Raw genomic sequence first — 60,948 nt, forward strand, 5'->3', positions numbered from 1 at the left:
AGAGACCATAATTCTTCAGGATATAGGCAATCCAGACACCCAACTTATCAACGCCCACCATACAGGAACGGATACAACGGTAGAAAAGGAAATTACAACGGACCCAATTTTCCATCAAATAACAACTACAGACATCAATTGCGTTATAAAAGCAACAGACATCTACAGCAACAACATAACCCTAACCACAATCCTCGAACCACTGAAAATCAAAAAATAACCTGCTATAAGTGTAACCGAAGAGGACATATTGCAAGAGAATGTTGGGCAGATATGGCACGTACCAGCAACCCAGGTCCCCGATAAACACCATAAAACCAATACGTAACTACCCACTAACATACAAACTTCGATCAGTTGTAAAAGTAGAAATTCCTAAACTAATACGCATTTCCATTAAGATTTTTAAGGAGGAAATTATAACTCTAGTAGACAATAGCGCCACCGCTAGTTTGGTATCTGGTAAAGTATTATAGCAATATTAATATTAAAGCAAAAAATACGAATCCTCCAACTTTTACGAACGGTCTCGGGGAAAGAACATAAATCGATAGGGAAATTTGAATTTTCAGTTGCTATTAACGATAATCATATTATTATCCATCACTTTTACGTTATAAAAAACTTAAAGGGACATTGTATCTTAGTATTAGATTTCTTATCTAGCAATAGTGTGAAGATTAACACTAGAAATCGACAAATATGTTATGATCACTTTGGAGTAGAACATAATATTGGTAGTAATACCATGCCCATTTATAGCGTAACATTTAGCAAAGAAGGCATCCAAATAGATAGAGAAGACAAAGAACTTACACATCAAGATTATTTTAACTTAGAATCCTTCACTCAATTAGACTTTAACAACAAAATTGGGCAGATAACTAAGATTGCTGAAAAAGCAAAACAAGTATTCATTGTATCAAACGACAGACAAGCTAAAATTAAAATTTTACAATAGAAACACGAACATCTTTTTGCAGACCAAGAATCCGACTTAGGTCTAGCAACACAAGTGAAACATCACATCAACATAGGCCATCTCGCCCACATGAATCAAAGACTACGAAAAACAACCGAAGCCTAACACTTGTCTTTAAGACTAGGATAGAGGTAATGCTAAGTAACAAATTAAACTAGAGAAAGCCACAGTCCTTTTACTGCAGCTATAGTAAAAATATCTAAAAAAGATGGAAAGATGAGTATGTGAATGGATTACAGAGCTTTGAATAAAATTACTGTTAAAGATAAGTAGGCCTACCTAGGATAGATGACACAATCACCGCGTGGTGCGGGTCTGTTTATTTTTCGACATCGGACTTACTAAGACTACTGGCAGATCGAAATCGAGGAAAGTGACAAACACAAAACAGCTTTCATTAGTGAATTTCACCAAAACGAATTAATTCGGATGCCGTTTGGACTAACAAATGCACCAAGCACTTTTCAAAGACCAAGGAATAACATCTTGAAAACGGTACTGTACAAATTCGCATAGGTCTACCTAGATGGCATCATAGTGTTCAGTAGTTCAATTGCTGATCATGTGACACACTTGGAAGCAGTTTTTAGACTTCTAATACAAGCGGATTTAAAGTTGAAAAGAAAGAAATGCGAATTTTTAAAAGAAGAACTAGATTATTTTTGGTACATTGTATCCAGGAAAGGAATAAAAATAATTACGATGAAATTTAACGCGATTATCGAATATCTTGCTTCCAACAACGTAACAGATTTGAGGTCATTTTTAGGTCTAGCTAGCTACTACATAAAATTAATACGGGCTTTTGCTGATAAAGCCCATCCACTTACTGCGCTCACTAGAAAATCAGCGAAATGGAAATTGGGGGAGGAACAAAAGGACGCCTTTGGCTGTATTAAGAACTGTCTCATTACTAGACCTGTCCTAGGTTATCCGGACTTTTCTCGAGAATTTATCATCTACACGGATGCTTCAGGATATGGAATAGGAGCAGCATTGGCACAAATACCACCTCCACTTCAATCAGCGGATTCAGTGGAGTCTGACGGGCAGGACCTTTCGAATCAGACGGCGTAGGAGTCGTCATAGCCTATACCTGAATCAACTAGATGGATATTGGGAAAAGAAGAGAAGAAGAAGAGAAAAAAAACAAGAATCTCTCAAGAATCATAAATGTGTCTTACCTTAGGAATCGACCAATCCTTAAAATAGGAAAAATGTGCTGCAGAAGAAAACAAAAAGAAAAATCAGCAATGGATTTTTCAAACAATTAACACCTACCCGGATATAGGGCTGTTTGACATCTTTTTTGCATTTGATTCTATCGCGCAACGCAGCATTCGACGGCTGATTCTGTCTGCTATGACTGTATTTTGTTATTGTGCGAAATATGAATAAATTTAAAAGTTTCGCTGAAAAAGTTAGTGTTTTGTTTCACGTTATTCATCGTTTCATTTTTTGTGTTAGTGTAAAACTATGTCGAGTTCCTTCTATGCAAACGGACTCGTAAGTGACGCGAAAACTCGTTACTTAGATAAGCTAAAATTGTTAAATAGTGAGTGTCCCTATTTAATTCCCAATTCTATGTGGAAACACGGATTAGATTGTTGTTGATTTTCCCAAAATTTCTCCTCCAGACATATTCATCTATTTGGTATATATAATAATACATAAATAATAATAATTCATTTATTATATATTGATGAACAACGAAAAACGGTTACAACCACAATCAACTCACCAATATTTGGAGGTATCCTGAAAACAAATCATGGCAGTGGAAATATCATCTGGGACATGATCGCCTGGGGGTTATTGAAAAATGGACAATATCCAAATGAAAAATGGGCCACATTTCACGGAATTAACGAACAACTAACTGTGGAGGATTGTGACGCAGATTGGACAAATTGTCAAGAAGAGCTGAATACATTTACCACAAGCAACGATCCCCTACTGCAATCACAGGTATCCGTAGGAAACTGCATCAAACTAACCGATAAAGGTCAAGCCTTCTAGTTTACGTCTGATTACACCATAAGACCGTACAACCCTAAAGCTTGCATCAAAGCAAACACAACGATGCTTGTTCTACAGGAATGCACTAACACCAGTTCGATTTCAGGACTTTCGAACACACAGGACAGCTCATGACAACAGTCAGAACTGGCCTACATTCAATGGCGTTAGACAGAAAGTGTCTCACATTGAAAGTAAGACGTCTGAGTTTAGGCCATTGCCATGGCTCAAGTAGAAAACAACATTTCAGCTTCGGATATCGAAACCCGCACCAAATAAGGACGCTTTCAGCAGCAACCACAATAGCGCTTCACACTCAACAATCATTGGACGGAAAACAACTCCCACCTATACCACCTTTTCGCAAAACAGAAAGAAAATCAAACAACGAAAACTTGACCGCACCCACCACACAAAAATCCATTTCGTCTACTTAAAGCACACCGACGACAACAACAATTACAAAATTAAGCACAACAACAGCTAAAATAATAATAGCAACAACGGCCATAAAAAACCCCGTAAAAAGCACACCTCTAACCACTATGTCTACAACAACAACTAAGCCTACGACTACAACTACTAAGCCTACTACTACAACAACTAAGCCTAGAACTACAACTATTAAGCATACAACTACAACTACTAAGCCTACAGCTAAAATTACTAGGCCTACAGTGCCCTCGACGACAACTAAAACAACGTCCACTACAATACCATCAACGACAACTAAGGCGACAACAATAACTGAATAAACGTGAAATAAATTTTGGGCTTCACTTGATGTGCATTTTTCATTGTTTTAGCGTCAATGAGTCTTTTTTTGTAAAAACGCATGAAAAACATGTAAAAAAAATATCTTAAAAAGTTTCACAAAATCTAGAAAATCTGGAAAATATGAAAAATTATGAAAAAATATGATAAAATTTAAAAAAATATGTAAAAATACAAAAAATTTGAAAAAACCAAAAAAATGTGAAAAAATACAAAATATATAAAAAAAAATATTTTTTATTTAAAAAATTCGTACACCCTAATGACGAGTCGACAACCCCCCGCCCAAAACCCTCGCTTTTTTGTATAGTAATCTTTGCAAGAGGGTACCCTTTTTCTGAGAGGGAAAATAGCCGTAGTGGAGAAACCAGGGTTCAGTGTTTTGCATCTTCATTTTTTCGTTATCTAGATAAGATAAGATAATATAAGATTACCCAAAAAAAGCTTAAGATGAGATAAGATAAAGATAAGATAAAAGATCAATCAATTAACAAATCGATGTTTAAAACTCGATGTTTACCAAGAGCTATCCATTTCTGTAAAATTTATTAATTTTAGTCTTATAGGTTTCCCGCAATAAATTATGGAAATTTTACTTATTATTGGGGGGGTAACCGGATACCCGTAACCCGTACCGACCTACCTGAAATACGGCAAATCGGGTAACTTTTCCAATAACTATTTTTTAAAGCATCATTTTTGCAAAAATGGACAGATCTTATAAAGATGTATCCATTCCTATCATTTTTAAAATTTTTAGAATTATGGTTTTCCCGATCATTACCTGATTGGGTTTTGGAACCGCCAGCCCAAGTGCCTATGGCCCAATTTACACTTATTTAAGAAAACACACCGGTACCTAATTCAGTCTATTATATAAAATGAAAAAAAACAATTGATATAAGTAAAAATGTTGTATTTGTAAAACTTAACAAACAGCAAACAATAAATGTAAATAATATAAATACACAAAGAAACAAAAAAATCAAAGCGTGAACTCCACTCCCACGGAAAACCCCGCTATGTGTATCTGGAAAATGTGGGAGCGAAAAGCAGAAATACATGGAAGGGTATAAGGGTTGAGAGAGCCAATCAGAGGGCCGGGATAGTCCCACTGGGATGTAGCGGTGACGGTCTCGACCCTTCGAGACCGTCTCGTGGAGACCAAGTTGGGGCTTTGTTCGTCGCCCGACAACGGGCTGGTTTTTCCACAGGCCGTGTGAGGCTGTAAGCTCCATGGTTTCGATCATGGTCGTCTAGATAAAAGGGGAACTTCGATTTCAACTTTAGCAGCTAGCATGGAACAGTTGAGTTAGAATCTTAGTGGGCGAAATATCTGAAATCAGTAAGTATATGTTGATTTTCTGTATTAATTTAGTTGTATATGTATACATTTAGTTGTATATGTAGTAGAAAAGCCAGAATGACATTCTCGTCATTTTAAGATGACATTGTATAGTTAATATTTTTCTACTTCTTGGATGTCTTGAGGCCAAGCAAGTGTCACTGGAAAGATTGTAAAAAGATGTTTAAGGTATTCGACTAATGTGTAATTATGTTAGTAAAGTTACTTTTTTGGTATTCTTAAATTAGCAAGGAAAACCTAAAGCTGGAGAACTATACATTTGTTTCTCGTTACTAGTTTGGTAAATTGGTAAAATGAAACGACATATGACCTGTTACTTCAGATCAATTATTTTCACAAGTGAAGATACCACAATGAAGATTCCACAAGCTTCAACTTCTCAGACAGACATGAATTATGATATTAAATTAATGATTATGATATGAAAAATGATATGAAAAATTGATTAATTAAATAATTTATATTTTAGTTTATTGATTGCCGATTCAGAGAACAATGTGTGGAATCTGATATTCAAGCCCTCGAAACCCCAGCTATCCTTCTGCTTTAACAAGGCTATAAAGCAATTATAATTTCGGGAAGTAAACATTGAAACCCAAAACAAATCAGATATTCTTTAGTTGGATTTTTTGCTTAATGTTATTGTTAAACTTAACTTTTGAAAACATGGAGTGTATACATATGTTTAGGGTCAAGTTAATAAAATGGTTGAGTCAAAGATGAATTTTACATTACTTTTGAAAAGGTCCCAGTGGGGCATCTCAGTTTACGCAGCGAGATGCCCCACAATACGACCCAGCAATCTTTTTTACTTGCGGTCTTTCACTGCCGGCAATTTGTTATGCATTCAATTACTCAACAAGGAATTAGGTAACCAATTCTAATTCATATCAAATTTTTATTATCAAATTATTTCACAACAGTCTATAATTATTCAAATTATTTAACATGTCATAAATACCAATTATGTCAGAAAATTATAACAAAATAACGCTTGTTTTATTATATTTTTCTTTGTTTGTTTGTTATTGTCGCCGGATTGGCTGCAAGGGTAAAGTAAGTACACTGACACTGCTGGATTTTTCACGAAAGTGGTTGATTTGCGGACGTCACTAAAAACCAATTAACGAATATCTTTTCATATTCCGGGTGTATTCTCCCCATTGGTTTGGGAGAAAATGGTGATGTTTTTTCTCCCAACCCAATGGGGAGAAAACGCGACAACTCTGCTGGGGGGAGAAAGAAAGGGGAAAAAAGGATAAATTGATAAATTGGATTTTCAAATTGAAATTCATTGGGTTAAATTTAAATGAAAAAATTTGAAAATGATGTGTATTGTAGAACTAGCATAGTTCTGTTTTTTGCATCTTTTCCCGTAGTTTTATTACAAATAGTTCACTAATTATAGGTCGTAAAAGTAGCCACATTTCCATAAGGCTCTCTCGCGTGTTCCGATACTTAGGGCTCGGATTAAAAACACCCCTTCCCAACATTGAAAAAATTTAAAAAAAAATCACCTAATAGCTGACCCCTATAACTCCCTACAAAAAAAAATTGGTCGCTTTTCGACGAATGCGCTGTATTTAGGAGCGCCGAGAAAATCGCCTTTTCCCATAAGGTTCTCTCGCGCGTTCCGTTACTTTAGGTAGCCACTGTATAGTTGTAGAAAAAAAGGTAGCAGACGCAACACACTAGGTCATGCTTGGGACATTTGACGGGAGAGGGGTTTAGCAACACTAGGGTTAAGCAACGCCGCTTGGGTGCGCTTCGTTATATTCAAACTTCTTAACGCCACAACACAGTAATTAAAAAATCACGGTTTTTTTATTGAAACTTTATTTACCAGACATATGATAAAAATAAAATACAGTAACAATCCTGAGATCATTTTCGAGACAGGGGAACATTTACGTTATATGCGTTTAAAAGTGTAATGATGGCTGGACTGGATTATAAAGGTAAAAGTTTACCTTCAGTTCATCAGACACAGGAATTTTAATTTTTTAACAGCAAGATGAAACAACGTGGAAAGAAAACAAAAAATATTTTTGAATATTTTTTTAAATTTGCTATTTTGTTTCCCGAATTAACCACGCGCGCAAAACATTTACAAGCGGTGAACTAAAAGAAACCTCCTTCGTATTTAAGAGTCTTGCTAATAAATACTAAATACTAAAAATAAACTATGAATGGAGATGAATCCGTTTACTATGTGAAAGTTGAACCTTTTTTTTATAACAAAAAATAAACAGTGAATGGATATTAATCCGTTGAGTATATTCGGCAAGTTAGAAATTTAAAAAACCCGTGAACGAAAACGAATCAGAATGAGCCGTACGCAGAGTGATTAGAAACAACTCCGTTCCCCACCACTTGGAGGATTCGTTTTTGACCGACAATCTAAACGGATCTATTTCCGTGGACAGATGAAGACTGTGTTGGGTAGCCCTCAGTGTTCTGTCGAATAAGGAAAAACTTGATTCTGTAAGGAACGGCTAGCCGCGAACCTTTTACCCCCGCCGATTTCACACCTCCGATGCGCGACCTTGGATCCCACGGAAAACTCTAACCCGAAATCCCTCACCCGGTACCTTTTTACCCTTTAGTGTTAAATTTACATTAAAATATTATCTACCTTTCCCCGTATGTTGAATTAAACTATCCTTGTTCTCCCGTATAAAATGTCCTTCCAAAACCCTGACGAATTCAGTCTTTTTCTAGTGCTCAACTCGACAAGTCCTTTTAAATTTTTGTAAGTGTAAGTGTTGTGTATTGAATAAACTGTTTGTTGCCCCTACCCGCCGCGTTCTACTCTACCGCCGCTAGTTGTCACTATGCGCACACTGTAGGTTAACCTAAATCCCCATCATTATCTCGTTTTATTCTAGAAGCCGACTCTTACCCGGAGAGTCAAGCTTCACAATTCGTTTTGTAAACGAATACGAATAAGCAATACAAACGAATACGAATAACGAATAACGAATAAAAAGGACGTTTTATTCGTGAATACGAATAATATTCGAATAACGAATAACGAATAAATTTTCAATTAAAATATCCAGAGTCATAGACCCCTGGTTGCTCCACTGAATGGACTATCCACTATTGTCCCTCTCAGAAAAGGGGTACCCTCTTGCGGGAACACTATATGAAAAAACGAGGATTTTAGGGCGGAGTGTAAGAGTAATTTTCCGCCTGGTGCGAGCGCCACTTGGCTATAAATGAGACTGTGCCTGGAGTGAACACCAACACACCCGCAAGAGGCGCTCTCGTCGGGTAAAAAACGTCTAGTGTTCCCCGCAAAAGGGCAAGGGCACCGCTTTCCTGAGAGGGGAAATAGCCATAGTGGAGCAACCAGGGGTCTATGGCTTTGGAATGTCGAATAAAAATGGAATTTAGGAAATTAAAAATAGAAAATATTTGTACTAAACAGCAATCAAAATGAGACTTTTTGCTGAACAAAAATAAAATTACTTATTCGAAATTGTATTCGAAATGATAAAATTTTTAGTTACAACGAAAAAGAATAACGAATACGAATAAGTAAAATATATATTCGACGAATAACGAATAAATATTCGAATTTTTGCGTTATTCTTTTCGAAATTTTATTCGAATGTTTTATACGACAGAACACTGGTAGCCCCGACATGGTCTCACTACATATGTATTAAGTAGTAGGGCCGCGGTATATCGTGTACGCGTACCGTGTACCGGTATATCGTGGAAAACGATCGTGGAATGGCTAGCCCTGCTTAGAAGGGGAGGAGCTTATTATCGTGGAATGGATCGATTTCCACGGTATATCGTAGAAAGGGATCTTGTACCACTATACGTATACACAGAAGACAAGAGGCTCAAACAAAAGTTCAAACTGCACACGTTGGGTTTATTGTGTTCTTACTCCATATCCAAGGTAATTTGATAGATGTGTATATAAGTTATTTTGTATATTAGTTTTCTAACATATCTTAATATATTAATTTAAAGTACAATGTCTTCAAGGCAGAAAAGAAAGTGCAAAGGCACTAATCCGCCTCATTTACAAGTGTCGAAGACACCTAGTCCTTCAAAGGTTACTGAATTCTTATCATAAATTATATAAAATTAAATAATTTATTGTATTTCTTTTAGTTTATGGATCCATTAACAAACGAATCTTTGTCAGTAACCCAGGAAGAGGATTCTTCAATGTCTCCCCAGCCTCTCATCGTAGATGAGTCGCAGGAAGTCACTGACAAAAGTGTTGGTGTGTGAGCAGCCACTGATGAGGAAATCATTGTTGCTGGCACGAGTGAGGTAACTTTTTCTTCTTTTTCATTTGTTTAATACATTTATTCTTGAAATTTGTGAAACCCTATTTAGGAGTGGAAAATAAGAGCGGAGGTCCTTGCAGAGGAGAACTCTAGCCTCAAGGACAAGGTAAAGCTGCTAGAAGAAGCCTTACTGGTGCAAAAGGCAGCCCCTGACGAGGTAAGTTAAACAGTTATTAAATTAATAGCTCTTTTTCCTATTGACAAAAATATCTTCATTTCCAGAAAATTACTTCTTTGGAGTCGAAGCGTGAAAGACTAGCAAATCTTCTAAGCGTAGTGGAAGGTAAAAAAATCTAAAACCAATAAATATTATTGTGTGAAATATTGTGTACATGTGTACATAAAGTATTTATATAGAATAACTATCAGTTATTAACTATACAGTTATTCTATGTATTATAGTTATACAGTACCCACCAATGATTAGGTACACACCCGTTTTTATGTGCATTCTTATGGCGCTACGGGTCTCAGGAAAACTTAAATTTCTTTTTACTGGTAAGAACAAAATTTTTTTTCCTTTTTTCCTCTATCAGAAGAAAAAGTGATCTAAAAATTAATTTAACATGAAAAAATTGTAGGAGTTACACCCAGGGCGCTAAAGTATCGTTCACATGATTAGGTACACCACTTTTCTGCCTATAAACGCCATGTTAATACCGGCATTTCCAAAAATCTAAATAAAATTCTTCAAAACATCCTTAAATTAATTTTTTTATGCCGAACGACGCGTTTTTCTTTACTTTCGAATATAGTGCATGTTTTTGAATTATTTGAACTAAAAAAATGCTTCCCTATACCCCAAAGTTGTTACACTCAAATGTTTTTCAGAGAAAATTAAGATTTGTGCTTGCGCCACCAGGGGCACTGGGATCAATTTCAAGTGGTCATATTTTTTTTCTTTAAACACAGCTAGATTATTCGTATTAAAAAATTTAAAAAAATTTAATTCTATCATAAGAAGAATGAATTTCATCTGTTTTGATTGTTGATTGCGGTCTGTATAACCTGTATATCTGTTTTGATTGCGGTAATGTATAACAACAACTAAAAGAATTTGTTGTTATACATTAAGGCCGTCTTGCAAGCTGGTACTTTCCTGACTCTTGTCAGAAAGTGGGTTCACCATGAAACGTCTCATCTTCGCGTGTGGCGTGATGTTCGTGACGCATAGGTGCGTCACACGCGTGAGTCAGAACCCGGGAGTTTTATCTAGGTCAACATGGTTGCACATGAAGCAACTAGCAAATACGTTTGTAATAGTGAATAAGAATATAATATGAATATAAAATAAGCATAAGCAAATAGATCATATTGTGGGTATCTTGCAAAGATATACAGTCATGCTTGGAAGTTTCTTTAGCAGGCTAATCGGTCTATATCCTTCTATTTCTTTTTGATGGAGGGGATACTTTGGTGCCTACCGTACCCCTTTATGCTATTCCTATTTCTCTTTTTTGCAACCCGCGAAAAAGGTGCAACATTAAATGTAGGAAAATTAACTGAAACGTAGAGGAAGAGAAGAATGGAAAGAAAACGAGGGTATGGTAGGCACCATAGTATCCCTTCCGTCCAAACAAAATGAAAGGATATAGACCCATTTGCCTGCTAAAGAAACTTGCAAGCATGACTGTATATATTTTGATGGCTTCGTTACATCACTCCCGGCGGCGTGAGATTACGTCCCGTAATCACATGTTATTCATTTCGATAGATCCGGAAATTGTTGTGGTCGGAGTTTCCAATTTGGGACAGCATAAATTCCGAATCATTTCGAAAAATCCCAAGCAATAGCAGAAACGTATGAGAACCAAACCGGAAACACAGAGTATACCGATGTAAAAATAATCCTTGACTTTTACCCACCAGCTGGTGTAGGTCCCAACATTGGATACTGTTATCAAAACATTGGTGGTACTCAATGTTTCGTGTACCGAAGATATATCTTGTGAGTGTTCGTTCATTGCTGCCGCAATATCGGCCATGATGTTCATGTGGTTAAGCATGGTATCACTGTATGCTGGGTTGCTTCTATGTTCATAATCGGAAAATTTGACATCTTCGTAAAGAAAGGAGTGGGCGAGTGACTGCTCCGGTAAAATAATATTTGCCTCGATTGGGTTCCAGGTGTTATTACGGAATGCGTACGGCTTGCCATTAAAGTTGACAAATCCATCGGTCCAATAACAGGGTGAAAATTTTACCAGTTCCCATCCATCAAGGTTTATCGTAAAATTTTGAAATTTTGGTTGCGGACCGCAAGAGGTCACTACAGTGTCAAATGTGACATTTAACTCTTTGCATTGTATGACAACTGCCGCTCTACCCAAAGCTTGGAGTTTCGTGCACTGGGGTAAATTTAATTGGTAAGCCGCTAACCATCCATTATATTGAGCGGTTGCGATAGCTCGTTCATGTTTCGCCTTTCGGGAATCACATTGTAATATTTGAATTAGTCTTGCTAATTCATTCTCGTCATCGGTGAGTTGATCGCGAATATACTGTATATTAGCTGGTATGTTGAAAATTTCAGCGTTAGGTGGCGGTGGTGTCGTTGTTGATGCTGAAAAAGAATTTTCCTTTATCTCTCCTGTCAAAATGTATAATTTTGATTGACCAACTACATCGTAAGCTGATGTACGGTTCGTACAATTGTGTTGAAGTGGAAGACAAGGAGGTCGAAGAGTTAAGTGAAAATCTAGTTGATTGTCGTCATCCTGTAGACGGAAGGACTTTGCTCCTTCCATCTGTCTTGTTAGTGTACCGACACCAGATTCAACAAGTCGATTGATTGGTGCCGTATGATGCGTGTAGGTAGTGTCCCATACCAATGTTAAATGATTATGTGACAAGTTACCTGCCGTCGCGGAAGCTGTGCCAATAGGTGTCTGGAAATTAGTGTCTTCACTTTGTTGATAAAGTTGCACTTTTTCAAGGACGCAGCTAATAATTTCTGCCGTTACTGTACTCATCCAATATTTCAAAGTTGTTGGTTCGTGATCAAATACATATTTATTATCTGAAGCTTTCATCTCATTTCCGTTGCACTTTTTATGGTTAACCATGTCGTTGCACTCCGAAGGTGTTGTATCAATGGAAACTTTGTCCGGCACAATCACTACTTGGCCAAAAAAACTCATAGTAATGTGTTTCATGTTTTTCCATTTTGCGCAAATATATCCTGGAAAATGGGCTGCTGCCCGTTCTTCACTGTAAACACCGTATTTCACTTGAACATTATTTTTGCCATTTCCTTTTGGCCGGCAATTTGCGCCAGAGAATGGAAGAATTCCCATTCTTAATGGCTCTGAGCAATCGAATACGGTTGTTTCAAAGGCTTGCGGAGGAATCCAGCAAAGGCTTAGCAGTAGCATAAATGGCAACGGTGACATTTCTATAGGCATAAACAAAACAAAACAAAACAAAACAAAACAAAATTTTGGGAAAAACAGTACGTACAAGAATGGAATAAAACAAAATAGACGAAACTTTTATGGTTTTCATACAAAACAAATGAAATGGAAAAGAAGGAAAAGAAGAGCAAAAGATAGAAATGAGAGTAAACATATTCTAGGCCTAAAAATGTCAACGATATTCCGTTGGCTTTTTGTAGTTACGCTACGGCAAAAGGATATGGAAATGAAATACATCATATTATAATTTTGTTTTAGCATAAAGGAAAACAACATTTCAACGATAAATTAGTATTATTGGAAAGAAGGAAAGCTAAACATTGTTATTGAAAAGAAAGAATTTAAAAATAAACATTCATTTGGCAAGGGGAATAAGAAAAGAAACGTTTAAAAATGTACGGCGAGAAAAAGAATTTAAGGATCATATGCGAAGTTGAGAATTTTCTAAGTCCAACGCATGGAAAAGGGTTTGCACAGAAACAGAGGGGGGAGAGTGGTGGGAAATACTAGCAAGTGTGTAGGTGGCCTTGAAACATTCCTCAGTCCAAGTTCCACATTTTAGCGGCTAACTTACGAAAAGGGGAGCAAAAAAAAGGGTAAAACTAAGTGCGCGAGTGTGTACGAAACGCCATCTTTTGCATCAAATTGCAGTTTTTTCACGGCCTGTGTTAGTTCATGAAGAACATTTTTAATCTCATCGCTTTTGTTTTTGGGTTTCTCCACCTGCCAATTTCCGAGACGAATGTTGGCTACTGCATTAGTCACAAGTTCTTTCTGATCAATTATGATTTCTTTAATTTCTTTTAATTCAGCATCTTTAGATTCGTAAGACCCGTCTATTTTCCTAATAAACTCGTTCTTATCGTGGTCGGTTTCTAATGCTTCTAATCGAAGGGCATAAACGCGAGTTGATGCTACTAGGTCATTGAAATCTTTAAACTATTTATATTTTACTTTCCACTGTAATTTAGAATCCTATCCCTCAATGAATTTTTGTATCAAAATAACCGTAAACGACTTTTTGCCATAGCCCATGGGATACGCACGTTTAAAAATTTCCTGCAAACGATGGGCATAATCTACAATTTTCTCTCCTGGCTTTCGTTTTGCTTTATTAAACTTTTTAAGATATAAATCAGCATTTTCATCACCATGAAAGTGATCAAGCAAGGATTCCTTAATGGAAGCATAGTCGTCTGGATTTTCTTTTAAAATGGCTTGGATAACCGAAAATGCACGATCAGTAAATTTTGCACGTAACATCTGAATTATTTTTTCGTTTGACCATCCAGATCCATCTATTTTACTCTCAAAAGATTCCAGCCAAGAGTCAAAACGGGTAATTGGGCTTTCAGAGAAAGAAGGAAGTAATTGCAAACGAGAGAATGTATGTTGATTGTTTTGGAAATCATCCAGATCTTTAACAGTAGCTGCTCTAGTGTGGGAAAGGGAGTACGCCATTTTGCTGTTTGGATTGGGAAATTGGGAGCTTAAATTTCTCTTTTGCGGATGCTGAACGAGTTCTGGAATGCTAACTGGAATTGTTCTAGATTCCCAAAAATTGTTTGTGGCTGATACGACTGTTGTTCCAAGAAAGGGTGTCGTCAATTTGGGTACCGATTGAGTTATTGCTGGATGTGACGTTAGTCTCTGTGTGTTGATGGCCATGGGTGTCGTTTGGGTCTCGACTGCTGTAGTGCTTGGTTCGGTCGGCTTGTGGTATTCAATGGTAACAACTGTCTCAAGTTTGTTTTGGTTTGGATTAGCGTTTGTTTGATCTTCTCCGCCAACTGCACTTTGTTTGGTCTGATGACTGCTGGGAAGTTGTCCAGTTTTGTCGGAAGTGATTTTATCTCCGGGGTCAGTGGTTCCAATAGCGTAAGTAACTGAAGGTTTTTTAGGTATTGGACAAGGCTGTGAATTTCCGCCAGAAACGTTTGTTGGTTGGTTAGTAGTAGATGTTCCAAATGGAAAGACAACTCTTTCAGTTCCAAAATTAGGTGGGAGGTAAGTTGTCTTACGTCGCTTTCCGCGATCCACACATTCGGAAATATAGCACAAAAGTTCTTGTTTTTCGTTTGAGTGAGTTTCCTTCAGTCGGCGATGTTGTAAATCTGTCCGAAGAGGAAGGTCAGAAACTGCCTCGCATAGGTCGTGAACATTGCCGTCAGTTCGGACGCCTGCTGTTCCGTTTTCTTTGTCTTCTTCGCCCGTATGGTGAGTTTCACCTCTAGAATCGCCGTCAAATATTTCAGAAGAGACGTTGGTTTCTTCCACTCCGGTATCTGCGGGGTGTCCGGATAAAGATATGTCAATTCGATGTCCTTTAGCAACCAGATTAGTTGGGTCCGGATCTTCGGGTCGTTCGACTGGAAATCTGCTTCTCTCTCCTTCAGGCTCCTGATGGCGAGTATTAAGGATGGCAACCTGCTCGTTTGAATCTGGAAAATCTTCTCCTGATTCTTCGTGATCTCGTTGTATAGGTGATAAAGACTCAGTGTCAACTGTTTTTCCATTAGTTGTGTTCTTCCTCTTGAAAAAACTTAAAATGGTGCTCGAGAGAAAGCTGGTTTTTGACGTAGATTTGGGAGTAGGATTAATGGGTGACAATTTTGATGTAAACTTAGCTAAAAGGGAAGTTGATTGTGACACGGATGTTACTTTAGCAACCCTCTTAGCGCGGGGTTTTCTAGAGTTAATTTTATCTAACCCTGGGTCAGCCACATACGCCACATTCGATCTAAGTTTCTTTAACTGAGCGTCATCTTGTTTTACTTTGGGTTTAAAAATGGGTGACGCAGATTTTTTAACAGCCTCAATTGTTTTCTCTGATGCTTTCCCTCCTTGAAATTTATCTGGGATAGCGGTGGTTTTTGGACAATAGGTTATTTATAGGGGAACGCAAAAGTTTAGGGCCGCCAGTAATAACATCATCAATCATTGTGGTTGAGTACGAAAAATCGCTGCAACCATTATGTAAAGCATTCTCTCTCTCGGGTGAATGACTTTACGAATTAAGACAATTTGTTGTGTAAGTAAACTCAGAGGCGTATTTACCCACAATGATCATTATGTATTACTAAGCTGAGGCCAAAGGTTTACAAAACGAGTAGGGATACATGGACGTGAGTCCAGTTGGGAAACTGAGCGGGAGATTCGAGACAAAGTAATTTGATCTTACCTTGGTAGTGCGGGCGTACAAGCGTGAGGGAATAATAGGAGAAAAACGGGAAACAATACTACTTGCCGACACGTATAGTATTTGGAATACGTGTTGAGAAGATAATTCGAATACACGCGATGCTCGGAGAGGAAAGAAGAACAAAATAAGTTGGGAGGAATTACTAATGGATTAAGATGAATAAGCTAACACATCAAGATAAAAGTCTACTGTTTAAGAGTGACAATTCAAGCTAAAGGCGACTGAACGTCTTGCAAGCTGGTACTTGTCTGACTCTTGTTAGAAAGTTGGTTCACCATGAAACGTCTCATCTTCGCGTGAGGCGTGATGTTCGTGACGCATAGGTGCGTCACACGCGTGAGTCAGAACCCGGAAGTTTTATCTAGGTCAACATGGTTGCACATGAAGCAACTAGCAAATACGTTTATAATAGTGAATAAGAATATAGTATGAATATAAAATAAGCATAAGCAAATAGATCATATTGTGGGTATCTTGCAAAGATATATATATTTTGATGGCTTTGCTACAGTACTCTACGCACGTGGTTTTTATACCCCGTACACGTGTTGTTGTATTATGACCACGTGGTGTTTGGCCTAGATATTTAGCCCTGTTTTCGTTACATGACTCCCCCTCCCTTTAAGATTGCGTCCCGTAATCTTTTTTTTACGTCCATCTGCAAAGGTGGCAAAAACTGCCTGAGGTCGACTGGTTCGGAGATGTCCATGACTTCGCTTCTTCGTCGTTGTGGTCTACGGATGTTTTGAAGTGTGCGATGGGTTGGTTTGCAGCATCCCGTCCAACATAATTCAAAAATTCCGAACCAATGCAAAAGCTGGAAGGTCAGAACGAGAATTATAAGGAGACTTGCAAGCGCCAGTATAATTTTGATTGTTTCCCACCAAGTTACATAATTTGAGATGTCCGCTTTTTCCTTCGGTGTTAGTATAAGCGTTTTAATAGGGTACGATCCACCGTTGTCGTTGATATTTGGTTCGGTCATCGCGGCTGCGATATCAGCTACGATATTCATGTGGCTTCCCACCCAATTATCATAGGTAGGATTTGCTTGTGGTTCATACTCGTAGGTTTTATCGTCATCGTATCGAAAAGTCGTGGGCCAGTCTCTTTCTGGTTGAATGAGTGTTGCTTCGGCTTTCGTCCAAGTGCCATTCCGGTAAACATGGTGTTTGCCGTGAAAGTTCACGTATTTCTCTCTCCAGTAGCACTCTCTATACGTAGCTAGTTCCCAGCCGTTTGTTGCTATGATAAAATTGTTGAATCTTGGTTGTGGCCCGCATCGTGTGGTTTCGGTCGTGAAGGTGATGTTCATTCGCCTACATTGTTCAAGCAAGACGGTAGGGCCCACTGCTTTTATTGTCATACATTCCGGTAGCTGTAATATATTTGCAGCTAGCCAACCGTTGTATTGTGCTGCCGATATGGCGAGTGTGCGTTTAGTTTGTATCAGTTCACATTGCGTGTTTCTTATCGTACGTATCATATAATTTTCTTGTTCGATCACTTTATCCCGTACGAATTGTACGTTTGCTGCCAATTTATTTTGACTTCTCAGTATGTAGTCTAATGGGCTGTTTGATCTATTGTCGTTTGATAAAGGTCCTGTTTGTTGGGGGCCAAGAATGGAACTTTGAGTCACTGCGTCTGACTCGCTTATGTAAGGACGGGGAATGAAAATCGTTTTCCTTACTTTTAATATTGAATATGGGGAATAGTTGTGTGTGACGATGATGAGTTTATTGTTGCACAAAGTTTTTGGCAAAGACCGAGATAACAATTAACAAGACGAGTCCGATTTAAAGAGACTTACTGATGAAGACTGCAGAAGACTGCAAAAGAGACTGACACAAGACTGACTGACAATCGGGGAAAAGGGCAACATTTATACGAAGGAGCATGGTCACTTAGGGTTAGGTGTCGCAAAGGGAATTAATATTTTGTGTGTAAATGTAACACCTATGTGGAGAATTCACACGTTTGAAGGCCAGGTAGAAGGGAGATTGGAGGCCGGAGCCATCGGTAGATGACCTATCGGTGGAAGAGGGGAAAAGGGTTGTAAGCGTGGGAAAGGAGAAAGGGATGTAAGAAACGCGGCTGACCGTTCCTTACACTTACGTTAAAATTATGAATGGTGATGAACAAGGGTTCGTCGCCTATTACTGTAAACGAGTCGTTTTTATGTTGACAGAAGGCAGTAAGGCATCGGTTTATCCGTTTGATGTGGAAGCCTAGCTGTTTTGTTTCGTCTTCTGGTCGATATGTTTTTGGTTTCGAAGTTTTTTTAGTTGACCCTCACCGTTGTCGATCCTTTTTGGCGTATTATCCAATGCGGAAGCTATCGCTTTATCCCATATAAGAGTAAGATGGTTGTGTGTATGAGAGCCGTGTGATACGTTAGCTTTGCCAAAAGGTGTGTCTATAATGTTGTCGTCTCCTTGGCGGATCAGCGTGATGTCTTCTAGTGCACAGTTGATCACGCTGGGTGAAACGGTAGAGAACCAGGTGCCGCTGGTAGGTGGCTCTGTATTGAGGGTCCATTTCCCATCTTCCTCAGATGGTTCCTTGAAACTTGATGCCTCTCCGTCTGATCGTCCAAAGTGCATACTCCACATTTTTCTGTGCCGGTTCCAAGATAGCGGGGCAGTCGTCGTCTTAAAGTCGCAGGTGCTTGGTTTTGATCGGGTTTTTGCAATTACACACGAAGGTTTGGAATGCCGAAGTAGCAGAGTTATGGTGACGTATAGAATCATTTCTAAGGGTAAAATTTGTATACGAATTAGATCATTTCTTCAGTTTTTGTATAAGTTGAAACTACTGCCCCTAGTAAATGCGAGGGAGGTCAAAGGAAAAACATGAGGTAAAAGGAAAAAGAAAACGGTACAGTTTCTGGGTGAGCCACGAAAATGGTTTACTCCTGTGGCCGTGTAAGGTCAGGTTTCTTAGGCTTCTTTCGTTCTAGGTAGAGTTTTCTCACTCGTCTGCCGTTTCTTTTGTTCTCTCGTTTTGTCATCATCCGTCTTTTGCGTAATCGGTTCAGGCTTTAAATCTGTCCGGGTGATGCCTTCGTAGGTGCTGAAGTTTGGCAGAGGGTAGGAGTCGGGGCAAGGTGATTCGTCTCCGAGTGGTCTCAACTTTTTATTTTTTCTTTCTAAATGTTCTTCAAATTTGGCTTTATGCTTGCGGAAAGTACGGATGGAGAGGCTTTGATGTTTCCGGTAATACTCTTCTTCAACGTAGGGGTTTCCCGGGGTCGCTTAGGCATTGATCTCTTCGTCCGTTGGCGTCTTCGGTTTTGGTTCGTATGCAGCTGGGGCGCCCTTGGATGTATAGAGCTCATCCCATTCCCGGTCGAGATTGTCTTTAGGGGGCGTGGTGGATAATTTTGAGAATTCTTCCGAGATTTCTTCCTCCGAGAAATCCCAAAATCCTTTCCCCCACACTTGTTCGAACTTCAGCAGCTCTTCTTTTGAAAAAAAATTATGGCTGAATAGGTTTTCGTCGTGCCCTTCTGCCATTTTTCTTGGTGGTTTGGAGATGACTGCCGATTTTCGTCATTTTCATCATGTTTAAATACTGCGTAGGTCTACTACTAGGCAAAAAAAAATGAGGGAAATACGAAAATCTTGTCTTAAATTTCTTCTATTAGTCTCTTTCTTTGTTTTATTGCTCTTTTTGTGGCTACTGGGGGTTGGTCAATTAGCTGGTTGTCCAGTAATTTACTTGGTTCATGCTGGGGGTGATTTGTTTTCTTCGTTGATTTATTGGCTCGATTGCTGGGAGATATTTCTGTTTGCTGGTGGGTCGTGGTATTTTTCTCAGTTAATTTGACTGCTTGGTTTGTGTTACAGTCTCCGCTGTGGCTGCCGTTGATGTCGTAAGGTTTTTCTTCTTGGTTTTCGAGCTGGTGGTTACTTTCTGGACTGGGAGATCTGGTAGCTAGCTGAAAGGTTGGGCAGGTTTCATCTTTCCATATCATTGCTTCGAAAAGTGGGAAATGTCGGTTGGGGGGTGAAGTCGGTTGAAATGGACTCGTTTTGGGACGAGGGAGTTGTCAGCGATGTCCACGGTTTTATTTTCGTAGACTTTTGTTATCCGATATGGTCCTTGAAATTTTGAAACGAATTTTTTGCTTTCGCCGTGGGGGGGGCACTTTGATGTCTAGCAGCACGTTCGAGATCGATTTGCCAGTATCCTGAGGCTAAATCGAGAGTGGCGAAGAAACTTTTTCCATGTAGTTTGTCGATCCTTGGTAAAGGAAAGGAGTCCTTAGCTGTGATGCTATTTAATTTTCTGTAATCGACACAAAAGCGTTGAGTCCCGTTTTTTTTTTCGACAAGGACGACTGGTGCTGCCCATGCTGAGGTAGACAGTTCCACTATGCCTTCATCCAACATTTTTTGTAATTGATTATCCGTTTCCTCTTTTTGGCGTCTTGCCATTCGATAGGGTCGTAGTCTGATAGGGCCTTTCCCCTGGGTGTATATAGTATGCTTGATTACACCTGTACTTCCCAGTTGAGTATCGGATTAGGAAAAAAGGTCTCTAAATTGATTGAGAAGCTGTTGTAATGGTTTTTTATATTTTTCTTCGACGTCGGTGATAAAAAGCCATCTTCGATGTGAGGTTCCTTAGACGGGTCGTCGGTTGTTGTATCTGCAGTGGTGATTTTTTCAATGATCTGGCAAGACATTTCTATTGTGCCAAGTGATTTCCTCTTGGTAGCGTTATTGCCTTAGTAGACGTATTTTTCACTATTAGTTGATATTCCCCGGTGCTACTTGTTTCTCCTAAAAATTGATCGATTGAAATATTTTCCAGCAGTCCTATGTCCGGCATAAAGATAAATGAAAATCCGGGAAGTAAATTGTAGTGGGATCCACTTATTTTTGCCCTAATGACCGTACAAGTTAAAGGGAGCGTCGTCACCTGTTTAGCTGAGGTCATCGAATTGCTGCTATTATAAGTAGGTGTTTTTCCAGACTTGTCTCTTGCTAAAAAAATTGTTTTAGTTCGTCCATAAAGTACGAACTCGTGTTGAAATGCGGCTTCGACTCCTAGAATGCATTTTTCGGATATGCCACTTGTAATGATGAATTCTTGCTGCAGACTGTAAGTACCATATTGAATTGGTAATATGATTTTACCTAGGGTTTGTAGCTTTTTGTTGTGCACGTCGAATAGATCCACATCGGTTTCCGTACTGGCCATTTGCATTTCTGATGGCAATGATCTGTAGATTTTTTCATGTAGGAGGCTTCTTGCGGCGCCTGTGTCAAACAGGGCTTGAAATTGAACTTTTTCTATGGAGAGTGATACTCGAGGAGCGGAACTTTTTTGTAATAATGTGATTTGTGTGATTTGCCGGGTTTTAATATTTTCGTTAGGCTTCCTACCAACTGACCCAGCGTTACAGTTGGTACTTAGGCGTTTTCCTGACCCTGGTCGGGTAGATTTGGCCTTGGCTGGTTTTTTTGGGGCAGTTTGTTGATCGGTGTCCTATGGCTCGACAGGTGTAGCAGATTGGGGGTTTTTCTTCCTCATATATTTTTTGTTGGCGTTTTCTGCATTCTTCTTGGCTGTGTCCATAGTTCCCGCAAAATTGGCACGTGATCGTGGTTGTTTCTTTTCCCGCTGGGCGCTGCTGAAATTTACGACAATCCTTCATGAGGTTACCTTTGATGCCGCAAAAATGGCACGTGGCTGTGGTTGCGGGGCGATCCTATTTCTGGGAGGGTCTGTCGTAGCTCTGCCTTTCTTGCCCATGCCTGAATAAATTGTTGGGTGGCTGTTCGTAGTATTCTTGACTTCCAGTCCTAAAATTACTGTTATTTGTTCGATTGTTGAATTGTTCCATCAATCGTGCTACATTACGAGAAAGCTGTCGTACTTCGGTGTGAAGGTCAAAACCAGGATTATCGGTTTTTTTCATGTTGAGGGCACATATTTTTTCATTTTCTTCTTGTATCACAACCTGTAATTTTTGAATTTCCGAATAGTGAAGTCCACTATGGCCGTTGACTGCATTAACAAATTCTCTTTTATGTATTTCTTCCTTTTCGTTCTCCATCCTGAGGGCATATTTGTTTGTATCTGCTACCATGGTTTCGTAGGTCGTAAATGGCTTGTACCTGATTTTATTTCGAAGGGCCGGGTCTAGTCCTTGTTGAAACTTTTGGCGGAGTATCTGTAGTCTCACGGCGTCACTCGAGTTTTCGTGTTCACTTTTGGGATATGCTTTTTCGAAAAGGGTTTTTAGACGGAAAGCATAATCTAAGATAGATTCACCTGGTTGTCTTTCGTTTCCTTCGAATTTAGTCTGAAAAAAGTCCGTTTTTTCGTTTCCATGGAAGCGTTCAAGCAGGAGTGCTTTGATTTCCGTGTAATCACGTGAATATTTGTCCAATAAATTTTGCAAAATTTCATTTGCTGCTCCAGTCATTTTTGTTATCAGCATATTTATTTTATCTTCGTCGGTCCAACTTGACATGGCGACGACGTTGTCGAATAATTTGATCCATTTGTCGAATCTTGCGATTAGTCCACCTGAAAAATTCGGTATTTGGAGCAGCATTGTGAGTGCTCGTTGGCCTTTTTGGTAATCTTGAAGGTCGCCCAGCGGTAGGTTATTGCTTTGATGAGATTGCTGATTATCGTTAATTTTTTGTGATGTTTTTACTGGTTGATGCTTGTTTTGATAACTTGCTGAAGTGCCGCTTGAAGGTGCTCTAGGGCGGTGGCGAGTGCAATTAATTCAGTTCTTGGTGTGGCTTATGATGTTGGCGCTATTGGCCGGATGTTGATGGATGGCGTTGGGCAGCTTCTTGCCGGTAGCTCGGGAAGATTGTTGTCGGTATCGTTTTCTGCGCGTTCCGACGCTTGATTCACAATCGCTGGTTGGGCCCGGGGTGTTGATATCGACGTCGATATCGAAGTGTGCTGGTAATTCTTCTCCACGAGAGCTTTCAGACGATGGTTCGTCGGTTGGGCTTTCACTCGAATATCCCCCGGTATATTGTCACGAGCGATCACGGGGTAACACTATTTATTAGGGGTTTTCGATCAACACTCACAAGTACACAAGATGCAATAGAAGAGGGTAACACCAAGACAGAAAAACTAACTACACTTAGCAAAGAGAATGAAAAATAACTCACGACTAACACAAGACTGCCCGCCTACTCAAGTCCCCCCGGCTTTTTCATCGTTCGGCTCTTCCGTCCATTCAAGGCTAAGCGATTGGAGGAAGTAACATGACCATTGCTGACGGATGGCGAGTCTCTCCGTTACATCCATAACGGAGGGTGAGAACGGGCGTCAAAGCTCTCTCTCTACGCCACTCTCGTATTTCTTGAACTAGCAAAAACCATTCGCTACATCCCCCTCCTCAGCCGGCGACTCGACCCGATCGCACTTTCCCTCGAGCAGAAACTAGACGGGCCTAATGTCTCGTTCTAATTAACATACAGAAACCAATTCAACACACTAACTTTAACAGCAGAAAAACCACACATAAAATACCGGACCTACTACATATAAGGAGGAAAAAGAAAAAAAGTTAGGAAAAGAAAATGACACAAACCAAAACTGAAATAAGTTGTTCGGTGTTTGGGGGTCGGATTACAACCGTCCCTCCACTTCAGCTTCATGCAAAGCTAATCGGCCTTCCAGTTCGACTAAGCGTTGGGTAACGCTGGCGAGCGACAACTGATATCGGCGCCAGCCGAAAAAACACAGTCACGGCGCCCAGCAGTAGGCCAACTATGGCTACGGCTAGTTCAAGGGGTATCGGGGGCCGACGGTGCGGTTGACCTCCATATCCACTCTCGCTTTCTCTTGTTCTTCAATGGCGCGTAAGTGCTCACCCATGAGGAAAACGGCCCCAAACCTAGCGTGGCGCGATAGTAAGGGCTGGTAGGCGCACTGTTTTTCTCGCCGAGAGGGGATTTTCTCTTTCAGCGTCCTCGGGTAGGATCTGATCTAGGTTCTCCAGCTGCTTCAGAGTCGGTAAAGTATGGTTACTGAGTGGATGTAGGCAGTCTTCCTGAGGCTTGCTTGAAAAATCCAGTCGTCGGTGTGGGCGGAACACGTTATGGGAACCTCGAAGACATCAAACGCTTCCTTCTCGATGACGGTGTTGGGCCTCCCGCGTTCGTGTGGACAGGTGAACGGATAGTGGTTCCTTGTGTGGTGGAATAACCCCATCTACGGTGACCTAAATAAACCGTCTGCTGGCCTCCCAGGGTGAAAGCTTAGTTCTGCAGTAGATGCGGCTCCGCACCTCGTCCTTCAAAAACAGTGCCATAGCACAGCTCGACTCCCGGTGCTTCCTACTTCCGGCTCGGCTGAGCGGGCATATGGACGTAGGTGAAGCCACTTAGCGGGAAGAATCGGAGGCCGTCAGTTCCACGAAGGCCTGGCTATCTCTAGCCGCGGCAAGAAATGGAGGAAGGGGCTCAAACTGAGCACCTAGTGTGGCATTGCCAATGGGGCGCGGTAAGCTGACGACCTCATATAGCGTAAACCTAAAGGGGAACTCGAACACGGGTAAATGTATAAAGATGCGGAGGTAGTTACCTACGGTCGCTACGACAACCTTCGCTTCTGTGTAAACCTTCCAGATATCCCCGTTCTGAATGGAGGGACTCAGCGACCAACCGGGCGGTAAAACAGCCTTGATTTCCTTCAGCACCGCTTGCACTTGCAATGGAGGAAAAGAGTAACAGGAAGCCGCCCCATGGACATAGTGGCGATGCCAACCGAAAAATTATTCAGCGCCTCATCAAGCCAGGCGATGGCGGACTCCACCTGCCGAAACGCATCTTCCACTTTCGTAATAGCTATCCAATGCGTTTCCATTTCCCGTGCAACACCATCAATTTTTTGGTCCAGTTTCCAGGTTTCCTTCTCGATTTGTGCGAAAGCGGTCTGTAATTCGGCCACAGCGTCAGCGACTGCTTTAGTCTCCCACAAGGTTTCATTGATGAGAGTTGCGTGAACCTCCAAAGCATGCACAATGGACGTAGTCTCCGTGGATAACCTGTCAAGGCGACCGTGTACACGCTCGAGATCCTCCTGCGTGGACACTCCGAAGAGCCAATTTAGGACTTTGCCACCTCCGTCGATTAGTCCTCGCTTTCGCCTCGCAGCTTGCAGGTTGACGGCCGCCTTTAGATCACTGAAACGTTGGTTACAGCGTCGCAGCTTCCCTAGCTCGACGATTGCCTCCCTTTCACATGCTGTTGTAGCGTTAGCTTGAATTTATCTCTAGGGCCGTCATAACGATTAGCCAAGTATCCATCCTCACGTCGAGCCATTCTTGCAGGGTCTTCATCATGGTCGTCAGGTGATCAAACGAAGGTCGGTAGCCACAACCCATTCGGAATCAGAGAACGATACCTCGCCCTCTGACTTAAAAATCACCCCGTAAGCCACTACTCCTTGGTTGAGGCGGGCTAAACTCTCCCATCACCGTGAGAAACAATAGAAGGGGAAGGTCAACAGGAATGTTTTCTGGCCGCCGGATCCTCGCGGAACGACGGAGGCCTCCGCCTACCTCTTCAGCGGCTGGTGTAGCTTGCTGCGGGATGGTTGATTCCAACGACGGAGGCCGCCGGTGGTCGGACCGGCGCCCGATTTCCAGTGGGGGCCTGGGGCGAGTCCTGCTGAGAGGCCTCTTCATCGCCGGAGCTCAAGACACTGAGTTGCACCTGGGGCCTAGGGCTCACACAATCGATGAAGGGCTTCATGCGCCCACATGCACAATTTCGGACTTGGGGACCTGCCAAGTCGATCTCGTAGTTGCTGGGGGTGGTTTGGCGTAGATCGTGAGGGACCAAACCAGCGATGTAGAAGCTTTCCGACTTCCCGATCTTCGGACGGTTTGTAAATTAACACCCCTCCCCGGCAGGTAAGTCGGGGGTTCTCGGCGTCCCCCATCGTACCAGCTTTTGTTTTCTGTGTACAGCAGCACTGAGCCTCGTACATCTTGACGCGCTCGGTGAACCTTCCTAGGGCCCATTCCGTGGGGTCTTGGTCGCGAGGAGGAACAAGATTCGGGTCGGAATTTAAGGCCCGTCGACAGGAAGAATGGGCTCCCTCCCATACACGAGGTAGAAAGGGGTTCTTCCGCTCTCTGACGACTGGTATTGTAGGCAAAGGTAACGTAGGTAAGGATTCATCCCAATCCCGGTGATCCGCACTTACATACATAGATAACATATCAGCCAGAGTATGATTCAGCCGTTCGACCAAACCATTCGCCTGAGGCCGGTATGCCGGGTGGGCGTATGGTTGGTTTCCATCGCCTGTAGTACCTTTCGTGTCACCTCGGCCATAAAACAGCGTCCTGATCGGTTGTCAACTGACGAGGGCTCCGACGCAACAACACACTTTTCAAAAAGTCAGCCACCTCCGCGGCGTCCGCTCCGGCAGAGCCTAGTCTCCGCCCACTTGTAACGTAGTCCACGGCAACAACGATGTTGGTGTTACCAGTTTTGGACAGGAAAGGGCCTAGAATGTCCATGCCCAGTCTCTCGAAGGGATGCTCACTCGCTGGATCTCCATGTATCCAGCCGACGCTGGTATATCGGTTTGCGCGACTGACACTCGCGGCACTTCCGCAAGGATTCACGAATGTCATTTCCCATACCCGGCCAGTAATACCGAGCTTGCACCTTGTGGAGGGTCCGTGTTAACCCCAAATGTCCCGCAGTAATGTCATGGTGGCAGGCAGCATCACTTCCTCTCGGAATGACTAGGAAACAATCGTAAAAAGGCCGTCCTCTTTCTTGCGCTCGACATAGCATTCCATCTCTGAGACGGAATTGGGGATATCGCTTCCCCTCTTCCAGTTCAGAAAATGCGCGACTCACTCGGCTTTTGGGCACCAGGATTGCACCTTGGTCTCTAGGTCGATACTCAGAGCGGCAAACATGCACTGTAATTCCTCAGGAAGCTCCAGAGTTGCGTCAGCTGGGTAACGAGACAGTGCATCGGCGTCCGAGTGTAATCGCCCGTTTCGGTACGCGATACGCAGTAAAAACTCCTGGAGTTGGAGACTCCAACGGGCTAGGCGTCCCGCAGATCTTTCTTCGTCAGCAGCCAGCAAAGGGCGTGGTGGTCGGTCACCACCAGAGTCTCCATTCCCCAGATGTAACTGCGGAACTTCTTCACAGCCCACACTAGAGCCAAGCACTCCTTTTCTGTTATGGAGTAGTTACACTCACTCTTGGACAGGAGTCGACTCGCATACGCCAGTGGTCTCTCAACATTGTCGACGCGTTGCAATAGTACGGCCCCTAGGCCGTAATCACACGCGTCGGGGTGAATTTCAAATGGCTTATTAAAGTCGGGATAGGCTAGAGTGGCCGTTCGGGCCAGGGCTTGCTTCAAGGCGAAAAAACTCGTCTCTTGTGGCGCTTCCCATAAAAAACACCGCCCTTTCTTAAACATGTCCGTCAGAGGTTTAGCAGAATGCGCGAACTGAGGGATAAATCTGCGGTAATACGAACACAGCCCCACAAAGCTACGCACGCATTTCAGTCTTTCACTGGGCCTTCTGAACGAGGTGGGGGTAGGGAAATTGACGACGGCATTTATCTTTTCGGGGTCTGGGCGAATACCTAACCCACTGATTACATGACCTAGAGCCTTGATCTCGCCCGCCCCGAACTGGCACTTAACTAACTGATCTTCAACCCCGCTCCTTGTAGGGTAGACAAGACTTGACGGACTCGGCCAAATGCTCGTCAACCCCAGCCGCGTAAATAATAATGTCGTCCAGGTAGACGAGGCAGACTGTCCACCTGAGACCTGTAAGCACTAAATCCATCATCCGTTGGAAAGTTCCTGGGGCCGTGGCCAAACCAAACGGCATCACTAAGAACTGGTAAAGACCGTCCGGCGTCACAAAGGCCGTCTTTTCTTTATCGGCCTCGTGGAGGGTACTTGCCAGTACCCGCTCTCGAGGTCGATTGTACTAAAAACACAAGCATTCCCCAGACGAGATAACGTTTCCTCTATTCTCGGTAAGGGATATACGTCCTTCACCGAGATGGCGTTCAACCGCCGATAATCCACGCAAAACCTCCAGCTCCCATTTTTTTTCACCAAAACGACCGGGAAGCCCAGGGGCTACTGGAGCGCTCGATTACTCCCTTTGCAACATCTCGTCCACCTGCTCCTGCACTATCGCCCTCTCCTTCCATGCGCTTTTGTACGGCGGTTGGTGCACTGGTGCGGCAGCTCCGGTGTTGATTCGATGCACTGCTTTCCGGCACATCCCTAGCTCACCATCTTTAAGGGCGAAACAGGCACCAAACTCTTCGAGCACGTCTATTAGCTTCTCAGCGTGGCGGCGGGGAGGTCAGTCGAGACTTGCTTTCTAAAAGCTTCGCGGGGATGACACCCGGTTGCGACGGCCCAGGGCGGGCTTCCTCTGACATGTGCATGACAGCCGCACCCTCTCTTGCGGTGCCGCTTCTCAATGGGAACTACTGATGAATCAACGATTTCTATCTGACCCAACACCGTGCCCTCCCGTAAATACGTCTTACTATTTGCCCAGTTTACGATAAGCACGCGATCAAGTAGAGGGTCAGCCGACACTAGCACCTTCCCAGTGGTGATTCCCTTAACTCGTGAGAGGTGCTCGGAGGGCCAATCATCCAGGTTGCTTTGCCCAAGTTCGCCGGTTCAATCTCAACCGGAACTATGGCCCGGGAGGGAGCATTCTAGCCTTTTTGTCACTATCTTCGGGCTTGATTTGTGTTCTTCTTCGTCAGCCAACTCCTCCACTATACTTCCTAGCAACAACTCCGGGCGCTCTGCATCGTAGTTTATTTGCAGCCTTTTAAACTGACTAAGGAAATCATTTCCCAGCAGCAGCTCGATGCCCCTCATCTCGAGTACTAGTACTCGTCCGCTGGCTCTTTTCCCTTGGTGCTGTATTTCTAACTCCATGGCACCTAGTGGGGGCCTTTGCCCATTCACCATTACCACTGACGGCCCGTCCCACTCCACCCCCTCTGTAGCTTACGCTGCAACTCGGGGACGCGACTGACACTACGGCGCCAGTGTCGATTACGGCCCGGATATCCACCCCTTGACAGGTTACAGTTTCGGTAATTAAACGTGAGGAATCTATGAGTAGAACCGTGGGTTCCTCAGCTTCATCTTCATCGGTTGAGACCATTCCGACACTAACCCCGTCACTGTCTCGGGCCTCGCGACTCTCGACTTTCTTCTCGCGAGTTGCCCCACCGGTCCGCGACGCGTCCCTTCTGTCTTCCTTCCGGTTCCCCTTCCGGTCATCCGGTGAGTCGTCTCGTCCTCCCTCCGTCCGTTGCCGCGCCGGTTCCTTCTTTTGTGATTCACCTTTTCCGCCATACAAAAACGAGCTATGTGGCCTGCCTTCCCACACCTATGGCAAATTGGTTTCCCGTCTGCTGTACGAGACGCAAACGAAACAGAGCTCTGAGGGGACCTCACCCCTCCCGCTTAGTGGTAGACCCGTGGATCTATCCGCTCGCTTCAACTCAGCGAGTTCATCCTTTAGCTCAAGCACTAAATCGCGTAACTCATCCCTCGCATCCTTCTGAGGCGGCGCCCTCCCTTCGCAGCGCCTAGGACGCTAATGGCCCAGTCAGGTCGATTAGCCAATTCTGAGGCTTCCGAGTGCAATTTCAGAGCTGCCAAAAATTCTGCGGACGTTTTAGGCTAACAATCCAAATCTTCTCCAACAAGGTGGGTTTCAGCCCCCTAAAAAGATAATCAACTTTCGCCTCTTCGGTCATTCCCGGGTCTACCTTACGACATAAATCGATTACGTCATAAAAGTACTCGATTCCCGACTCCTCAATGCCCTGCTTGCGCTGGCGTAACCGAGCTTCTGGTAACGACTATAATGCTGCGACTGAAATTCCGTTAGGAACCTTGTTCGTAGCCCGGGTACTGCCGGCACAGCCGCTACCCCTGGCGCCGCTGCCACCGCCGGGATATCCTCCCATTGGGCAGGAGCGCCCGAACAAAGGAACCATTTACGGGCTGCCCCGTCTAAATGCATCCCAAAATTTTCCGCTTTTTCATTGTTTCCCCAACGGTTGTAGTGAGCGGTACTTTCGTAGCGCTCCAGCCAATCGGCGGCATCCTCGTCCTTTTTCCCGAAGAAAATTGGGGGAGCACGGTATTTCAGCTGCGGTGCGGGTGCTCGTTGGGCCATTGCTAAAGGGGGTACAGAGGAAGGGACACTCGAAGCGCTAGAAAATTCGCTACTTGACTCTCTCTCGTCGTCACTCGAAGTCTCTCCCGGCGAATCTCCCGATAAGACACTCAGGCCTCTCCCACCCTGGGAACTTAATCTACCTGGGTCTTCGCTAGAGTCTTCCCCCTCTGAGTGTCTCGGCTCTAACCAAATCTCACGCAAATCCCCAGAGTCCCACTGAAGGGATTCAGCGTTGAATGTACCTTCTACCCCGCTCTCGACAAGCTCGAGTCTACTAGCGGACTCACTACCTGGAGCGAGTGGATACGTCGATGCCCGCACTCTTCCCACTACCTCCTCAGAGGTACTCGCAGGTTCTACCACCGTTTGCTCCCCAATCCCACTATCCCGGGGCCTCTGTTGCGCTCGCAACCTCTGATAATTACAAACAACCTGGGTCTGACCACCTACACCTCCGATCGGATTCTGGGATTCAGCTCCAAGATTTGAAGCTAAATGGCCGATCGAGGGTGAAGTCTGAGTCCCTGCGTCCACGCAAGCTCCCGCCAGGACCTCCGGCTTTTCCTCCAACTCACTCCCTTGCCTTCCTCGCTCGCTAGCTTCCCTTTCAGGTGATGCTGCGATCCCTCTTATCCTTTTACTTTGCCTAGGTTGACCAAAATTCATCTACCCCCTTAAACGGAAATCGTACGACTCTCCGGTCTCAAGGTTCCCCCGTACACCTATTTTACCCACAGAGCAAGGTCTTCACAGGTAGTGAGGAAAACAGAGGGGTAAGAAGTTCGGCCGGGACTGTGGTCCTATGCCCAAGCAATTTAAGGTAACCGTACCCGCTGGTCGCACTTCCCAAGGACCTCTCAACAGTACCCGCCTCCTAGTTCCTTACTCCACTATTACCTTCACAAAAGAAAACCCTGTTTAGTCTTACCTTACTCTAGCAGGCAGGTGTACCCTGCATCTCCACCATGTCACGAGCGATCACGGGGTAACACTATTTATTAGGGGTTTTCAATCAACACTCACAAGTACACAAGATGCAATAGAAGAGGGTAACACCAAGACAGAAAAACTAACTACACTTAGCAAAGAGAATGAAAAATAACTCACGACTAACACAAGACTGCCCGCCTACTCAAGTCCCCCGGCTTTTCATCGTTCGGCTCTTCCGTCCATTCAAGGCTAAGCGATTGGAGGAAGTAACATGACCATTGCTGACGGATGGCGAGTCTCTCCGTTACATCAAAACGGAGGGTGAGAACGGGCGTCAAAGCTCTCTCTCTCACGCCACTCTCGTATTTCTTGAACTAGCAAGAAACCATTCGCTACAATATAGTTCGTTGTCTCCAATATCACTGATAGATGTACGGCTAGTTGTAAAGTTTCTTCTCGTAGTCCAATCACTGTCTCTAACTATAAAAATGTGTACTGATGAAAGGACTAAAACCCCGTGAATCAGATGGAAACTTTTTGCTAGTTCCGCGTACAGACGAAAGAGGGTGCCATGAAGTGTATTTTCCCGCGATGGTTTGTGACGAGTACTGAGAGGGTTGCTGCCGGGGGCGTGATTCAAGATTAATGTCAAGAAAGTGTTGAAATCAGATCTTTTATAATTATCTCGGCATGAACGAATAAAGGACCTATAAGGTCTTGGATCAATTGGCGGGAACGTGGTGTCAAATGGCGTGGATGATATTTTGGCGATTGTAGCAGAAAGTTCAATTTTTTCAGCAGGTTGTATCGGAGAACAGCTTGAGGGCGGGGTAAAATTTTGGTCAATAACGGGGAGATAATGATCAGCTCCACTTGAAACTTGATAGAATCCTTTTCTAGGGGTCGAGATGAGCGTTTTTCCTGTAGCTTCTGTAGGCTGGATCGTAATTCTTGAAGAGCTAGGTGTAAGATCTCGACAGATGGTGTCCTGGTTCGCTCTTGATGCGTTAATGGCGGTTCCAATTGGTGAATGTTGGAGTGAAAAAGTTCTTCCATGATCGTGTTGATCTCTGATTGACTGGTCATTTGATGAAGGAGAAGCGTGATTACTGTTGGCAGAGTCTAAAATAATATTGGGAGAGACTTTTACGTCACTATGGTAGGAGGCGGCGGCAGCGCCAGGTGCGGCCATTATGCATAAAGGTAAGGGTTTGGTAGGAGAAGTTTTATTTCCCCTTGATGTCAGTGCTGACTCACTTTCCGTGTCGGAATAATCAGATGGTGGCGGTGATCTTCGAATCCAGTCGATAGTTTTGGCGAGAAAGGATGGGCTGTTAGACACTGTAGCTTTAATATGCTGCCAACGGGATGGTTTTCTCTTGTTTAACGACGCTAAATGTTCTTCCGCGATGTCGGTAATTGTAAGTGATTTGTAACTAACGGTTGAGCGCGTGGGTCGCTGGCACTGCGACGTAGCGGGGGTCACAAGGGGAGCGGCGTGGTCAGTGTTAACGATAGGTTGTTGTAAAAGAGGGGTTTCACTTTCACTATGAGCAGTATTTTCAGACAATTTACTATAGGTCCTGCTCCTAGCACCCGTATACGTAGACATTCTGATTAAGTTCAATAACCGCTGCCACCAGATGTAGAGTAACGCTCAATTGCGTCATCTTACTCTATGAAATATAGGGTTAAATAAACGAGGCGTTTCATCAAAATGCCGTGTATTTAGGGCTACAATCAAGACGAATAATAAGACTAATAATTATTAGAATAAAAATAACATACCGATAGGGTGAGTACGGCGGCACGGCTGGCGGTAGGAGGCTCCAAGATTGGTCGGGATCTCGAAAGAAGACTGACTGCTCGGGGTGAAAATCATGGCCTTTATATACCGAACGAGCCGGCCCGTGACCTACTTTTACATAATCAAGAGGAAATGTGGGCCGTGTTAACCCACCCCGAGTCAAGTTGACGGTTCTTGACAGGTCGTTTAAAAGGGATTTAAGCTAGAGTTAACGAGAGTAAAATAGAAATTCGGGGGAGGGTGAATTATAGCTGCATAGGAAATTTATGGGGAAGTAAGTGAATTTGAGGTTTGTTAATGGCCCTGTAGAAAAGCCACCCCTAAACTAGTTAATTAGTATAAACAATAATATTAGGCAAGGTTAAACAAGTAACTAAAACATTTAACTGTCAGACGGTGAGACAAAGGTTTATTTATGAAGGGTTCGCGCTCTTAGGGAGGTTTCATGTTGCAGCACGTGTCATTACCCCCGCGCACGTGTAACCTCTCGCACGTGTCATCCCCCGCACGTGGTACTCTGCGCACGTGGTTTTTATACCCCGTACACGTGTTGTTGTTTTATGACCGGGTATGGGAGAGGGTCGAGGGGTGAGGGGTGAGAAAGGGACCCAAGTTACAACCAAGTTACCCGACGGCATAGCCGCGGGTAGGGACAACGAATGCAGCACATGTCGGGGGTGATCCAATATTTCAAAATAATCCTTTTTCCCATATAACAACTATACTTTTTGCAAATTAAAAATCAGAAAGATAAAGACTAGTTCTTTATCTTTCTGATTTAAAAAAATTAACCTCGTTCGAGCAATCTTAGTATTTTAAAAAAATTAACGCGCGAGACACCATTAGGCCTATCTCGCGCGGGTTAAAACGCCTTTTTTGGACCGAGGTGATCCAATACCTGGCGTGGGTACTGTATAATTACAATGTACAATAAAAGCATATTAAAATATTACTATATACAAATACTATATATAAGTACACCCGAGTCCATTAATATGTGCCCCCTCGGAATGGCGGGAAAACTTTAGCACCGCTGTAAATTTCGAAGACGGATAGTATTTTGCAGCGGCATGAATAATAGCTGTTTTCCGGTATTCTTGGTCCCCGAAAATTAGGTAAAAATATAGGTTTCGAAGCAACCAGAGGTTGGGGAAGAAACAAAAAAACGAAATCTGATGAAAAACAAAAGAATTTTATTTCAATATAATAGAAAAAGTATAGCTTGTCATAAGGCTTCTGTTTTTTTCTTATTTGTTAATATCTTGTCCATCCACCTTCAGCATCAATAACCTTCTGAAGACGTTCTGGCATACTTTCAATTAAATGTTGAAGAATGTTCTCGTTATCAGCAAGTTTTTCCCATTCATTGCGCACTAATTCAAATAACAAATTAGCGTTGTTGGCATCACGCGCGTGATACGGCAACCCGTCTCCGGTTCTAGATTTCGTTAATTTGCAGACGAGATAACCCAAAATATTTTCAATCGGGCTCATATCTGCACCTTTCGTCGGCCAATCTAGGGCAATGAGCTGTGGATGCAAAGCTAGCCATTCTCTAGTATGCCGTGCATTGTGAATTGCCGAACTAAATGCAAAAATATTAGTATAGTAAAATGACATAAAGTAGTAGCGTATTACTTGTCTTGGACGAAAACAACGGGGTCTACACCTGGAAACTCCGCCAGCACGTAGGGTAATAAAGTTTGTTCTAATACGCTTGTTACGTATTGAGCCGAAGTTAAATTGTTGGTAACGCGATAAAGTGGCGTTATTCCACCCAACCACATCCCACCCCAAACGCTTACCGTTGTTCTGCCGCTTCTTTTAAAAGAATAAATATTTTTCCGATCGAATCTTTCGTTGGCTGATCGGCGAACCCTGAGTTGTCCGTGCGCGGCCGATGACCATGATTTTTCATCCGTGAAAACTACCCATCGCCAAAATTCTAATGGGTAATGAACGTATCGCCTTGCGAAATGTAAGCGTGCTGCTCGATGTTCTTCGGTTAGAATGTCCTTAACTGCAGCAATACGTGAATTCATCCCACAGTTGTTCAGCCGCCTCGTAATGGAATTCTTTGATAAATGATCAAGTCTGACATGTGCCGCAATATCCCGAGAATTGCTGAAATTGTTAAGAACCGCTGCGGATAAAAAAAATCGTCAAAACTGATAAAATATAAGTTTAAATAACAAATTTCAAACCTGAACAAGCTAATAAAAAATCTTCGTTTTCGGTCGTATGTCTAGGCTGACCATTAACATTAATTTTAGGTTCTAAATTTTTTCTTTCTTCGTAACGATCAATCCAGCGGACAACCGATACCTTATGGATATTTAAATGTTTAGCGATTCTTTTCGCACTTCCAAAATTATTCCTGTATAGTCTTATTATTTCTATACGAATTGCTGGGGATAATCTATAACTGTCACGATGTAATTCGGGTAAAGGCCCGATAAATCGTCCAACGTGTTCTAATACCCTTGCCATTTCTAATACTGAACAAAATTTTTTTTTAACGAAACGACAGTTACTCCTTTTCATTTTTTTCGTTTTTTTGTTTTTCTATCCCCTTCCCCAACCTCTGGTTGCTTGGAAAACCATATTTTTACCTAATTTTCGGGGACCAAGAATACCGGAACACAGCTATTATTCATGCCGCTGCAAAATACTATCCGTCTTCGAAATTTACAGCGGTGCTAAAGTTTTCCCGCCATTCCGAGGGGGCACATATTAATGGACTCGGGTTTACACGCTGCCAGTACACGATGTACCATCCAACGACAGTCGTCTGCTAGGCGTACTTCGTTGAAAACGTTGGTTAGGCTCCTCCCCTTTGGGGGTGTAGCAAGCCATTCCACGATCGTTCTCCTCGATATACCAGTACACGGTACACGGTACGCGTACACGATATACCGCGGCCCTAAGTAGTACCAAGGCCTACTTAATGGTTAAGGCCTGTAAACTTGAATGTTCCCCTATGACGGCGAGAGGATTTGCAAAATTCCCTATCCTTTCCCCAGTCAAGAGCCAATCAGAAGAAAAAAGGAGGCGAAGACTTCGCCGTCTGGCGTTCAAAAATGCCACCTCGTAAGGATGGGAAGGTAGAAAGAAAATGGGGGTTGGGACTAACGTTTGACGTCTTCAGCCAAATAATGGTAAGCATTTTGTTATTTAAATTTAAGAAATAGAAAATGCTATAGAATTTGAGTTTAATTTATTGTTTCCGTGTTCTGGCCCTACGTTCCTTATTGGCTGGACCAAAGGTACTGGCCTTCTTATTTAAACTTAAACGCAACTTTCTCTTGTTAGACAAAATTGATTTCAAAAATTTTCTCAAAATAACTTCAATTAATGCTTTATTATTTTCACCAGGACGAGCGATTTCACAGAGAAAAGTGTTACATGTCTCCAGATGGGGCAGAAGGAATTCAACAAGGCCCTTCAACATGAAAGTCGAGCTTGACATCTGTCAAAGGCACTTCTTTAGAAATAGATACACCGTCCACAGCCTTGACACAAACTCAACTGTGGGATAGAGAAGGCAACCACGGTCTGTAAAAAACAATAGAGGTAATGTTGTTTATGAGATTTCAAGTTTTGAAATAATATTGAGTAGTGCCCTCTCTCTTCTCAGCAATTGAAGTAAATTTGTATGTCTTAATTTTTTTTGTTTATCGGAATTCATAAAAGTGATAAATTTTAAAATGGTTTTTACTTCCCCACGGCCACCTACTTCATCTGATTGCCAACTTGATAAATCTACCCAGTCATTGCGAGAGTTATATTGTCACACGAGTTGTATTGGAACAAGAACAAACGAATACAACAAGTGATGACTTAAATTCTAAACAATTGTTTAACTCAAACAAAAGGGATAACCATTACCAAAAGTTGGAGAAGCGTCTGAAGAACTCTAGGGAAACCAGGGAACTTCTCCTACGGAGCCCAGCTCCGGGAGCTCACCCGATGGAGACTCATCTAACGCAGATTCGGGGCAGCGTTTTATACCGTCGCGCGAATTACTCCCCTTCCGGACTGCATATCTGCGTATCTTTCTTAGAGTGGACTTCTCCCGATAATTTCTTCACCACGATCTCAGCGTTGTCCAAGGAGCGGATGACTCATCTCTGCGAAGAGATAACCAATCTCCCTTTTCACCCGCGACAATATCGTCTTATGATTGAGGGACGGATTTGCCTTGCCCTTGGACGACCTTGCTTTGCAGTTACTTCACTCGGCGGAATGGTTGTAGCTTCCATTTTACTTGGCGGTATGGTTTTAGCTTCCATTTCACTCGGCGTAATTGTTTTAGCTTCCATTTCACTCGGCGGTAGGGTTGTAGCTTCCATTTCCCTCGGCGGAATGGTTGATAACAAAACTACCGGATTGTAAATTGGCTGATCCTGATTGTCCATTCCTGAATTGTCTAAGCAATCGACATTCTTTAATTCATCGTCCGAAAAGTTTATTCTTCGGCATACTACTGGACGTGCTCTTGGCGAAAGAGCTGCTTCATGCGGCGGCGATGGTAGAAACCGACGGATTGATAACAGGAGGATTCTGTCGTTGTCCGCATTCATATTTGGAGTAAACGCTGCTGCTTCCTGAATATGTGGAAGAAGACGGCGTTTGTTTAAGTTATTCATCTCGGGATCTTCATCTGCAAGAAAGAAAAGATGATGCGGTAATAAAACTATTCATAGTGAGTTATAAATATAATTTATTTTCAGAAATGGGACCAAAATGGTTGTTATGAACGGGAATGTTGCAAGGAAAAATCAGGAAGAGTAAACGGAGACAGAGAAAATTTCAATTTACTGACCAAGGGAATGCGATTCTCGAACAGAATTAAAGTCCTAGGAAAGCCGTTTGTCGCCGGTCTTAAATCAAAATCTTTTATCGAATTGTACGTTGCGTGCGTTAATTTCAATATTGTTTGGTCTCCTAGATTGTAGCCTTACAGAAGCGTTGCTGGACACAGACATTAGAATTCGTCCAATTTTTACCCATGTCAATTGTGATTGATAGATGAAGAAGTCACGGATTTTATTCAATCTACTTTCCCGTACAGCAATCGGATCCGAAGGAGTAAAAAACATCTCATCAATCGAAGAACGTCCCGGTGATCGTATATAGCTTTACAGTGTTCAGAATGCCTGTTACGTTTATTAACATTTAATTTTTTATTTTTCAATGAAAAATTTTTAATGAGAACAATACATTTTCTACTTTAAACATAGAACAAAACTTACGCGTTGTTTTTTTTTCCACTTGTCGGGTACCACATCACATTTAAGGTGCATCGAGGAATTATCGTGCATCTGATAGCTTGACGCTGTGAAGTATTCACCACAAACACAGTTGTTAGCCAATAACTCATCCCTTTCTGAAAACTCCTGTTTAAATCCTTCGTGCTTCCTAATTTCACCTATCCATTGATCACGCAAACTGTTATTCGAGGGAAACTCATGGAAAGAAACACGTTTTTTGTTACTGGTATTTGCACACCTATGCACTACGCAACTTTTTGTGACCATTCTGTAGACAATAGAAACACGTGTAAACGTGAAACACCGATCCCTGATTCCATTCTCGACCCCTAATAACAGTTTCCTGCCTTTTTTATTTCCGTTTAAGTCGTGAACACACGCTGAGACAAGATTTCTGTACATTCGACAGGTTCGAAAATAGAACGAATGATATTTATTTGATTGTTATGCATGCAAAGAAACATATCCGTTTCATAACTAATCTCTCTTAATTTTTTGTTTATTTTTTCATTTCATGCCTCAATATTTATTATTTATTTTACAACGAGTTCGATTCTGAACGCCAGATGGCGAAGTCTTCGCCTCCCTTTTTCGTCTTATTGGCTCTCACAGGGGCAGGGATAGGATTTCTGGCTACACCTCTCGCCTTCATGGCAGTAGATACATGTTTACAGGCCTTAGAGAGGAAAAACGAGGGGGAGGGAGACACGGGACGCAACACACCAAGCCCACAAAGGGATTTAGTTGGATGTAGACAAAGATGCACACCCACCAATAAAAATAAAACAAACAACAAAGCTTTTAAAGGCATAGCAAAACAAAAAAGTGAAAAACGTCATTAAAAAGAACGAAAAAAAAGCAATCCAAACCATTCAAAAATAAAATTCAAACGAAGGGACAAACGCAAGGCATAATTCCAAAAAGTCAATAAAAAAAAAATCGACCAACATAAATCCCCAATCACACAAAAACCACCACGATGTGAAACGTTTAAGCACAACACAAAACCAGATACCACTCAATTAAAGGTAATAATATGTCCCTAATGTCACTACAGCTCAAAAAGAATTGATTGTTTAAATTCAGACATTTGCATGCTACAAGATCGGGACAAGAAAGGGTTGCTATCTGATATTCAAGAGAATCTGATATCAAAAATTTTAGCTAAACAATTTTAAAAAGGAGGGGGTATCTGACTTGTACGTCATATTAGAGGGGAGACCTACTGCGACGAATTGTACGAAGGGGAGGGGGTGTAAAATCGTCAAAAGCCGACGCATATGAACGGCCCCTTAACCATTAAGTAGGCCTTGGTAGTACATAGTTGCAGATGCAATTTTCCTTGTGACCAAACTGCCGAACGCGCATGGCGTTAGTCACTTGTTTTTTTTAATCGTTAAACATAAAATTGACAAAATGGACCCGATGTCGGCGATGTGCAAAGAAATTAAAAAAAACTGGTATCTTTCATTAGATTTAAGGAAAAAGGATAGAGGCTAAATGAAAAAAGAGAAAACGATCGAATATTAAGTCGATTTGCTGGGACAGGGATGCGGTTCCGTGGTTTTTACAAAAACAAGAGTTCGCGTTGTTCACTTAAAAAAAAAGAAGACCTTTAATGAAGATAACGCAGTAATTTCAGAAGCAACATTGGTCAATTCTTCAAAAACACTGGAAAGCTGTGTAGTTCAGTCTCAATCTAGTAATGAAGCCGAAGACAATCTTGCTCAAAACCGCCTTGATTATCTTGACGAACAAGTGAATTTAATTGCGTGTCAAGAAACTTTCATTCATGAAGAACCAGAACAATCTAAAACTGAAAAGTCAGACTGGACTCGAAGAACCAATTAGATTTATAAAAACTGGGCTACTGTCAAACAAGATTTTCTAGAAGCTTTTGTGTCTTCAAAATCATTTGCTACTTCTTGATGATGTTTGGAGTGTCAAGTGTCAAGCACCACTTCTGCTGTACTACATTTCCTGTGACAATTGTCGTATGAAGAGATGTGAGAAATGTGATCAAGCTTTTCCAACATGGTCGCGCACGTCTAGACGAAGCCTATGGCAAAGCTGCACCGGTACTTTTTCTGTAGAGGTGAGTGATAGTTATCGTCTAGCTCAGTAGTTGAAACTTATCGTCTAGCTGCCAGTTATCGCAGCCATTATTTACGTTTATTGTTTTTGTTTTTTTCTTTTGATTTGGTTTTAAAGTGAGTTGTATTTGTGTTTGTATTTGTATTTTTAAAATCTATATATATGTTTAAAAAGAATAAACTTTTTAGTGAAAAAAAAATTGCTGTATTTTATTTCTTTTAGAACTACGAAACAAATTTGACATTAGAACAGAAGTAAGAAGATATTATTATTTGATAGGTAATATTAATGAATTTCTTACCAATTGACGAATTTTATTTAGGATTAGTGAGATGTATAAAATTTTTACAGTGTTACTCAGCCAAAGCTTTAAATTTGCATTCAGTGTGTTGGCTGCGTTTTCCATCCACGTTGGGAAGTACACTTTTTGATTAAGAAGTTAATCTATTGTGGCATTGTAAAAAAATTAACACACTTATCAAACAGGTAACTTATTTCACAAAATTTTAATGTTATAGCCCTGACATCACTCTTTTATTTTCCCTTTTCCAGGTATCGGAATCCCACTAGGTTGACCGGGGCAACAACCAACAATTGAATAGTCAATTAGAAAGCAACCTTCTTAGCCTACCATCAATAACTAAGACCATACCATTAAAGTTAATTATGTATTTTTCAATTTACAAATGTAATTAAATAAAAAATACATACAATCGAGGAAAAGGGCAACATTTATACGAAGGAGCAAGGTCACTTAGGGTTCGGTGTCACAAAGTGAATTAATATTTTGCGTGTAAATTTAACACCTATGTGGAGAATTCACACGTTTGAAGGCCAGGTAGAAGGGAGATTGAAAACCGGAGCCATCGGTAGATGACCTATCGGCGGAAGAGGGGAAAAGGGTTGTAAGCGTGGGAAAGGTGAAAGGGATGTAAGGAACGCGGCTGACCATTCCTTACACAACGTAAACCAAATTATATGCAATTAATGGTCCAAATTGTTATACCTGGTGAATTTGGCTTTTGTAGTTTGACGTATTCCAGTTTCTTCGACAACTGTGGAGGCAGTTGGTGCTGTTTTCTGGCAAACAACAAAGTTTGTTGATACGTTTGTTGGTGTTTGTTTTACCGACGTCGTTGCATTTAATGACTGATTTCCTTTTGAATAATTCTCTAACATCTCAGTGGCAGATTCCTTATCAATGCTATTGGCACCAACAGCTATATGAAAGTAATTGTTCAGTAAAATAATTACAAAAGGCTACTTTATTGATAACAATAGAAATCTTAAATTTAAGTTAATATTGAACCTACCCTGTTCATTAACAACAGAATCGATAACACCGCCTGCGGCCTGTGCCTTGATACTAAATGTCAAACAAATTTGCTGGAACAGTTTTAGCATTGCGTAGGCCTGAAAAAGGGTAAACATTAATGAACAGAGCATTCCACATAACAACAGACATTATTACACTAAAGTCTTGAAAAAAAAATTAAAATTTTAATATGGAAAGAAATCCTATCATGACGAAAAAATTTCCGTTTTTTCGCTGTAACGCATAACTCGGTCTAGCCGATAAAACGGAAATTTTTTCATCATAATAGGATTTCTTTCCATATTAATATTTTAATTTTTTTTTCTACGGAAATCGAAAGCTCATGGTGAGAGCTATCGATTGCCATAAAATTCATAATGATGGCACCTTTCATTTGGATACAATAAATTACAGTGCCGGTCCAGTTATAGAACCGCCTAGCTATGGAACCGGCTCGGTTATCGAACCGATTTTTCTTTGCCGTGTTTCAGCGCCACCGTTGGCCGTATTATGAACTATATCGATTTTCAATGACGGGAATGAATGGGTTTTGCCTTTTAAAACATGCAAAAAAATATTACTGTAATTGGTTTGATCTTTTTAGGCAATGTTGTACATCGGTTCAATGACCCAACTAATAATAATAGGCGGTAAAGTTATTCATACCAAATACAATAGAAAAAATTAGTCATTGTGTTACTTTTATCTGCGTCTGATGCGTAATGCCAACAGCATTACCACTGTGCTATATGCCCTTACATTCTAAGACCGTCAAAGTTTGAGGGATGAAAGAACCGACGATAGGTGGCACTAAGATCGGGTGCTTGGTTATAGAACCATTTAGTCATAGAACCGCGCACAGGCCGGTTCTATAACTGGACCGGCACTGTATTCAATTTTGCCAACTTTGGGGGAGGAGGGGGGATGACGTAGATACACACCCAACTTTTCGTGCACCGTTCGGATAATTTGCTTCCCTTAAACTAATAAACAGTGTACTTTTCGTGATCCTCTTATCACGAGGAACACGATGATACTTATAAAAACGTCATTAAACATAGTTTTAGATTAGGAATCAGCAAATATGGATGAACCAATCGTGAAAGAGCACGACGGCGGCCATCTTTTTTTGGCGCCAGTTCAAATTTCGTCTTTTTCCATTGAAAAATAAACGTAAAACACTTAACTATTATTGATTATTAATAATTTCTAATTCAATGTTAAATAAATAACACTAAATGGCAGTATTTCAGTAATTATCAGCACAGTCATTCAGTTCTTCAAATTTCTTGTTGCTAATCATGCAAAACTGAAATATTAATTAATACACGTCAAACTGTTGTACTGCAAATCTGTTTTATTGCCTTAAGCTCTTCCGATAAAGGCATTCTAATCCAAAAGAAAATCAACTGTTAGAGAAAACAACAATTCAATGAATATTAATTAAGTGGTTTTAAGTGGTCAATGAAAATTAAGAATTAGGCACGTGTATAAATAAGGTAAACAATCCGTAAACGGAAACAAATCCTGTAAACATTGTAATACTTGTAATACAAATTTTGCATCGAAAACTGAAATACAATCCGTGAACGGAAATTCAACATTCAAACTCTGAAAAAAGGAAACATGACTTTATACTTCCGTGAATGGATTCAAATCTGAGCGCCTTCGAACTATTATACTCACATGTACGGAGGAAAGGTGGCGCGATTACTTGTCCATCAGTGAAGGGAAACGGATCCGTTGGTCACCACTCGCGGCATCCGTTTTCATGGAATAACTTACTTGTATCTGAATCCGTTCAGAAGACTGTGTTGCCCAACCCCTTGTCTTATTTGCAGTCGAAATGATTTCTATTCAGCATTTGTCTGTTATAAAAGCCACATGAAATTGTAAACAATGAGTCGGTGGTTGTTCAGTTCCAGATCTCTTAGAGTGGTATCCGTTGTTGTATTTGAAAGTACCGCTATGAAATTTTTTTTGCATTTATACCATCTACAGGATTTTGTTTTGTTTTGTTTTTTATGTAGGAGGGATTTGCTTCCATTGTTTGAGAGGCAATGTGTTACCCATTTCTTGTAATAGAGGGTTACGTTCAAATTGGATTCAATCCAATTGTTTCCATTCTCAGATATTAGCCTTACAAAAGACAGAAGAAAAGAAAACAAGATTGTCATTGGCTAACGAAGGAACTGCTTCAGGTTGACAATACTGTTCTCAGTTCCTTATTTAGTTAATTAACATGTTTGTTCTTCCAGGATTAAGTTCCAAGAATGGCATGGAAAGAAATTTCATTACTCCAGTTAGAGCCATGAATGATTTCTTTTTGAAGCCAAGTGATTTAGAACTTCTGAGAAAGACAAGGCGTAGATCTCCTTATGAAAGTGAACCTCCAATAACTGTATTACAAATACTGATAAATGGTTTTTAAGTACCATTACATTGTAATCTGTTTTTGTTTTTGTTTTTTTAAATAGGTTTATTGGCTGAAAGATGTTGAAGCAAAGTATGTAATTTTAAAATAATCCGATACATATATATGTTATGTTATTCTTAGGCAGATTCCACGAAAGTATTTTTGTGTGTGTGTATTACAGAGCATTGGAAGTGTGGGGCAGTCAGGAAGCCTTGGATCGTGAAAGAAAGAAGAAAACAGAAGAGCTTAAACGATACCAGCAATGTAAGAAAAAAACTGAGTGGCCCATTTTAGTGATAGAATGCATTTTAATTTATTTGTTAGATATTTTTAGTGTTAAAAGAGTGTTGAAGGATATGAGGAAAGAGCCCACAAACTGGTCACCTCAAGGTGGTCTCATGGAAGGCTCTGGAAAAGTGGTTTTAACAGCCATCCTGATGTATGAACAAACAAAAGTTTATATTTTGCACAAACTAATCATAAATTTTTTTCTCCTTCCTTTTTTTTTAAGAAATGGGAGCAATTTTTTGTTTAAATTGGTTGCTTGGTTGTATACCGGTTCACATTCAATGTTCTCAGAATGTCTACACTCATTAGCAGATACTGCAAATCAACTTATTCTAGCCTATGGGATTCACAAATCTAGCCAAGTAAATCTTTACGTTCTTTTTCCCTTTCCTTCTTATCAAAACGGAGTTGTTTTGCCGTTTGACTTGTATCGTAAGACCTACGTTTTAGCCCAGTTCAACAATATGGTGAACAGGTCACACTACGAGTGTCTTTTGTACAAAAAATGAGAAATAAAGTATTCTCGCCAGGCCTTACAAGTCAACCGACATTTACAAGGTGGCTGAGTGTTGTCAGAAAATGTTGTCATTGCTACAGCTTCGCACACAGATATTTTGAGGCAAATCATTAACTATTGGTTCAACCGTTTTCATAGCAATCAAACCCGGACCATCCGTATGGCTACTCTAACATGCGTTATGTTGCTTCTTTGGTGTCTGGAGTTGGTATTTTTTGCGTGGGAGCTGGGCTGTCGGTTTACCACGGAATTACCGGTGAGGCTCTTAAGACGTTATGCTTTTCGTTGCAATTACTGTTGATTTGAATTTCTGCAGGCATATTCAATCCGGATCCCATTGGATCTTTTTACTGGGTTTATCTACAATCCTTTTCTTGAGGCATTTTCGCAGTTTTTCATTACTTTATTTGTAGGCTTTTTTTATATTGGGGGGATCTTTGGTTTCGGAAAGTGCAACGTTATTAATGGCTATCAATTCCCTGAGAAAAGGAGCTACCAATGCGGATATGCCTTTTTGGGAATACGGTATATAGTACTTGAATAGGTTCATTTTAAGGAATCGTACTTTATATTCAATCATTCAGTCAAGCGAGGACAGGATCCAAGCGTCAATGTTGTGTTGTTGGAGGATTTAGCTGCGGTTGGAATTTTCGCCTTATTACGTAATTATATTAAAATATGCCATGACTTCTCCCTTTTTTTTTTCTAGGTTGTAGGAGTAGTGGTTGCTGGCAGTTGTATGGCGGTTGCTTCCCATCTCGACTCACCGCTGCCCGACGCGGTAGGGTCGCTACTGATTGGAGTTGTGTTAGGAGCAGTGGCATCATTCATAATATATTCCAATTCTGCCGCCCTTGTTGGTCGATCTATACCATTGAGTATATACATACATATATTAATAAATACATATGTTTTATGACTGCTAAATTCAACGCTAAACATTTATGTGTTTTGATTTCAGGCAGTATCCATCAGATAAACTCCGAATTGGAACGCGATCTCATGATTCGAGCCGTTCACGACGTTAAGGTATGATACCAATTTTTTGAATGCTTGTGAAACGGACGGTGAACATTTTAACTCTGATTGGCATTGAGAAACTATAGCATGGGCTCTATAGAGTCTTGCTTAGATTTTCTAAGTTTTTAAAATCAAAAATACGGTAAAATGCTAATCAAATGTTGGGGTAATGACGCTTGAACAAGGGAATGGGACGCTACTGGCATTCAACCTGCTTGCGGCAAAGTCATAACTGTCAACCAGACTGTCTTCTTTTACCACTTATATATTTATTTGGCAACTCACGTTTTAATGAAACAGGGGAAAAAGTAGTTGTGCAGTGAACCTATGATTAGATTCTTGGTTATTACAGGGGATCGATATGGGCTCTGGCCTTGTGCGTTATAAAGCTGAAGTAGATTTCGACGGCCGCGAACTGACGCGATCGTATTTGGACAAGCAAGATTTAGAAATGATGTTGGAAGAAGTCCGAAAAATGAAAAACATAAACGAAATGGAAGCCTTTTTATTGAAACATGGTGAAAATATAGGTTTGTTCATAGGTTAAAAGTTTACATTTTATTCTGATGTTAATGGGAATAGTTTTTAGTGGATCTTCTCGGTGCTGAAATCGACCGTATAGAGAATGCTTTGAGGGTGAGCATAATTTAAAGCCAATTTGGCACTTGAGTGAATTTAATGCGTTTCTCCCTCTGTTACCCAGAAAAAACACCCAGAAGTGCGGCACTGTGATCTGGAACTATTGTAGACCGCGAAGATACATACACGCGAAGTTGGGATTGTAAAAATGAAAGCGACTTGCTCTATACTATTGCTTTTCTGCATTTAAAAAAATATTTCAGTGGTGTAAATAATAAGCTTAATGCAATTAAAATAATGTACTGTTTGAATGGAAATAAAATAAAATAAAAAACTAAAACCTATTCTGATTAGTAGTGTTGTCAAAATCTATTGCGATTTAAATCATTTTTTCATGATTTTGATTTTGATTTAAATCATTCTTAAATTTTGCGATTTTTGATTTGATTTAAGCGAAAATAAATCATTTTTAAAAATCAAAATCACCGTTTTTTAGAAAAATCTTAAATTTTAATTCAGATTTCAGAATCGTCATTATTCTTTCTGAAATATAACGATCGTCGTGGGAATCGCGCCTGATACTTCTAGTTTAGTACTGACTTTGTAGGGGTGGATGGGGCCAATTGAAACGCGGGGTCAATTGAAACAAAAATCTAGCTCTTGGCGTCTGACAAAAATTTTGAAAATATGGGGTAATAGGAATAAGAGGTTAAAGAATAGATGATTTTCTACACGATTAGGGGAGACCGGACCCAACTTGGACAGTTCTGGTTTTCCCCTTATATCTCCATTTTTTAAAAGCAATTTTATTTATTTTTTTTCAGGATCAATCAATTGTGTTCGTTGCATCCCCTTGATTTTTTTTCAACGATGTAACTTTAAAATTGTAGAAGTTACATCGAATTAAATTTTTTGGTGTTTTTGAGCCGAGCCGGGGTGGGATTGGACAAACCCCTGTTCCAGGTTAGACACGGCCCAGAAAGGACAAAAGAGATGTAAAAAACTATTTCAAAAATATTGTGCGAAAGTAATTTGTGTAATGACAGGTTCAAAAATTTTTTTCACGATATAACTCAAAATCGGCCCAACGCCAGCAAAAGAACAAAAAAAACTTGTGATTTTTTCGCGTTTTTTTTATTTTCTAAATATCTAGTGAAATAACAGTCGGGGATACATGAAATTTTCTACAGTTGAAGATTTCATAAATGGGAACACACGGTGTAAAAATTTGATTTTTAGAACTTTTTAAACTAATTTTCCCGTCACTGTCCAACATGGTACAATGTCCAAGATGGGTTTGGTCTCCCCTATATACTTTTTTGCTTAATTAAATCAGTACTTTAATCGGGGGAACCAAAAATACACGAAGTGTTTCATTGAAACCCATTCTACCCTACACTAATTTTGCCCTCGCTGTCAATCAATATAGTAGTAAAACATCCTAGGTTGCACGTTCTCCACAAATGCGAAAATCTCATTTGTGTCGAAGTTGGTCTGCTGCTGCTGCAGAGTCTTATGGAGAAACCCACTTCTTCACGTTAAAAAATAAGTTTTCATAACTATAGTTAAGATTTTTCCCCTTTTCTTCCTAGCAGTGGGTACCATATTCCTTTTTTCATTTCCCATTTTTTTTTCTAGCCCCAGTTCTGTCTGGTTTATTTTTATTTAACTATTGTTTTTCAATGGTTTGTTGCTCATCCCCTTGTAGCAGACGAATTTCTGGCAGCAAACGAAATTCTTCGGCTAACAGAGACGAGCCACTTACAAACAATAATAAAATAAAAATGAACTAGATAGAACTGGGGCTAGAAAAAAAAGGGAAATGAAATAATGAATAGGGTACCCACTGCTAGGAAGAAAAGAGGGCAATCTAAATTATAGTTATGAAAACTTAATTTTTACGCGAAGAAGATGGTTTCTCCATAAGACGCTGGAGCCGGAGCAGACCAACTTGGAAACAAATGAGATTTTGTGCATTTGTGGAAAACGCGCAACGCAGGATGTTTTACTGCTCTATTGCAAAAAAAAAATACAGAAAATAACGAGTTTGTTGATGGAAATAACGAAGAGATTTCCTATTGCTTTGCTAACAGATTATATGGTTATATTCACGCAAAAAATGTTGAAGTGATTTTGATTTCGAAATCGATTTTAATCACGATTCGAATTATTTTTTTTATGATTTTGATTTTCGATTTAAATTGCGATTTAAATAAATTCTAGGAAATGATTTGATTTGATTTAAGATTTAAATTTTAGTAATTTTGGCGAAATGGTTGGATATAGATTTAAATCTTTTTTTCAGTTGATTTTGACAACACTGCTGATTAGAGACAACCAGTTAACCAGTTTGGGAGTGGGCTCGAGGTGTGAGTGGATTTCGCTCAAACTTACCCAGAAAAATGAGCGCCGTATAGCTCACGTTACGTACTTCTTTGATGTCACCCTTAATTGACTATTTTGGACTTCGAAATAAGGGGCACTCAGGTTTTAGTAAGCCTGGGTATTAAGACTCAATCTTTTACGAATAAACAAAAAAGAATAAGATATTTATGTGATTATTTATTCTTATTCTTAAGTGTTTGACAGAATCCTGGCAATTTAGGATGCCAGGTAGACTTAATTTGCGCTTTTCTTAAATCTGTGCATTGTGTAATGATGGAAATTAGATGAGAGAGAGACTCGAATTCTGCTGCAACAGTTTTGTATTTCTAAGTCAAAAGAACTACGTTACAAACACTATGGTGACACAAAGAAGTCTTCGGCTGTCGATGTTGACTGACGTCCGGCATTTGCCTGTTCTTCCTGTCTTCCAAGTTGCCATAGGTGGTTTATATAGTTGAGGTGTCAGTTGCTATATAACATAAAAGTTTAAGAAACAAAACAAATGCGTAAGGAGTGGAAAAAGGGGTTAAGGGGAAGGGCACTTTTTGCAATGAATTTAGTAATCGTTTACAAAAATTCTATTTCAAAATCGATTTAATCGTCGTTTTAAACATCGATTTGTTAATCGATTTATCTTTTATCTTATCTTTATCTTATCTTGTCTTTAGCGTATTTTTGGGTTATCTTATCTTATCTTATCTTTCGGGATCAGCAAATTATCTTATCTTATCTAGATAACAAAAAAAAATTATGCAAAACACTGGTAGAAACCGTATGGTTGTAGAGAATGGAAATAACTTTACCAACTAAAATCATTTTACTATACTATGTTTAGCTTGAAACATCAACTAGTCCGCTTAACAAACAGAAAAACACAAGTTGTTGCAGATGCTACCCTCTCTTGTCGCATTGTGTAACCATATCTGTTTTCTCTTTTGGATGCCCAAGATGGCAGGTCGAGCTTGAGTCGACCTTACATCTCGGGAAATCGACACCTGCTTGCTTCGACACTGGTGTAACAGGCAGCTGCAACCACACCTATCACAGCACCCCACCCAGTAGGAAGGTCGTCACGTACACAAACTTCTTTTAGGCTAACTGTTAACTGAAAGTTACTAAAAATCCCTACCATCTTAACCTTCAATGTTCAGTATAAAAAGACACATCTGTAACATCATAATCAGAGTGGTCTATTGGCAAATACACAGTCTGGAAACCTTTACATTTGGAGGTCCCAACGAAACTCTGGAAGAAAAGTTTCTGATCTGTGCTTCATTTGCCAGCTGCAAGTGTTCTACGCTTCTATGAACAAGTCTTCAAGCAACTAACATCGGAACACCATCGGGGTAAGCGAATGCATTTTGCTTCTCCCGTAAAAAAGACTGCTCTCAACGAGAACACACTACTACCTTTATACCCCGTACTACAAGAATCTGATTTAACCGAACAAGACCCAAACCTAAGTCATCACCGAGAACAATTTTTGGACCATTAGAAGACCTTAATAGACTTAGAATTTAAGCAAGACTTAGAAGAAGTAAATCATACCAGACAATCTCAACAACTGGAAATATCCAACAGTTACAAACACAGAAACAAGAAGGAAATCAGGCGATGCAAAATTTGTTGCATTTTTATTCTTACTACCTTCTAGAACAAACTTTAAAAGTAACAGATGGTGTAACAGCAGAAATCATTGCAAATGCTACCAAAACACTCAAAGATGACATAATCGCACAAGGTGGAAACACCAGAACACTCGATGGTTTACTCCAACAACTACACACATTGCATGGAAAAGAAAAAGAATTTTTGTTCAGTTCCATCAGTGTATTGCATAAAGCGTCAGTAATTGCACTAATTGAAGATAAAAAGCAGATACAGTACCTACCAGAACTCTTTGGAAGCCTGAGAGAACCTTATGCAAAAACTGCGTTTTTGTGGTTCTCTCAGTGCTACAATTTTTAACCAAATGGTACTATTTTTTGTGTGTACGTTCTCATAAAAGCCCGTTTACACTAGAGGTTTTTCGGCTAGCCGAAAGACGAAAGACGAAAAAACGAGCCGAAAAGCGAGCCGAAACGAAAAAAAAAATCCTCTTTCCAAAGTTGAAACTTTCTAAAGTTTTCGGCACCGAAAATCGACGGAAAGACGAAAGATGAAAGCTGAAAACTGAACAGCCAATCACAGCTTTCCATTTTTTATGCGCAAATAATTTTTTATATTGGGCAACATCAGCAATGCCAAATCTGTCTGCTGTCATTCTGTCAACAAGCGGGTGTCGTGTGTTCCTCGTGATTTCTGGCTATTTTTAATTTTTGTTGGATTATTTTCTGGATAAAAATGCCCAAAAGGAGGTCACCGATGAAATCTCCCAATCTCGGAGTGAGCGCTGCGAGCAAACAAATTACCAATGCGTATGTGTTAAATTTATAATTTCAGAACTGTGTGTTGCAATGTGATCGTCATCGCTCGCAAAAACGAGTTAAAATGTGGTAAAAGGCAACGACTGAGAGATTCATCCAGTCTATTGAAAAGCAGTCAGTTTTGTATGACGTGACGATGTCTGATTATTAAAACAATGTGAAAACATGGGTAAAAACGATGGGAATTTTCCATCAGTATGCTGTTTACATTTTCTATAAATTATTGCAAATATATTCTGTTATATATGTTAAGTAACTGTTTTTCAACAGGTCCTGACGACGTCAAAAAGAAATGGAAGTAATTGAAGGACACCTACAGGAAGGAAAAGAAAAGGCTGAGTGAAGAGGATCCAAGTGGCAGTGGTTTGGAGGGTTCCAAACGTGCGAAGAAGCGTTGGATATATTTCGACCAAATGGGATTCCTGTCCACAGTGCATGATGATGCCGAGTATGCATATATTATATTATATTTTTTATACGCAGGGCGACAATTACGAATATTTTCTACTTATCAGTAGGGTCACAAATGTGGACGATGAGGATGAAGAAGGAAAACGAAACGAATATTTGGAGGAAGAAGGTAAACATGTCAAAAATTGGAGGTGGAGAGCAATATTTGAAACGGGGAATTTTTATAGTTCTTCTGGTACAGCTTATGTCCATTTCTAAATTTTGCACACAAAATGCTATATTAAAAGACTTCAAGTACTTTCAGCTTCCAAATCCAAAGTTTGTACTCATAATTGCTCTCTTCTATTCCTACTTCTATTTTAATTTTAAAAGAAAAAAAGAGTAATCACAATAATCAAACACGAAAATCAGAAAATCTGCAGACATCACAAGTAAGCGGCAAAAAAAAACACCATCTACCAATAATAATGTTTATTTCTTGGCACATTATTTAAAAAACCGGCTCCTATGAGACGAAATAATTTGTAGTGTGAATAGTCGAAGACGAAAACGAAATTTTTTCGTCTTTCGGTTTTAGTCTTTCTTCTTTCAGCTAGCCGAAAAACCTCTAGTGTGAACGGGCCTTAAGTAGTGAGAACGTCCCTAATTTTTTCCAGAATTTTATTTCAATGAGAAGGATGGGTAAAAATTCGATGAAAAAGTCTTTAGAAAGCCGAGAGGACTTTATGCAAATGAGGTCACTTTGGCTTTTTTTTAAACAAACAGCTAGGGCTACGAAGACGCAAAAGGGCTTTAAAAAAAGCTACGTTAGCTTTACCCGTAGCCTAATTTTTAGATTTTTTTCTTTTTATCCAACAATTTAAAAGTAGGTCAAAAAATGAAATGACAGAAATCCCTTTTTGAGTTGCCGAATTCTTAGAAACCTTTTGTTTGTTTTCCTAGAGTTTTACCAGAGTAATAGAATACTAAATGTATTTATACATAGTATTCTATTACTCTGTTATATATATATAGTATTATATTATATATATAGTATTCTATATAGGACTACTTGAGCAAAAATTAACAGAAGCTCTGTCAGAATTAAAATGTACTAATACGAAACGTGGATCCTCACAGGAAAACGACGCTACCATAGCTGCAACTGACCAATACGAAAAAGTAAGACCACGTTCAAGTGAACGCTACTCAAGATCACGTGATTCGCGAGTGCGATTTGCTGACAATCATAACATCCGAGAATCAAGCCGAGAAAAAAGTCTCAGTCGAAACAGAGACAACAGCCCGTATCGCAGAGACTACAATTCGTCAGCACGAAGAAATTATAATCCTTCAGGACATAGGCAATCCATATCCAGATTTCCATCTGACCAACGTCCCAATATAGGAACAAATACCCCAACCGGCAAGGAAACTACAACGGACCAAACTTTAACAACTACAGACATAAAGCGCGTTAAAACAGCAACCAACAGCTACAGCAACAACATAACCCTGGAAACAATCCTCGAACCACTGAAAATCGAGAAATAGCCTGCTGCAAGTGTAACCGAAGAGGACATATTGCAAAAGAATGTTGGACAGATATGGCACGTACCAACAACCCAGGTCCCCGATAAACACCATAAAACCAATACGTAACTCCCAAATAACATACAATTTAGGATCAGATGTAGAGGTAGAAATCCCTAAACTGATACGTATTCCCGTTAAAATTTTTAATAAGGAAATTATAGCTTTAGTGGACACTGATGCAGCCGCTAGTTTAGTATCCAGTAAAATATTATGTATATATAGTATATAATATATTATATATAGATACTCTAGAGTGCAATGAGAACTTAAAGCAAGTAAAAATGCTGAATCCTCCAATTTTTAGAACGTTGTCGGGACAAGAACTTAATTCGATAGAGAAATTTGAATTTTTAGTTGTTATTAACGATAATCATATTATTAACCATCATTTTTATGTTATGAACAACTTGAATGAATAATGCATCTTAGGATTAGATTTCATATCTAACAATAACGTGAAGATTAACACTAGAAATCGACAAATATGTTATGATCCCTTTGGACTAGAACATAATTTTGGAAGTAATACCATGCTCATTTAAAGCGTAATATTGTCGCGGGTGAAAAGGGAGATTGGCTATCTCTTCGCAGAGATGAGTCATCCGCTCCTTGGACAACGCTGCGATCGTGGTGAAGAAATTATCGGTAGAAGTTCGCTCTAAGAAAGATACGCAGATACGCAGTCCGGAAGGGGAGTAATTCGCGCGACGGTATAAAACGCTGCCCCGAATCTGCGTTCGATGAGTCTCCATCGGGTGAGCTCCCGGAGCTGGGCTCCGTAGGAGAAGTTCCCTGGTTTCCCTAGAGTTCTTCAGACGCTTCTCCAACTTTTGGTAATGGTTATCCCTTTTGTTTGAGTTAAACCATTGTTTAGAATTTAAGTCATCACTTGTTGTATTCGTTTGTTCTTGTTCCAATACAACTCGTGTGACAATATTTAGCAAAGCAGGCATCCATATACCACCAAACTCAATTGATAGAGAAGACGAAGATCTTACACAAGAAGATTATCGTAACTTAGAATCCTTCACTCAATTAGACTTTAATAAAAAAACTAAGCAGATAGCTAAGATTGCTGAAAAAGTAGAACAAGCACTCAATGTATCAGACTAGTGGTGGCAACCTAGTTTTTTTGTTACTATGTATTACTAGGTAAAATACCTAGTTTTTTTTACAATACTAGATTCGGTAATTGAAAAAAAAAACTAGGTACTAGGTACTAGTAAAAGTAGTAAAAAAAACTAGGTAAAATTTTTAACTAGGTAATTACCTAGTTATTTAGGTACCTAGTTTCAAAATTCAAACTAGGTACAAATTTTAAACTAGGTTCTTCAAAAATGTTTAATTTCCCAAAAAATCAAATGTAAGCTGCAGTAACCATACCAAATAAAAAATTACCATAGACTTCGATTTTGAATATCTTTGTATTCACTTATTTGAATTACTGAAAAGAAGAAAACAGATTAAGTGTTTATGTCAAATTTCTTCGCTGATTAAAGATCAAAATTACCTAGATAATTAGCTAGGTAATCATTTTAAAAAACTAGGTATTACTATTACTAGATAATTTCGAGGTAGAAAAATGGACCAAAAACTAAGTAAAAGTAGAGAAAAAAAAAATTGGTATTACTAGGTAACTAGGTAAAACTAGGTAATACTACCTAGTATTGCCACCACTATATCAGACGACATACGAACTAAAATTGAAATTTTACTAAAGAAACACGAAGGTCTTTTTGCAGACCAAGAATCCGACTTAGGTCTGGCAACACAAGTGAAACACCAACATCAACATAGGCCATAATGCTCCCACTAATCAAAGACTACGAAGAACACCCGAATCCGTAAAAGTTTTAAGACTAAGATAGAGGTAATGCTAAGTAACAAAATAATAAGAGAAAGTCACAGCCCTTTTGCTGCAGCCATAGTAATGGTACCTAATAAAGGTGGAGAGATGCGAATGTGCACCGATTACAGAGCTTTGAACAAAATTACTATTAAAGATAAGTACCCTCTACCTAGGATAGATGACACAATCGACGCGTGGTACGGATCTGTTTATTTTTCAACATTGGACTTACTAAGCGGCTACTGGCAGATAGAAATTGAAGAAAGTGACAATCACAAGACAGCTTTCGTTTGTGAATTTGGACAATACAAATTTAATCGGATGCCGTTTGGTTTAACAAATGCTCCCAGCACTTTTCAAAAAGTAGGGAATAACATCTTGAAAACGGTATTGTACAAATTCGCATTGGTTTACCTAGATGACATCATAGTGTTCAGTAATTCAATTACTGATCACGGGACACACTTGGAAGCAGTTTTTAGACTTCTTAAACAAGCGTGTTTAAAGTTGAAAAGGAAGAAGTGCGAATTTTTTAAAGAAGAATTAGATTATTTAGGATAAATTGTATCCGGGAATGGAATAACACCAAGTACAAAGAAGTTAAACGTGATTATTAAATATCCCGCTCTCAAAAACGTAAAAAAATTGAGCACATTTTTAGGTCTAGCTAGCTACAAAAGAAAATTTAATCGGGCTTTTGCTGATAAAGCCCACCCACTAACTGCGCTCACTAAAAAGTCAGCGGAATGGAAATGGGGGGAGGAACAAAGGGACGCATTTGAATGTATTAAGAACTGTCTCATCACTAGACCTGTCCTAGGTTATCCGGATTTTTCTCCAGAATTTATCATCTACACGGATGCTTCTGGATATGGAATAGGAGCAGTCTTGGCTCAAATGCAAACTCCACCTCAATCAGCGGATTTAGCGGAGTCCGACGCACAAGATCACCGTGAATCAGATGGCGTAGAAGTCGTCATAGCCTATACCTCTAAACATCTGAACGACCGCGAGGCCAAGTGGTCAACCACAGAAAAACAGGAATATGCATTTATCCACGCCATTGACGTGTTTAGGACGTACCTATATGGGCGTAAGTTTACCGTATTTACAAATCATAGACCTTTAGAATGGATAATGATTAAGACAGAACCAGCAGGAAGATTAGTTCGATTGGCTCTTAAGATCCAAGAATTTGATATCATTATTGGGTACAGGGCAGGAAAGTCGCATAAAAATGCTGACACTCTAAGTCGCACACCAATAGTGCCGTTAGCACAAATAGAAACAAGGTCAACAGGTACACACAAAAATAAGAAGTAAAAAACAAAAATGTAGAAGCCAAGAAAACTAGAACAAAAGAAGTAATTTTCGAAATTGAAAGTAATAAGTCCAATTACAAGGAAAAATGTATCGAACTCCAACACAAAGACAAGTATTGCCAAGCAATATTACATGAAATAACAAAGGCCAATCCAAGTAAGGACGTAAAAAAAAATTTGAAATTAACGAAAAAGGATTATTAGCAGATGTCAGAGGACGAACTGTAACGCCAGCAAGACTGGTGTCACAAATTTTAGAGGAAAATCACGATCATAAATTGGCAGGACATTTAGCAGTAGGAAAAACGTTAGCTAGACTTCAAAGACAACAAACATGGCTATGCATGCGTGCCGCCGTAATAGAATACGTTAAAAGTTGTTTGATGTGTAATAAAAGAAAAGCGGTAGGTAGAAGTAAAGCACCATTGCACCCTTTGCCTTTAGTTGAAGGAGTATGGGAAAGGATTGCGATGGATATAGTGGGCCCAGTTCAAGAAAGCGCTAAGGGATACAGGTATATATTAGTTATTTCAGAATATGCCAGTAGGTTTGTTTTTACAGTTCCAATGAGAAATCAGACTGCTCAAACAATTGCAAAGGTTTTAGTTAATAAGATCTTTACTAAATATGGATCCCCAGAAGTAGTTCTAACAGACCAAGGAACTAACTTTCTATCCAGCCTGATACAAGAGGTGTGTAAACTATTCAAAATCAAACAAATAAGGGCTACGGCCTATCATCCACAAACCGATGGATTCGTTGAGAGGTTCAATCGAACTCTCTGTGACATGCTAGCTTGTTATGTCTCAGACCAACCTGCTAACTGGGACAAATATCTTCCAATCGTTACTGTTGCCTACAACACAGCAAAACAAGCCACTACTCAAGAAACACCATTCTTTCTATTTTTCGGGCGAGAACCAATAACGCCCAACGATATCAAAATTAACAGAAGATACGACACCTATGAGGATACCAGTATGGTGTATTCACAACAGTGGAAAAAAGCTCAAAAACTGGCAAGAAAAAATCTCTTCAAATCCCAAACAAGACAGAAAAAATACTACGACGTAGCCGCGAAAATAAGTAAATACAACAAAGGTGACTATGTTTTACTAAAGGCACCACCGGCAGCCAAAAAATGGAAAATAGGTGAAACGGACCATTTTAAATTTCACGAAGCTTCTCGGATATCAATTAAGAAATCCAGCACACTGTAAACAAAAAAATGAAATCTGTGGTACACACCAACCGTCTCAAACTCTACATCCCAAGAAAACAAGAAACAACTAAGGAAGAAGAAATACTACAAAACCTACCGGAAAATATTAAAGCACAACGACGACCAACAATACACCAACACCAACCAGGCCGACCTAGGAAACAGTAGCCGGTACATCCAGGCAGACAGAAGAAGATGAGCATCACTCCTCGCAGACCCGGAATGTCAACAAAAGAAGAAACAAACTTCTCAAATAGTGACACTAACAAATCACTAAACAACCAGACCACGAAACACCTATACAACTTACGAAAGTGTCGCCAAGATCCACATTATTAAAAATATTAAATTTTTCTCACAGATGCAAACACTTCTACTACTACTTTGCCTCCTTCACTCAATTAACCCAACTTATCCTATCTACGTGACCGTCTGCGACTGTAACAATGTAAAAATTTGAGGAATCCTGGAAATCCAATCACCCTACTACTACGGCAATAAACAAACCGAAACGCAACACTTACCAAGGATACCAACTGCTTACACGTTGACCAACAATCAAAAGCCAGCAGCTACTTGGAAAGGGTGGACATGCAAACAATGGACGAAAACGAAGAAAATAACTGGGTCGTTTTGGATTGGATCCTTCGACACCGTGTACTCTCAAGAAACAAAATTAATAACACCTCTGGAATGCTGGCAAATGGTAAAAAAATAAATAATGTGGTTAAAACAACATGCAGGTTGGGCCAAATGGGCTCAGCTTCACAGCCCCCCTACAGCTGAAGGGAAATGGTACGCCATCAAGGAGTACCATACCCTCAACTGTATAGCAGAACAAGTAAAGCTACGTCAAGGAAAACCTGATCAACCGATCGAGAACCCATTCGGATTATTACACACAACGCAACAGGAAGGCCAGTTCACCTTCATCAGAACATCATTGTGTGGGGTGAAAGAACAACAAACAATTCGTGTTACCAAACTTTACTAAAAGGAAGTGGTTACCTCGAGATTTCCTCGATCACCAAAAAACAACAACTCCAGTCGCCTCTATGACAACAATCGACAGCTAGAGATATCCTTCTTCAATAATCCGGATAAAGATGTTACGGCAGTCGGATATAAAGTAATTGAAATACCCCTGACATTCAAGACGTTTTCTGCAGAAACAACAAAAATACTATACGAAATGTTCAAGAACACAATCGCAACATGCCTTAAAAATACCAACCTTGCTACACCAGTATGCGAAGACTACAGAGAACTGTTTAAGTCCAGGACACAACGTTCTCTTTTTCAAGAAGTCCACTTTCTTTTCAACACCCAAATCGAAGATGAACAACTTGGGATTCGCCTATACAGCATTTCATATGCCTGGGTACTAACTATAAGATTGGCGCATAGAAGACCAAAAATAATCAATAAAGTTGGAAAAATCGTACAAAATGATGCAACAATATACATTACTTAAGAGTCTGGAAGCAGAAATCCTTTAATAACGTACAGTCAACTTTCAAAGGACGACACTCTCCCCCCAAGATCGAAATTTGAATACATTTTCGATCAAACAATACGTGTACAAAACATAAATATTTGCATAACGGAAACCACAAACGACTACGTATTTGTTGCAACCTGTTCAGAAGAATCAACTGGATGGATATTAGAAAAAGAGAACAGCTACCTAATTTCTCAAGAATTCAAAAATGTGCCTTACCGTAGAAATCGACGAAACCATAAAATTGGAACAGTGTGCTATGGAGAAAGATACCAGAAAAAAACATCGGTGGTTTTTTCAAACAATAAATACCAACCCGGATGTCATAGAAAATTATCCCGACGTAACATTGCAAGATATTCAAGAAGTCCGAATAGAACAACGAAGAGCGGCTACAACCACAATCAACTCACCCATATTTGGAGGTATCCTGAAAGCAAATCATGGCAGTGGAAATATCATCTGGGACATGATCGCCTGGGGGTTGTTGAAAAATGGAATATATCCAAATGGAAAATGTGTCACACATCATGGGCTTAACAAACAACTAACCATGGAAGATTGTGACGCAGATTGGATAAAATGTCAAGATGAACTGAAAACATTAATCACAAGCAACGATCCCCTCATGCAATCACAACCCACATAACAATTTAATTCAGGAACTCATCCTAAATCTGTCTTACTAGGATGTGAAGTACTGGACCGCAAAAGGACGTTATAAGGACGCGCTTAAGCAACGGTCCTTTTAAAAAATAAATCACGTCCCTCTGAAGACGTCTTATTTTGATCCATTTCTTTAAAGGCCACGTTTCCACAATTAACAGCGTAGCGTTGGGACGGTTTGGTTTAACAAAGGGAATAAGACAATATATCTATTTTAAAAAAATAGATTTCCTCAATAGCAAAATGTAGCAGAATGCACCAACACACTAAAAACACGGCAGGCGCTCGGCCGAAACCGCCACCTGGTAGCGAAAATGAAAACTGATGGATCATTATTGTAACTTCCAGACATCATTTCCTTTAATGTAGGATTGATACTCCTCCTACAGAAGAACTGCTGTAAAGCAGGAAAGGAAACAGGCAAGCGGATACAGCTTTGAAGGAAACTATTAGCACTTTGTTTACCCAAGCAAGGTAAGGTCTGACGTAGCATATGCGTTACTTGTTGCCGAGCTGCCTGTGGTAAGTCCCCAACCGCATGAAGGTACGCATAATATGCGGGATCCGGTAACGCATATGCTACGTCAGTCATCTTACCTTACCTTACGGGATCAGGGAATGTGGCCTACGTCTTTTAAAAAAATTCCTGTAAACCCTTCCTGCCATAGCCACTAGATTGCCTTCCGAATATTGATCCATTGCGAGGAGAGTAGAGTGGTCGAATGATAGATGAGTATTAGGAGTAGAAAATGATAGATGAATATTGGGAGTAGAAACTCATTGTCGGGCTTGTGTAGTGGTTCGAGTGGTTACACAAAAAATTCAGTAGTACAGGGGTTGTCGGTAGACCGCATTTCACGCGCCGCTCAATGGGTACCCCGACGTAATAAGATTACGTCAGCATGCACCTACGACTGGTGACTCCAAACTACGAACCAAGCACAGGGTCATTCTTCCAATACTGTGACCGTACTTCGTGCTTGTTTGATTCGCGTCCCAGTGAATCAACGTCCTGACAAATGCTAGTGTTAAAAAGAGATAAAAAATAAAACGTAA

The 60,948-nt window shown here is 40.4% G+C and overlaps 3 protein-coding genes across 7 annotated transcripts; 2 read left to right on the plus strand and 1 right to left on the minus strand.

Moving 5' to 3' along the window:
• Positions 1–34,270: 34,270 nt before the first annotated feature.
• Positions 34,271–35,523, minus strand: LOC123476948. The gene is made up of 3 exons (XM_045179964.1): positions 35,238–35,523; positions 34,939–35,176; positions 34,271–34,618 (listed from the first exon to the last, which is right to left on the minus strand). The coding sequence occupies exons 1-3, from the start codon at positions 35,521–35,523 to the stop codon at positions 34,288–34,290; spliced, it is 855 nt and encodes a 284-aa protein (XP_045035899.1). The 3' UTR covers positions 34,271–34,287.
• Positions 35,524–43,488: 7,965 nt separating this feature from the next.
• LOC116932904 (zinc transporter 9) lies at positions 43,489–50,142 on the plus strand. Of its 5 annotated transcripts, XM_032940820.2 has the most exons (16): positions 43,492–43,675; positions 43,746–43,916; positions 43,974–44,116; positions 44,193–44,221; positions 44,313–44,395; positions 44,456–44,570; positions 44,643–44,781; positions 45,075–45,192; positions 45,253–45,290; positions 45,350–45,461; positions 45,521–45,576; positions 45,646–45,814; positions 45,898–45,965; positions 46,309–46,486; positions 46,546–46,592; positions 46,660–46,879. In XM_032940820.2, exons 1-16 carry the CDS (start codon positions 43,615–43,617, stop codon positions 46,702–46,704), a joined length of 1,572 nt encoding a protein of 523 aa, XP_032796711.2. In that variant the 5' UTR covers positions 43,492–43,614; the 3' UTR covers positions 46,705–46,879. The 5 variants fall into 5 exon arrangements, with proteins under 5 accessions (XP_045035509.1, XP_045035510.1, XP_045035512.1 ...); XM_045179574.1 differs by having other exon boundaries at positions 43,489–43,675; positions 44,313–44,570; XM_045179575.1 differs by lacking the exon at positions 46,660–46,879 and having other exon boundaries at positions 43,491–43,675; positions 46,539–46,592.
• A 710-nt stretch (positions 50,143–50,852) lies between these two features.
• On the plus strand, positions 50,853–53,381 carry LOC116932927. Its single transcript, XM_032940844.2, has 3 exons — positions 50,853–51,794; positions 51,862–51,926; positions 52,877–53,381. The coding sequence occupies exons 1-3, from the start codon at positions 51,782–51,784 to the stop codon at positions 53,288–53,290; spliced, it is 492 nt and encodes a 163-aa protein (XP_032796735.2). The 5' UTR covers positions 50,853–51,781; the 3' UTR covers positions 53,291–53,381.
• Positions 53,382–60,948: the final 7,567 nt, after the last annotated feature.

Source organism: Daphnia magna, linkage group LG10, assembly GCF_020631705.1.
Source record: "Daphnia magna isolate NIES linkage group LG10, ASM2063170v1.1, whole genome shotgun sequence".
Lineage (NCBI taxonomy): Eukaryota > Metazoa > Arthropoda > Branchiopoda > Diplostraca > Daphniidae > Daphnia > Daphnia magna.

Excerpts from the sequence above, each read along its gene's own strand:
- LOC123476948 (XM_045179964.1), bottom strand. The coding sequence starts at position 35,523 with ATGGCAAGGGTATTAGAACACGTTGGACGATTTATCGGGCCTTTACCC. Across the intron at positions 35,177-35,237 it reads TTTTTTATTAGCTTGTTCAG|CGGTTCTTAACAATTTCAGC; the intron begins GTTTGAAATTTG and ends TTTTATCCGCAG. Across the intron at positions 34,619-34,938 it reads TTCACGGATGAAAAATCATG|TTCGGCAATTCACAATGCAC; the intron begins GTCATCGGCCGC and ends TTTTGCATTTAG.
- LOC116932904 (XM_045179574.1), top strand. The coding sequence starts at position 43,615 with ATGAGTCGGTGGTTGTTCAGTTCCAGATCTCTTAGAGTGGTATCCGTT. Across the intron at positions 44,782-45,074 it reads GGATTCACAAATCTAGCCAA|CAATCAAACCCGGACCATCC; the intron begins GTAAATCTTTAC and ends CCGTTTTCATAG. Across the intron at positions 45,577-45,645 it reads TGTTGGAGGATTTAGCTGCG|GTTGTAGGAGTAGTGGTTGC; the intron begins GTTGGAATTTTC and ends TTTTTTTTCTAG.
- LOC116932927 (XM_032940844.2), top strand. Across the intron at positions 51,927-52,876 it reads CGAATATTTGGAGGAAGAAG|GAAAACGACGCTACCATAGC; the intron begins GTAAACATGTCA and ends GGATCCTCACAG.